The sequence below is a fragment of the Ciconia boyciana genome, chromosome 1 (assembly GCF_034638445.1).
Source record: "Ciconia boyciana chromosome 1, ASM3463844v1, whole genome shotgun sequence".
In the NCBI taxonomy this organism is placed as follows: domain Eukaryota; kingdom Metazoa; phylum Chordata; class Aves; order Ciconiiformes; family Ciconiidae; genus Ciconia; species Ciconia boyciana.
In genome coordinates, this window is record NC_132934.1 from 123,974,828 (window position 1) to 124,039,399 (window position 64,572).

The following is a 64,572-nucleotide window of genomic DNA, read 5'->3' on the forward strand; positions in this document are numbered from 1 at the left end:
TTTAAAACAAAAGATTGGTTTGATCAAAGCAGACTTCACCAGTGCAAAATAGAATTGAATGTCTAAAATTATCTGGAACTGCAGTTCCAGATACAGCACCTAACTGCAGTTATGATATTCATAACTACAGTGATTAAATGAGACCCATATCTCATATACAATAAAATATCCTAGACATTAAACATATTAGGTATGGCAATGCAGCTTATTGCTGACCCCATCAAAAGGAATATATGTACTAGCTAACTACTTCTTAGGACTAGCATCCTCAGAAAGAAATCCAGTTCAAGTTCTGAAATATATTGGTTGATTTCTCACGTTCAGAAAATTAAAAGTGAACAAAAAAAAAGTGCACAGACAAGAGGCAAATAAATTACGGCCACTGCCCTCTCCTCTTCCTCTTTTACTTCTTTTTCTTCTCCCCTTATCTACCCTGATCTCTCCTCTTACCAGCAACCAGCCTGAACTTCAGAAATATAAATGCAGCATTCTGCTGAGAATATTAAAAGAACCAGTACCACATCTCCCTTGCCTTATAATGAATTTCCTTGTATATTCCAAGAGGTGACCTGGCCCTCCAGATGATGGCTCAGTCCCTAGCACTGACATCCCTTGCCCCTCTGGCATGCCTTCTCCCAGCCAAACCAGAAAACACTCATGATCATGGAGGAATTGCATTCCCATGAAAGGTAAGTGCTGCATGTGTTTTCTGGGTATCACCGCTGCAATTATTAATCTAATAGTCACAAAGTAATAAAGATATCAGGTAAATCAAATGAAAATTTCATACTTCAGAGATTGAGAACTGTGATAAACTAGTTTCAGCTAGATATTGCTCCTTCTCTAGGTTTTGGTTTGTTTTTTTTTTTTTAATTTAATCTTTCCTTTAACCCAAACTTCCCCTTATGCTGAAATCACGGGGTTTAGTTCAGTAGTTCTTCAGGTTTTGGGGGGCTTTCATTTAAAGGTTAGACTTCATCTGCCAATTGGCACACAGCTTGGAGAAAGAGTGGGCAAGATACAAGGAGAGGAGGTATCCAGGTGAAGAGGGCTGGAAAAGGGATTAAAAAAAGGGGAGGAGAAGTATGGAGAGGACATCTTTAGGGAATGAGAGATGAAACAGAGGTGGGGAGCAAAGTGAGGTGGAAGCATATGGAAAATATTTTTATGGAAGAAATTTTTTACCATGAGGGTGGTGAGACACTGGAACAGGTTGCCCAGAGAAGTTGTGGATGCCCCATCACCGGAAGTGTTCAAGGTCAGGTTGGACAGGGCTTTAAGCAACCTGATCTACTGAAAGATGTCCCTGCCCATGGCAGGGGAAGTTGGACTAGATGATCTTCAAATGTCACTTCCCACCCAAACCATTCTGTGATTCTATGAAACATATAAGGGAACAGAGAATGCTTGTTAGATGATATACTTGTAAGATGAAGGGTAGTTCGTCCTGGGGTGTCATGAAGATGCTAGAGCCTTGGCACTGGACATTAAACTTCCTGCCCATGAGCAGTGTCATCCACAGTGCATGAGACAGAGGATACAGGTCTCCTAGCAAACTAAGCATGTCCAGGATATGTGCGCAGTCAGTGCCCTGTGATCACCATTACTGCCTAAATGTTAGCACACCTCCTGGTGCTGTTTGGCCCATGCCAGCTAGCACAGTGCCACACAATGCCTGGGCAGGACACAGGGCATGGCACGGAGGAGGAACTGTTCCCAACAGGGAAGGAGAAGATGAGTCCATGAATGACTATTAGCTTTGCAGACAGCTGATACAGACCTACCTTTATTCTGCTTCCTGACCCCTACATTTTCTTCCCTCCCATTCTCCCTAAAAAGGCAGGGCTGCACCTGCTGTACTCAGTTCCTGTGATTCCCGTCACAGGTGCCCCTGTCTCTGTACACCACAAACTATCGCTTGAGGTATTATGGAACAGGGAGAGGGAATCCTGTCCAGACTGTCACGGCCTGTTTCTTCCGATGTACAGCTCCACAAACTGAACAAGCGTCGCTGGCTCAGAGGCGTCTTGGAGCTGGGTACCTTCTGCCATGAGCCCGCTAAGTGTGGAAGGTCAGGTATGACTGACATGGCTGCTGGATGTAATCCGTACAGATATGCCTGACAAAACTTGTTTGCATGCTTGGACCATCCTGAAACCCAGTTCTCCTGGAGCCTTATTCATGGTAAAGTGGAAACCTGAGTGATGGAAAACCCTGTTGGGTCTCTAGGGGACCAGCCTTGAGGCTCCAGGTGAATTTGATGACCCTCGTTCTGGAAGAGCCAGTCCTTTTCTCTGTGGGCGAGTCTCCCCGGGTCTCGGCAGACCACTCCCACTGTGGAGGCCGATCTGGAGGAGCAGTGACACACACTGTTGCATGGCATAAGCTGTGGTAGGCACAAGGTGCTGCTCATTTTGAGGCCCTCTCAAGGAAAACCCTAACTGGTCTTCCACAGTCCATACCACCAGCCTTGGCAGCCACAGGTCCCCTCTGGCAGCCCCGGGGCAGCCACAGACGGTGTGGAAGCAGACTCCAACACTTCAATGGCCTTCAGAGAGCCGGGGTCGGTGAGCCCGTGGCTGCTACACCTCGGGGACTGTGCTCCTCAACCAGGGGCACGCTCCCTCCCCAAACTCTCCGAGAGGTAGGAGGGAAAAAGGTTCTTTTTTCTTAACGGCGTGGCTCTCGCTGTGGCTGAGTGGGGCCGATGCGAGGGGTCGCCCATCATCTGGAGGGCCCAGCCATCATCTGGAGGGCCAGCAGCCCCCCAGCAGAAGCCCCGCTTGCCCCGCCCGGGCGGACCCCCCGCCGGCTGAGGGGGCGCGGCGGCGCCAGCCCTCGGCCTCGCACGGGGCGGCGGAGGCGGTGCCCATCGGCGGGGCGGGGTGAGGCCGGGCCCGCCCGGGGGACGCCGGAGCCAGGCCGGAGCCGCCGCGGGAGGGAGCGAGCGAGCGAGCGGCCGGTGCGGGGACAGCGCCATGGCTGAGAGATACGACGTGGTTGTGGTCGGGGGCGGCATCTCAGGTGGGTCCGGCGGCCCGCGGCGGGGGGTCCCGCCAGCCCCTGAGGCGCCGAGCCCGGGCGGCCGGTCGCCGGGCGGGGTGGCGGCAGTCGGGGCGCAGCCGGCTTGGGCGCAGCCGCCCACCGCCCCGCACAGCCCCGGCCCGCCCGGCCGGGGAGAGGCGGCGGCACCGGCGTTGCGGAGCGTCGCGGCGGCGGCGGCGGCGGCGGGGAGAGGCTGCGCTGGTGCTCGGCTCCCCGTCGGCCTGAGCGGGTCTCCTCCGGGAAGCCCGAGGTGCGAGCGCATCCCGAGCAGCTCCGTAAAGGTGGCTGAGTACAGTCCCCATAGCTCAGGCTGAATGCGACATGGTGCAGACAGCATTTTAGTATTTTTTATTTTAGTCTTTTTTTATTTTAATCTTTCTTTTTATTTTAGTCTTTTTTTAATTTTAGTCTTTTTTTAATTTTAGTCAGTTTTTTTATTTTAGTCTTTTTTATGTCTTTATTTAATTTTTTTAAATTGATTTTTCTGGTTCTTCCACTGTCCAGCCCCAGCATCCCCTGAACCTGTGTAATTCTTACTGGAGCCCCTGGAAGTTTTGGGCAGGCGAGGCTATACACGCTCTGCATCCTCTGCACTGAGTCCAGGTGTGTTACGCAGAGGCCCTCGATCACACGTGACTAGTTTAAATGTTGGGGTGCCTTCTGTTTAGAGCGGGTAGAAGCATAAAGGAAAAATGCCTGAAATGAGCTGGATCGTTTAGTAAGTTTATAGTTCCTCATTCAGCACAGGCTTGGATTTGAGAGTATGAGCAGCCTGGCAGAAATGGGCAGCAGGCCTGGAAGCCTTGCTGCACTGGGTAGTAGTCTGCTGTTTTTAACCTAATCCTGGCTAGAAGACCCTTGTGCCTGCCCAGAGCGAATCTCTCTCTCTCTTGTGCGTTTTGTTCTGAGGTGCACGTGCCCAAATAAATTGCGTACGTGCAGTAGATTTGTTTTCTGCACCTTTGACGCATCGGACAGTTGCTTTCTGGCCTGTTAGCGTTGGGAGGTATGCAGCGTGATAGCTCCTGTGCTATATGTTCATCTCCTGAGTGCATAATGAGTATGCATGCGTCCACAGATCCAAGTAGTATCTCTTGGCAAGCTGCAAACAAATTACTCGAGATGTGGTACAAAACATGATTTTATTCATCCTTTTTTTACATGGCTTTTAATTTCCACTATTTATTTATACAGAATTCTATTATATTATATAACCATTATATTAAGGTGTGCAGTGTGCAATTTGAATGAAATGCAAAATGCAGTGAACTAAATCATTGGCCTTATTTCTTAAGGAATGATTCTCTGATAACAAATTGCTGAATAATTACTGAATGTTTCAAGTATGTTTATGCGATTAGCAAAAATTAGCCATTGCTTTTTTTTAAAGCACAGTTGAGTCTGAACACAGTGTTATGGCTAATTTTTAACTTATACCGTGTTTCACAGTGAAAGTGGATTACAGAAAATTAACCGGTGGTAACTATCTATTCATGCCTTCTAAATGAAAACAATTTCTGGGGCATGTTTTTGCACAGGAGTAGTGCTACAGGTTTCCTCTGTTAAATCAGTTGGAGTGAAAGAGTTAGTATAACAGCTTTTAATATACTCTTGTTTTTCATGGTTGCCATGGGAATATTTTCGTGGCAGGCCTGCACAGCCCACATGTTTTTCTGAAAGAGCACTTGGAACAGAGCAGCAGTGCTATGCCGTATTAAATTGCGTGCTTCGCTCTTTGCTACCTGCAGACAGTAGCAAGTGGCAGGGGGAGTGTAAGGAACCAGTTTTCTGTTTACTTCCTTTTACACCAAATCTTCGCCAAAGCACTCTGGTTTCATGCTGTAGCAACTTTTTTCCTGTCCTCACACAGAGGCTGGAAAAATATACATGTACAAAAATTGCTAATGACTAAACACCTCTCTTCAGTCACTTTCCTGTAGCTACTATGTACCGCTCCCGATTCACCTCTGTCTTCTGCCCACATACTTCTCTGTAAATCATTGACCTTGCAGCCGGGTGATGGCACTGAGCTGCTGCAGAGATCTCTTCTGTCCACTGGAGGAGAATGGAGTATATGAATTTTAAAATGGGTTGCTCCTTGGAGACCAGGTTTGTTATTGCTCCAGATTGAATGTGCATTCCTTCAGAAGCTCACTGTTTTTGAGCCGCCTGAGGTGCAGCCGACTGAGACTTTACTGTTACTGCCTTTAGGTGAGGAAGGCGTCAGTCGGTGCACGGCTGTACAACAGCGGAAAGCTCTGGTAACCTTCAGAGTAGGTGTGCTTGAGTTAGCTGCTACAGCCATAGCAAAGCAGGTAATCACGGAATAAACAAAGAGTTGCTGTGCTGGTGTGAGGATGCAAACAAACAAGTTGCAGAGGTGCCATTCAGCTCTCTCTTTTCTATTTATTTATTTAGGTTAATAAAAGCTGTCCGTTTGCAGTGCTCTGACCCTCTTTGGCAACAGTTCTGTCCATCTTTTATCCAGATTTAATTAGTAGGGTTTAAAATGTAAAGAGTAAAAAACCATGATAATGGAATAGCAGTGCAGAGGCCTTCACAACACTGACAGTCACTGTTCTCCTCTGAAGGGACTGATGTTTTGTCTGAAGATACCACTTCCTTTGCTGTGTCATTTTCAGTGTCTTTCATTGCAGGTTTGTTGAAAAGCAAAGAATAAAACTAAATAATTGGCTAATCTAAGTGTTATGTAATGAAAATCTATTCAAAATTAGTCTTCATTAATTTCTTTCTAAAAGCCTAAAAAAAAGATCTGTGGCTTCTCTGAAGATTTCAGATCACCTCAATACAGTTATTACAACAACAAAGACATTTGGGGAACAGGAGGATGTACTACAGAGTAGATTCTGTTTTATGAGTAAAACTTCTGCTGAAGTCTTTGAAATTTTAGGGAATGGTGAGGATTAAAAAGGAGTATTTTTGAAGAAAATTTTCCAACTTAAATGCTTCACCACACACTATATGTAGTATGCCTGGTATTAAAGAATATTTAGGTCGGAAACGTAAAAGGTCCTCATAGAGCTGGAACTTGCATTGTGACAGGTTCTTCTGTTTGCTCAGAGCTATCTCTTTTTTCCTAGAAGGACTCCTTAAGCGTGAGGATGGAAACAACTATGAGAAAACTATGAGGTTGTGTCATCAAACTTGCTTATCTTCTTAATTGAGACACCAATGACAGGAATTTTCTTAAAATGAAAACTTTGAATCTGTTCAGAGGTTTCATTTAAACACTTCCTCCACATGTTTTTAAAACTGCCTTCCTGTCCCTGCTTTTGCCATGGGGACCTCTTTCTTTTTTTGTTTTAAAAGAAGTTATCAGATTTTAACCTAATATTATGACAGTCCTATTTAAGAAAATGCTTCTCTTAAATTACTGATGCACAGATTTTACAATTAAAGTGAGGTTAATTGATTTATTTTTTTTTCCCTGAAAGGTGAAGCCTTTTTTTAATTATGGCGCATGTTCTTTGAAGTATGCCTAGTGTTTTCCTGTTCGCAAGCAACTTGTCATGTTCCTATAAGTTTAGAACCAAAACCTACTGTAAGATAAAATATTTCTATTGAAATGTTAGGGGTTTAAAATATTTACATACCTATTCTTGTGTTACTGAGATATCACTGTGCTCTATACTCTTCTCCTTAAGTCTTCCTTTGTATTTGTATGAAGACCTAATATGCTGTATAATTACAGTAACTCTCACTGTGAGCCAGTTTCAAATTACTTTAAAAAAAACCGAAACCAGGTTAGGTGTTTTGGGGGCTATTATCTGAAGATGTTCAATGTGTTTTAAATTAGACTGAAGCAGAGGGCAAAATTGTCTTTCAAAACAAGTCTGGGACATGTTATAAGAGAAGTATACAAGAGATGCATAACCTCCACTACTTACTTATCAATGTTTTCTTTTTGCTCCCTGGTAGTAATTTACAGTGTCGTAACACTCCTCCGCTGATAGTTTGCCAAATGAGACACTATTTTCTGGAGAACATTACCAATCTAGCAGTCCTATACTAGATGCCCATTTGGAGAGGAAAAAAGCCCCAAACCAAACCAAAATGTGGGCATGGATGAAATAGCTATGCATGATGAAATGAAGTGGACCCATCTGTGGGAGGATTGTGACCCTCTCCAAGGAATACCACTCTCTCCAGGATGCTCTCAGGCAAAGGGAATCCAGGACATTTCCCTGTCAGGTGACATGATGAAGCTCTTCGTTCACATTTTCAGTTGTCCGTCTCTGTATCTGCCATCAAGGGGTTCTTCCTTTTGTATTCGACTACTCTCATAGCTACTGCAAAGGAATATGAGGCAATTAGGTGGACCCTGCCATTCTGCTTCTAGATTTTTCACAAAAACCTTGGCAGTACACGGTAAACAGGACAGAATGCAGCTGCATTATGTCGTGAGATAGTTTGGTAGCCTAGGCAGCAGGGACAGTATTGTAAGTCACTGACTGGTACATCCTAATTGGTCTGAAAGTTGATTTGATAAGAAGCTTTCCATTCTACCTGCAGGAGCCATCTCATCTCCCAAGGCTGAAAGCGATGCATCATTAAGTAAAGCTTTTCCATTAGCTTATTTAACCATTATGAAAGAGTGGTATTAGGGAAAGTTCATTCTGTCTGTTCAGCAAAATGTGGTAACTACCCTGGAGGGGGCAAAAAAGGTAAGTTAGGATGGCAAAACTTTGTGGAAGGGATTCCTGGGTAGCTATTATGGAAATAAGTGGTGGAGAACCTAAGTTTATATGTAGCAGTTGATGTTAGGGTTACAAACTGCAAAGTCCACAGGATTTTCTTATCTATGCTGCTGAATTGCATGTTTTTTGACAAACAAGATTAGACACAGGAGAAGCTTAAAGTTCTCTATAAGAAAGCTCAGTCCACTGTTTACTTGGCCAACCAACTGCAGTGGTGCTTTTAGTTCGTTAGATTTGTCAGAGTCTAGTCCAGCACTCAACTAGAACCTAATCACACTACAAGTGGTAGTAGGTATCCATCTGCATTAGTGTATTTGTTCGGATCAAGCATGTACCTTGAGCAAATCTCCTGATTGACCCTACTTACTGCACTGTAGTGTGGACCACAGAGCAGGCTCAGAGCATATGCATCGGATTCCTTTTTGCACGAGACCAAATGGGAAGACATGCTTTAAGAGCTCACCTTTTGAGCTCCAACCTCAAATGGGATGTTCAGCCTGTGAGACCATACAAGACCTAGTCTGAAATAAAGCCCCTTTCATGCATGTAGTATGGATCTTGGGTATTCAGGATACAATTGTTTTACTCTGCAGATCTTATGCTGTTCTGCACTATTTGCTAATGTAGACACTGCAAACTTGCTGTCTTGGGATACTTTTAGTTTTGCAGATCAAAGGTAGTAACATGGAAAGAGTAAGCGTTTCAATTTTGTGCTCTTCTTTCATGAAGACACAGTTACAAATAATTTACTTGGTCATCTTGACCATAGATGTGCACCTGCATCCTCTGTCTCCATCCTCTATGTCTTCTCCTTGCCTACTTTTTTTCTTTCTTTAATTTTCTTGTAGCATCAAGAGATTGCCAAAAGGTCACATTCTGGGTAATTGTGAATTTTGATTTGCTCGTTTTACTCCTTGGCACCATCAAGGACAGGAGTAATTTTAAAGACACACGATTCAGCATGCTTCCCCCCCTGTAGCAAGTGACCATAGTGTCAGTCTCCAGCAACTAGCAAGATGTTCCTCACCACAGTGATACGAGTCCAGGTCAAATGCTGTTGCCCACAGTCTCAGAGGCTGTGAGGAGCAGCCCACTGCTCTGGATCCATCCTGGGTGTGTTCAGGCTGTCTAACGTGATCTCAGGAGTATGCAAGGACTGAAGGACAGCTAGTGAGCGAGTGGAGGTGGTCTTATCAAAAGGTGGAGAACTGTGGCAAAAGCTAAGTAGGCGAGTTTGTACAGACTAAGTAGGCAGCCTGAGCAATGCAGGCTTACACAGCCCTGATAGTCCCAGAGGTAAACTTCCAGCGCTGCTTGTAGTATCATAAACCAGCAGAGAATGTGGTCTATATTTACATATCATACACAGCAGCTAATGACAATGAATTAGGTCTTCTGCATAATTTAGTCAATTGAGAAGGCTTTTCTTCTTCAAAAGTTACTATTCTGTATGTAAACAAGCTGAGTGATTTTGGCAAGCTGAGTGATTTTGGCACAGTTTCCTTCTCTATAGCACAACTGACAGCTGTAGTTAAGTAGGTTCTGTTACTTAAAGATAAAAAGCCATATTGTCTCACTGCCCCTTCCGAGAATGGGAGTATCTTGCCTTTGTGTTTTGTCTCAGTTCTGTAGCAGCTACTTCACAGAATGCACTGATACAATGGTAAAGTTTACCATGGTTATAACAGTTTGCTGAGCAATGCTGGGGTGGGTTGAAGACCTTCCTTTGGTTTTCCTTTGCAGAGAATCTGTCTTGATTCACTTACAGAGCTCTCAGTTATGTTTTGAAATCAGTCGTCATTCAGCTGGGCTTCAATTTCTTGAGGAAACTGCATTCATCTTGTTACAGTTTCAGTCGCTTAATTTTTTTATAGCCATTTTTTAACTTAACATGATTTTCTTTCTGGACTGATAACCTATTTCATCCTTGTAAACTTATGTCAGATATTAAGATTTTTTCTGCCTTGTCAGATGGTTTGTCAAAATGCTATTGTTCATCTACTTGACTACCTTTATTTCCTTATGGACTGATTTGTGTCTAAGGTTTATAATTTTGAAATGTTAAAGATATTTTTTGCTGATTTCAGTGGTCAATGAGAGTGCACTGCAGTATGTTGGTATTTAAACCATGCATGTCTAGTATTCTTTTAAATAACCCGTCCGTGCATTTGTATTTTGTGCAACCTTTTCTGTCCTGTCAGTTTTCTGTTCAAACAGCTTGCTTAAAAGTAATGTCAGTGTGAAGTCCCTTAAAAACTGTATTTGCTCCACAAACCGTTATTATGACCAGTATTTGGGGCCGGAGTGCTGTAAGGGAACAGAAAGAGGAATGGGCATCAGTACCTCAGTTGTGGAGATCCTGAGTTCTGGGTAAGTTAGCAAAAAAGGAGATGCTGGAAAATGCCTGTCAAGCCACAGAGTTGCATTAACTTAGTCAAGAAACAGTGATAATATTATTTATGGGAAGAGCAGGCTTCCAAGGAGAAAGAGAGTATTTTCAGGGACAAAGCTGCCCACGGGAATTCAACCCATCTTTTTCTTCTCCCCTGTCTCTTCTTCTCTCCCCTGTCCTTCTTCATGCTGCCCCCACTGCCAGAAAGATGTTCCCACATACCTAGGAAATATGTGGGGCTGCTGTCCCCACCCCACCCGCAGCCCCACAGGACTCAGCTGCATGGACTTAGTGTTAGGAGGGAAGGACTCTTGATGGCATCAGGAGCATTAGCAGCTATGGATGGAGAGCAGGGGACTGCTTAAGGAAATGATGGGCATCAGGATTTTTGTAGGGGGTCTGTGTGTGTTTGTGTAGAAGAAGGGAGGGCAGGGGACAGGATGGGGGAAACACAAAGTGCAGACTATCCCTGGAAGAAAGGGTAGTCCAGTCTAGAAAGTTTGAGACCTTGTGAGCTACTTCTGGTAATTGGTGTATATGGCAAAATACATCATAGATGCGCTAATTTTTAACACTGGTGTAACACCGAAGAGTCTGGCTGTGGTTCATTAGAGCCCCTGGCATCTTGCAGTTACAAGGTTATGGTGGTGACCACTGTTTGGCACTTCGTGTTTCAGGTGGTTAAAGTGTTCCATGAAGTTTGAATTAATTTGTAACCTGTTCATCTTACAAATATTACTTTGTACTATTCAGCTTCTTCACGTTTTTCAGTTTCCACCATATAACTCAGCTGGGAGTGAGAGGGGTGGGAGGAAAGATGCCTTTGTAGCCTCCGGCCTCCCAGCCAGCTGGTCTTTATCTTGATGGTATAATCCATATATAAAACATTGAATGCAGTCTATTCGGTTGACTGCACATGGCAACAGCTGATCAAACAGCCAGTTCATACTGTGCATCATGATTACCTGGATAGCTTGCATATAAACTTGCATCCTGTTTGCTCAAGTGATAGATCTGTGTTTGAATGCATTAAATATTGGAGCAAGACACCTCTTTTGTTCTGATATGAGTTAATTTTTTATGAGGCTAGCTTGGCCAGAGGCTGGATCAGTGAGTTATGCTGAATAGTGAGCACAAATAAGGAAAGGAAAGATTGTAAATTCTTTTATTTTACACCTTAGATACTTCTCTTTTCCTCTATACTTCCTTCACCTTTTTTTTCCCACACATTATATCAGAATGGTACAAATCTAATGGTAGCATTTTTTCTTTCGTAACACAGATGTTTTTATGAAGTGTTTGGCTCATAAACTTTCTCCTGTCTGCACTTACAGATGGAGGGAAGACAGTCACTTGAAAATCTTCTTATTCAGTGGTTCCCTTTTGGGCTTCTCTGGATGACATCTATGTTCTCAGCCTTTGGTATCTCAGCTAGGGAATGGTTCATCCTGAGCTGGCCATCAAGAAATGAAGTCATCTTTTGGGGATATTGGCAAAGAGCTGGCTGGCATACAAGGTGATTTATATAGGATGCTGGGAAGTGGTGGGGTTCATCTTCATTTTTCAGTTGTTCAAATAGATAAAATGTTCACAAATCCTTGTAAGCTTTACAAGCTAGTAGTTATCTAGCCTGCATGTGCATGTGTGTGTACACTTACCTACTTGCATACATGTGCTATGATGATGACAGGAATTTCCAGAGAGTCACTGGGGCATGGCTTGGTGGATATTTGGAAGTGACACTGAGATATGCTCGATATAAATCCATAATTATTAGGTGCAACTGAGTGAAAATAGTTAGCTCAAGGTCAAGGAAAACATGAAACAAAATGGATAGCCATGGAATGAGGACATGGTGGCTCTGCTGGGGGCTTTGCTAGCTGCCATGAGAAGTGACCTTCTCTAGATGGATGCCTGTGAGTCACCAGATACTGAGAGATCTGGGTAATTGCATGTTACTCTTCAATGTCAAGATACGAGAATGATAGTCTGTCTGTTTTTTAAGTTCACATCTTCTATTTCATCATGTATTTTGAGCATTTATGTTTCTCAGGGGACTAAAAAAAAAAGAATTTTTGCTTGAGAACATGCAAGACTTAGCAAAACAGATAAGCATTTATCTTCTGAGGCAACTGCTGCATAATTTCGCAAAATTTTCCAGAAGTAGCTTAGTCTTTTTTTTTTTTTTTCCCCACACTGCTGTGTATGGAAGGCAAAACTCTTCTTCAGAGTAAATCTGTCTGGCATTTTATTTGCTTGTATATCTCTTCATAACAGTAATGCCTAAAAGGATGCTTTTAGCAAACTACCTGTACAGTGCCTCAGCCAGTTCATTGTGCTAAGCTTTGTGCGTTTGTGCATTGGGCATAGCTTCCAATGCTATGGTATGTTTGTTGTAGTGCTACCTTGTCTTTCAGTTATCTTTATCTCCTTTGTTTCTTCCCTCTGTCTGTTGTGTTTTGAGGCAGCCTAGGTTGGTAAACTAGCAGAAAGGGATGACCTAAGCCAAAGGAGGCCCCGGGATTGAAAGCGTGAGATAATACTGCAGTACAGATAATAATAATGCAATTAACTTTAACTCATCAGTATATCCTGGGGCCATAACAAAGGGACATGCAGAATGTGTTTGGGTTTTTTTACCTGGCTGGAGCTTAGAAACAGACTTCTAACTCTTCCTTTCAAAGTGTGAGGTGAGCATTGAATGGATGTACTGCTCCATGTGTTAAGATATGACGAGTCCATAAAATGAACAGAATACTGAGTAAATGATTGGTACTAGAAACACTCATCCTTTGCAATGATGGAGCGCCCAGTTCCGTCAATCTAAAGTTTCATTGGAAACTTCCTATGTAAAAATACAGTGGACACTAAAGGGAAGCCCTGTGCAAGGGCAGAACAGCTGTAGCTTCAGCGCCTGAGCCTGGGCACCACCGCACTGAAGGCGTTGGGTTTCCACCCAAACGCAACAAGCTGTCTTTGTGCCATGCTTGGCAGGGCTTGAGCTTAAGGCACCACCGCTTTGCTCATCTCACTCGTAACTGGCCAGGCTCTATATCACTTAACCAGGTGCGATGCCTGGGACAAATGTAGATTGAACGTTTTTAATGTTGGTTTTAAGAACTCTGCTTAATAAATACTGCTCCCTGCACTGTGGATGAATCATCTAGGAGCACTGCCAGAGAGAAGAGATCACAGAAAGTTGGGACTAGAGTTTATGCTCATGTAAAGTTGCATTAACTCATGGGGATGCTCATACTGACCTCAGTGACAAGGTTAGAGAACCAGCGCCCAGACAGAAAAACTCATTGCCTCGGCTAGACAATGAAATGCAAACAGAAATAAATTATATTTGCTCATAGAGTGCCGTGTCCTAGGCAGAAATGTTATGTCCTTTATACAAATATTTTAAGTAAATCTGCATTTTAAGAAGATAAGCAGATTGATAATGTCTTTCTTTGCTCCTTGGGGTTTTTGAAACTGTAATTGTATTATTTTATTATTTTTTAAAGTTCTCTAATGTTGTAGGTGAGTGATATTCATTTTAATGGCATTCATTGCTGCACAGTGATACAGCTTAGGAAGAGAGAGTATCTTCCCCCCACGGTCAAAATACTTGCATCAAAAAAGAATTGCTTTGATACCTTTCACTGTACTGTTCAGCATGTCGAGGTGAGGCATTGAGAATAAGCAAGAGTGAAATTTACAGAGACCCAGCTCTACCATGTTTTTAGGTTCTGAACTATTAAGTTTTGTGTCTTTCTTTCATGAGATTGAGTCACATATCTAAAGTACTTTTGTAAAGGTGGCCCAAATTAGAGAAGTTAAAAGGTTACCTTCACCCTGAAAGCAGATGGATGTAGGTGAGGGGCTAAGTTAATAAAACGTATTGTCACGTTGCAGTGTCTTGCTATCCTTGTAGCCCTTTGCTTTTCAGAAGTATTGTCACCTAGACAACTTTTGGAGCAATCTGGATGCTGTGTGCCTTGTCTTGCAGAGGACTAAGAAAGCAATGAAGCAGGAAAACTGCCTATAGTTCATGCTCACCATTTTTGATAGCACTGTGCCAGCCTGATGTGAACAGAGTTTCAGGCAGTGTGCTCTTAGCTATCTCTGTTGTAGCGCTCCCGTTACAATTCTGAGCGTGTCCCTTGAATTTATAAAGGGATGGTGTTCTTCACAAGAGCAAAATGGCTTGACCTTTCCATAATGTGAGGAAAGTTACAAAAAAAATGCTTGAATCACCTTAACTCACCCAGACCCTGGGCCAATGTTGGGTTTGCTTTTTTGTTGTTGTTGTCGTTTTGGTTTTTATTTTGCTTACAGTCCTTATCTATAATGCCTTACAGGCATTATTGTCTCAAGCCATTATTTCAATTAAAACATTTTAGCTGGCTAATGATGAGTGACAGAGGTAAAGGTGACCAGCGCCAGGTTCAATGTCTCAGTGGCAAAGCAGTAATCGGATTGTGTTCATTAGAGCAGTCAACACAAATGAAAACAATGCCATTAAATTGCATTTTCTAACACAGTAATGCAATAAAGAAACTGTGGAAGATTTGAAGGAGAAAACCCACTGGTGCAAAATGGCTGCTTAGCTGCAGATAAGGACATGCCTTTTCTCTGGTTCTGCCCTCCATCCCTTCAGTATCGCAGCGGTATGCAAACTGTATTGGGCTAATGGCACTGAACTTGCAGGACGTTTTTGAGACATCCCTTAAAAGGAGGTCAGAGAACCCTGAGTATAAACAAGGAGGCTTTTTACTTGAACTTTAGAGTAGTTAGGTCTAAGCAACAGCAAACAAGATTCTTCCATTAACTGATCTAATTTTCAGATGCTACGAGCTTAACCGGAGGCTATTATGGGTTGAAGGAGTGTTCTTCTGCGTCCCCCAAAATTTACCTTAACTGCTTGGGGCATATTCCTCTTTATTTCTTCCTATTACCCTAGGTCAAACGCTGCAATTGTGTTTACCACTAACAAGGGGGTTCTCCTCAAAAGTTCTGTGGTGTTAAGGCAGGTGGATTTTGTTTCACTGGGTACAGTGCAGCAGTTTTGGTCAAACTCATTTATTTACTGTGTGCATTTTGTATGTATTTCTGAGAAATGGAGAGTCAGGCATGGTAGGTAAGGGTTACTGTATGCAGACAACTAATAGTGAGGGAAGTTGATTTCCCAATGTGATCCCACAGCAATGCCGGCTGCTATAACTTTGTGTAGTTTTTGACAGGTTTGCCGTTTTTTCTTAACATTTCAGCTACTTCAGGGATAGTATTCTTCACAAGAGCAAAATCCCTTGACCTTTCCATAATGTGAGGAAAGTTACAAAAAAATGCCTGTATCACCTTAACTGATGCAGACCCTGGGCCAGTGTTGGTTTTGCCTTTTTTTTGTTGTTGTTGTTTTGTTTTGGTTTTTAGTTTGCTTTCATGATTTTTGTGAAACTCATCACTTCATTAAGGAAAGAAATTAAATTCCTGGTCCCTCTGGTCAAAATGAGACTTGGACTCAAAATCAAAGAGACAAATACAGATCTTGAGACTTCTAAAATAAGAGCTTCAAGGTGTTAAATGCCCATGGGCAAAGGTGGTCTGACTAACATTTTTGAATACTTATGGTAAGAAATACTTGAGTTCATTTACCTTAGTGGCCCTGGACTCAACTCTTGTTTGTTTATATATAATAAATTATGGTACGTTTCCTTTTCTTGCTATCAGTCTTGTGAAACATTTTTTACCTCCCACAATTGCTCGCTTCACCCCAGGGCATAGGACTGTGCTTGTTCAGCAAGCTGAGTCATTATGCCATTTCTGAGGCGCGTTTTGTGACAGATCCTGATGCCGAGCCTTGTGCTATGTTTGTTTACCACCCTGGACCTCATCAAGGGTGCTCAGGCTCAGACTCCGGTGCTGCGGGCTGCTCTGCCTGCTGGCTATGGGCAAAGCAGCATCTGTTACCTGATGTCTCTGCAGACAGTGATTTAGATGTGGCTGAACAGGTTGAGAGCAAGGAAAAAGTCCTCAAGAAATTTGTCAGTTTTGGCTTTATTTACAAGGTAAGTTGTGGCAGCCACTGCTCACGCAGATGCGCTTGAGCTCTCAGCTGGCTGCCTGGAGGACGACTTGGCATGCAGCTCCTGCATCTGCAAATACACTGGGAAAACCAGGTGTTAGCCCCTGCTCAAACACATTGGCAAGGGGGACGCTGTCAGCAATTAACCAAGGCAGTGTAGAGCTTGTTCACACATGTATATCCGAGCACAACAAAGGTAAAAATCGGTTCCTTGCCTCTTTTAAAAGTGTTGGATGTTTCTAACCTACAGGTTCAGCCAGTGTTTGTATGCAAGTCTCAAGTGTCTGGCATCTGTTACAAATGTTAAAACTGCCCTGGGCAGTACTTTGTAAACTTATCTTAGGTGTTAAGATAAATAAAGAGGAGGAGAGAGAAATATCAGTAAATGTCATTAATCTGAGGAAATCTAGGTGTGAGACATGTAAATTCTGCAGTAAAACCTGCGAGTAAGTACAGTATGATGGCAGCCTTTCTTTCTGCTCAACTTACAGTTTTAGTTGGAGAGAGAAATTTTTAAGGTTATAAAGTAAACAATTTTTTGACAGCCATCTTAGAAGCTATTAGATGGATGCCAGTGGCTTAGAGGCTCTTTCTTTGTCCCCTACATGAATTTAAATTTAGAATTCATAGATGATTTTTATAATTTCATATATGAGAGAAAAGAGATTTTTTTGTTCTTAGAACGGAGATAATAAACATGGGGGAACATGATAAAGTAGTGAATAATACAGAGAAGGTACATCAGGAACTGTGGGAATGCCTTCAGAAATAAACTTTATTTACAGCTTTATAATCTATCCCCCTCCAAGTTACCCGCCCTGTCCCTTGTACACTGCAAGGGGACTGGGCGTAGCCCGAGGGAGAAATAAAATCTTGGTGATGGGCTTGCTGTTGTGTATTGATTGTCTAGCCATCCAGTGTATGACAGAGGTATCCTATGAAAAAAATAACTAAATGGAAGAAGGCACAAGTATCATGTAGAGAAGTATCAGAGATGCAACTTCCAATCGTGTCCTTTCTAGTGAATTTTTTGTGGAAATGCTAAGGTAAAAGGGTATTTCGGTAAATTTGCTGATTCCAGGCAGAATCAGACTGGTCTTACGAAATTTCAATCAGGTTTTTTTTAAATTTACTTTAAAATGTTTTTTTAAATAGTCAGATGTGTTTGACTCTAGGGCTTCATTGTAGCCCATAATACATGGGGTCAGATGAAAAATGTGACTTTTGTCACATTTGTCAATCCAAATGCGAGTTTGGATTCTGCCCTGGCACAGAAATTTTAGATTTTCCTCTTTAAAAAAAAAAAAATCCAAATTAGTTGTTCTCTTAATATAAGCAAGCTGTTAATGCTAGGAAGTGAGGTTATAATGAAGCTGTTTAATCAAATGGTGCAATTTAAGATATTTAGCAGGTACAGAGATCTCAAACAGGAAAGAATTAAGTTGGAACTGAGGATGAAATAATTATTGTGGTCATTACATTTGAGTAAGATCCTTGTGAATGCAGAGTGCTGCACGATGGACAAGCGATTTTCATGGCTTGAGCTCGCATTATAAAATTCTGGGGGAGGCAATCTCTCGCCAGTATCTCCAAGTGGCTGCGGTTGGGTACCAGGTTGCTATGGTAATGGGTGAAGGCTTGCCTGGTTCAACATCATCTAAGCACAATGGTATTTTCAGTCTGGGGCTTCAAATAAAGCCTGTCATCTTGGCTTCTTTGTTGTCTGCATTAATTATCTGCCTATTGATTCTCTGAGCAGAACTGCAGGTGAGGCTGCTTAACCATATGTTTTCCACTATATATATATGGCTCTCTGTTGCCCCTTGAAGAAAGCTGACCTGCAGTGGAAACTGGACCCAATTACTGTCCTCTGCGAAGTGGTGGCAAAAGTGGTTGAGCCCTTATATTGCAATTCAGATCTGACTCTGTTGAAATACCTCTGGGGAGGAGGGTAAGTTGCCCCTGGGTGACAAAACATTGTGCAAGAAATGGGAGTAGCAACAGCATCGGTCACATTTTTGGATTAACTTTATGTTTGATTGTGGTTGGTTGCCTCACTTGTGAGCAACAGGGACAGTATTAAAGATCTGCCTTTTGTTAGTGATGTGTGAAGGAGTGAGAGGTAAGCCAGAGGCAGTGCTGAAACAGTGCAAAACTTGTGAAGGGTTAAACTTCTCAAGAGGAGATCTTGCATGATGTGTGACAGATTTTTCCAGACTTTGCTTCACAGGCTTTGTGCATGCTCTGTTTGCGGCAGTTGGTGTATTAAGCACAGAGAGGCCCCTCTGACTCTTGCCCAGAAAAGAGGCTGTGGTTTGTAGGAGTTTCCTGCAGCAGTTCTTGGTTTCTGAAAAGCAAATCTCAACTTTGTGCCCCAATATTCATGTGCTAGTATTCATTTCCATTTTAATATGTTTTTGTTGCTGTTCCTGGCACCTTATCTGTCCTTGTATCACTGTGTCTCAGAGCTCTCCCTCCCCAGTTCTCTCGCTGTTGTTATAGTAACAGTCCAAAAGCCCATTTGGGATCTTGGGTCCAGCTCCAGGGAACAGGTTTGGGGCAATGTTGCAGTACCGTGATTCCAAATGTGTGAGATACCAAAAATAGCAAAATTCCTGCCTGTCGTTATTGTACTGTAATGTGGTATCTGTGGCAGCAGTCCTGCCTTATCTTGTACTGTGCATGCTACGAGGCCCAGTCCGGTCCTTCACTGTGCCATCTGACCCTCCACAGCCTCTGCCTTCACTTCTTCCACCTTTTTCCCCCAGTTACATGTTTGGCGTCTCTGTTAGTGATGAAGGAGAGGAGCTAGAGTTAGCCTGTGTTCCCCGCCTTTGTCGGCAGTTATCTGCATAATTTCTCCAGCAAAACTTTGGACCAGAAGAGAGAGCTGTCATGTAGGTGAGAGAACGGGGTGGACCACCAGCCCTTGAAAAGGAGTAAGTGGTCAGGTGGTGCTTAGTTTGGGAACCCTGTAGGCTGCAACTTTCACTATAGAGTCAAGCCCCAAGGACACATCCCTGCCCCTGCAGAGATGTGATCTGCTGGAGGATGGGCAGGGGGCACGGAGATGTTAATGAGCCCGATCCTCCCCTCAACACTGGTTTGGGTTTTTGTATTTGTATCAGGAAAGAGTAAACTGTTATCCGTCTCTAACAGGTACATCTGTGAATGTATGGAGAAAAAAAAAGGTGGCACCTGCCCCAAAATAAATAGTAGGGAGTAAATAGTAGGTAGGTGCAATAGGGTGGATGAAAGGTGCGGAAACAAGGTGGTATCTGACCACCACGAATCGGCTGCATTTCAGTTGAATCTAGAGAGCTATCCTTTCACAAGCTTCTCTGTCTATTCAGCTCTTGGGAATAAACTGCCTTTGTTTCCAGCTGTACTGAAGTGTTTATTCATTAGATTTTAATAAAGAAAGTCAAATCTCATATTCCTTAATCAGTGTTGGTAACTGAATATTATTAATTGGTTAGTCAATACCCGTTAGCATCATAAGCCAACAGAAACCTGCAGTGACAGCAGCCTTTAGATTATGTATTCATTCTGTAAATTATTAATAACTACTATTGATCCTCTCCCAACTGATGAAATATTTGTCTTTTTTGAAGAGCAACTTTTTTTTTTCTTTAACTGGTAAGCTACATTTATTTAGCAAGGCCTGTTGTGACAGGACAAGGAGCAATGGTTTTAAACTAAAGGAGGGCAGATTTAGACTGGATTTAAGAAAGATGTTTTTTACAATGAGGGTGGTGAGGCACTGGAACAGGTTGCCCAGAGAGGTAGTGGAGGCCCCATCCCTGGAAACATTCAAGGTCAGGTTGGATGGGGCTCTGAGCAACCTGATCTAGTTCAAGATGTCCCTGCTCTTGCAGGGGGGTTGGACTAGGTGACCTGTAAAGGTCCCTTCCAATCCAAAGCATTCTATGATTTAGGAGTTTTATTGTCTATTTTGCCTTCAGGAGCCGATCTCTTTTTGCAAGTTGGGTGGTCTGTTTGCATACCATGACTGTTTTTTTCTGTATTTTGTTCTTCCTTGGTATCCTCAAGTATTTGTGAGTGTAGTCAAGGCCACTGATCCAGCCAGATGTTTTTGCAATATAATTTCCTCATTAAGAAAGTATGGAAAGACCTTTATCAGTGTCATTACTGGTTTTCTCACTAACACTTAGGTGAAAACCCAAGATAACTAAGCCCATGAAGCTAGAAATAAAAGCAGAACAGTATGATCTTTTAATGGAAACATCTGCTGCTTTTCTCCAGAAAATGTCAAATCCTTTAGATAGATAGGCCTACACTGTTGTCTCTTTTTTTACAGATGGGGAAACAAAGAGCTTAAGTGATTTAACTAGCACAGTGCAGCAGGTTCACTGCAGTGCTGGGAACAGGACCTGGTTCTCCTACTCTCAAGCCACTAGTTGATGACCAGGATGTTCTGTAGCACCTTTAGTAGCTCTCATTAATATTCTTTCTCAGTTCAGGGCTGCTGTATTTTCTTCATTATCATTTCATTCAGTCCTGCCATGCTAGCTTTGGCCCTCTGTGTTTCCTGCCAGCACTTTTGCTGCTTTTTCCATGGCTGCCTTATGCTTGGAGCAATCTGTTTGGATGACTCCTTCTCAAAAACTACATGTACTAGGACACAGAGAGGAAACTGATTGCCTTCTGATGGTGACAAGGCAGAGAGCCAGAAAGGATAGCTGAATTATGATGTATGAGTGTGGCTTCTAGCCTGGTCTGTGCTGAACTTTATTCAACACATCCTATCGGTTCAAGAGGATGACGCAACCCTCTAGAATATAACTCTTTGTCTTCCCACTAGAAATTCACTCACGTGTGGCCAAAGAAAGAAGCTCAGTTTATACAAATCTCAGTTTATGTGTTGAAGTAAAAGGCAGAGATGATCTTAAGAAGTTGAGAGGTTGCAGGCTGTATTCCCTCCATGTTGTGCACCCTTACTAGTTCCCTTCATTCCCGTAGTGGCTTGACACACTTGCTGCAGGGCCTGACACTAATATTTTCCTCTGCAATTATGAGGATTTATGGCATCAGAACTAAAATGAGATGTCCCCTCCTGTATTCCCATTGTTCCCTCTCTTGATGTCTCACCTTCAAGAATTGCAAGATGGAAATAAAAGTGTACGAAAAACATGGATGAGGAATGAAACAATTTTGGGGGGTACACTTACCCATATTTTTTCTTCTCGTTGCCACACACGAGTGCACGTTCTGTCTCTTCTGAGTCAGACCATGTGTTCTTCAGGAGAAGAAAACTGTGACCTGACTGTGTGGGAACTTTGCTAATGCACTTTAAAATATTCAGAGCTGGAAAGCAGACACAAGATTCAGGAAAACTTTTGAAATTTAGGACAGTCCTAATAAAACTTCATGTCTTCCTTTTTTTGTTGGGGTTATAAAAGATGATGTGCTGATGTTAGAAAACAGAAAGCTGTCCTCCCCAAGTTCTCTACCTGGCTGGATGACTATCATAACAAGTGCTGGCTTATGCATCGGAAGAGCTGAGCAAGAGGTGCAGAAGGTGCTCAGCACATGTAAAATTTGACCACAAACTGTTTTAATATGGGGCTTCAGTTCCATTTCATGATTATTGTTTTTTTTAATTCCACCTCACCCCCTGGCAAAGTGTTTGAATGAAAAATTCAGGATTTGGATGGATAGCTATGTGAGTGTTCACATGTCAAGTCACAAAAGCCATGGGGTGCATATACAGAGTATTCTTTAATTGTTTTTCTCTTTATCTTTTAGGTCTCTCAGCCGCCAAACTGCTGACTGAGTCAGGCTTGAACGTGGTGTTGCTGGAAGCCAATGACAGAGTTGGTGGAAGAACTTTCACCGTAAGGGTAATTATCTCCAAACCCATTTATACTACATATACATACATATAGTATATACTATACATATGTATAATTATACACATGTATGGTGTATGTGTGTGTATATATATGTATAGTATACATATACTATATGAATAGTGCACATAAATGTATTTATTTATTTTTCCTGCTAGAGGAGCTACTTGAGGGAAAATTTATAGAGCACTAGCAGGTAGGAAATTTCCTGATACTGTACCAGCAAGAGTAGGGAAAGAGCAGCATGATAGTGGGGACAGAATATTTCTGTGTGATCTGCAGGCTCTGGAGTCATCAGTCTTTTCCTCTGGGAAGGAGAACATGATTAGCTAAGTTTCAAAATAATTTCCCAGGGAGAGACACTGGAGAAATCTCTATGACAAAACACCCGTAAGGCCAACCACGCCATGACGAGCCTTGAGCTGAACCGTAACAAGCCCCGTGAGGAGTGATGTAGGCTAGAGGAATGGCAGGGGTGCCTGGGAACTAGAACCAGCGTGTCTCTCTTCACTTCTTTACCTTCTGCCCTATCTTGACCTGTGAGACTCCCTCCCACTCTGCTCATTAGAAAATCTTCCCTGTGCTACTTCCTAGTACACTCTGTTTTGAACTAGTTGTTGGCAAGATGCCTGACTGAGCAAGAACTGCACAGATGTCTCTGACTCTGTCCTTCTCTTTCTGCCTGTCAGGCTCTTTCCTCTCATGTTTATTAAGGCTGTAATGTAACAACAGGCTAGCTAAGCCAGTTACAAAATCCTTATCTGAGATTCTTGGTAATCGCCACACCAGAACTTTGCCAAAGAACTGAAGTTTTCCATGGGGAGAGGAGTCTTGGCCAAAATGCTCTGGGAGTGGTGTTTCACTTAAAGAATTCTTCTGGATTGCTCTTTTAACTTGTGTGCTCTTTACAGAGGGCTTATCTTTTTTTTTTTTAATCTTTTTTTCCCCTTTTGTGTGTTGTGTGTGATAAACTAGAATAAGCAAGTTAAATATGTGGACCTTGGAGGAGCTTACGTGGGGCCAACACAAAATCGTCTCCTGCGGTTATCTAAAGAGTTAGGAATAGAGACGTATAAAGTGAATGAAGTTGAGCACCTGATACACCATGTCAAGGTAAGATGCTCTCAAGCATGCTGCTGTAGACAGGCAAGTTGTAGTGATCTCCTTTCTCATTGTTTTGCATCCATGCTACAGTGAAGTATACCTGTTTAAGTATGCATCATGTGAGTTTCTTGGAGAAAAATAAGTATGTTGGTAATGAAGAACTCATACAAATTACTATATGCATGCACATCTGCATGTGTACCCTGTAGACGCATCCTGTTAGCTGATGCTTTGGTTCAGGTCTGAGCTCTTAGTTAAAAGCTCTCAAAAACCTTCATTGTTTATGAACAGTACAACTGTGATTCTTCTGTACAGGTCAGCTCTCATATACACTGCCCAACATGTCTGAAAGTCCCTTTCAGAAGTCCTAGAAGTGTCTTCAACCAGGCTGAAAGTTTCTCAGGATGGGTTTCCTAAACCAGTGACAATTATTATCCTGACTGAAAGAAACATGAGAGGTTAAGTCTGGTTTTGTTGATGGGGAAACTAACATGCAGAGTAGCAAAAGGCATTGTAATAGTAATTGCAAAATGCTCTGGGAGTCAAACATTCTTGTGCAGGCAGATCTAAACGATCTGTTCATGATCTGAAACAGGACAGCTATGGCAAAGCTGTTAAAAAGCCCACGTAGTCTCAGTATTTGTACTATGCTTTCTCCAAAAGAGCATCCTTTCTCCTTCCCTGTTAGAGAGCAGTGTTGCACTCCTACAACAGGGAAATTTTCTGTGTCAGTCCTGAGGAAATTAACATTGAGTTTCATTATACACTTATGAAAAGCCATTGTGCAATGACTGGCAAAATATTTGTCAGATAGTAGTTGGTGTTTGATCAAAGGTTAAAGAAAACATTGACAGATTTAAAAACAGCAGCAGAGAAAAGGTGTTCTGCCATATGTTTTCTAATATTTTTCCCACTGAATTGTTATAAAAAAGAAGTGTGTTCTCAAAGTGATTTGCTATTATGCCTGTCTGCAATTACTTCTGCGATGGTAGAACTGATGGGTACATCCACACTGTTCTGTTTCGTGTGCCTCTGGCATCATCCTCAAAGCCAAATTTTCTGCCTGTTCACGCTATTTTAGCCTTCAGAGTCTCCTCAATAGCAATAGGAGGTCATGACATGAGGGGAAACCTTAATGGTAGAAGACAATTGACATGGCCAGTCAGGATGACCAGCTCAGGACAACCTTGCTGTCCTAGCATGGGGGCATTCCAAAATGCTGCCAGAAGTCACTGAAGCCAAAGCTGAAGCTGACATATAGGCCTCATTTATTGTCAGCAGACAGTCAAGCATGGCTGCTTGTTTGGTAAGCCAGACCCCCCCTTTTTTTTTTTAGAATCTCTGGGAACCAGTTTGTGGGGGGATATTGATATTACTATGCTGGTTGAAGTAGCCTTTTATTTTCCAACAGGCTTTTAGAGTGAGAAAAACAGAGAATGGCACAAAAGTAAAAATTTGGGTGCTTGCCAAGGACAATCTGTCTTTCCCTTGACCACAAGTGTTTTATTGCATGAGCTGCCAGAGGTTGCACATAGCCTTTTACTGTTGTCTATGGATACCTTTTAGCCCAGGGTGGTGAGTGCTAGTGTGAGTCAAGGCTTTCCTCCCTACCCAGCACTGACAGGACTTGTTGGCATTCAGGGACGTATCCCAGGCTGGCAGGGAGGGGCATGCCTTGGCTTTGTCTGTATGTTGGGTCTAGAAAGGGCCTTGAATTGGGACACTAAGGCATTAGGACACAAGTCCAGGGAATCTATACAGTAGTATGACTTGTATCCAGAAATCCAGAGATGGGGAAGCCATTCTGCTCCTGGAGGCATTCAAGCCATCCAAGCCAGGAGATATGGGGTGCTTGCTACTTTGGTTAATGCCTGCATCTGTGCAAACAGATCCTGGGGGAGCTGTGAGGAAGGCTGAGGGCCTGGGCTTGCTCCAGCATTCATGTGCCTGTCCTAAGACCTACTGAGAAATGCTCATAGATGACAGGTTATGGCCTTACGTATGCTAGGGGGATGGAACATCCATGGCAATTAGATGCAGGCAAGTGGCTCGGTCTGAGTGCTGGCAGGCATGTGTGAGATTGGCACTATGCCTTATGGAGAGCCATGGAAAAAGCTGCTCTGGAAGGTACCCTTGGAGGTTCCTACTCCACCCTGGGCTTGGAGCAGTGTTTACCTCATAGTTAGGTCACGTTGCTTGGGGCCATTCCCAGTCAAGTGTTGAAAGTCTCCAAGGAGAGAGATCCCCTCTGCTGGCTGAGGTGCTCCCAAGGCATGCTAAGAGCCTGCAGGTTGGGTTCAGACAGAGTTTGTAGGCTCGGGCTCCCAATATGGCTGCCTGTAGGAGAGGTCCTGAAGAGAGGAGGGAGAGAAGTGTGTGCCAGGACTCCCTGGTAGCCAAGCAGGAGGTAGAGAGAGGAGATATTCCACAGTCAGTAGCACCTCCTTTGAATCTTCTAATTTCACTCATTTTAAATCTTTTATTTCCTTTTTGCTCCTGTGTTTATACAACTATGGAAATATATTATCATAGCTAAAGAATTACTTGCAGTTAAAGAATTGGAAGATGAGCAGTATATAGTAAACATATGCATTGTTTTGTGGCAAAATGAGTGTAATAATCTTCAGCCTTTTGCATTTCATGTAACTGTAATACATTCCTTACAGATCTCTTACTTTCAGCCATGGGGCTTGCCCATGCATTCCACGAAAACGCATTCCACAGTGTTCTTGTGTGCTCCCTGAAATTTAAATAGTGCTCTCAAGTCATAGCTTGCAAATCGGATTCCAAAATATACAAAGGTCTGTTGCCCCGCGTTAATTTGAATTCACATGCTGACCCAAGCTTTGTGACTGCAGCCAAATCTAATTAAATTCTGGACCACAGAATTCTCTCTGAACCCAGAGAGGCAATGAAACCTAAAGGTTTTAATTCTTCTCTCGCTACACAATCAGGCATCACAGTGCATCTTGTAAAATCAGCTGCTGTTTTTACATATACCCAAAGGCAAAATCCAGCCTTTCATAGTTAATTAAATTTATTTTAGAGGCTTTTTAATACAAACAATATATGCAGCTTCTTTGTACTACAAAATGAAAAGAATGCATTTTGTTGATCTCTGGGTGGGTCTTTGCTAATTAGGCTTTACCAACTTGATTGGGTTGTGTGGTTTTTTTCCCCTTTAATCTTTTTTAATGTCAGGTTCTATTGTGAGATTATTTTTGGTCTTGCTTATGTTGTATATGATATCTTCACAGAAACTCAAAATTATATTTCTTGCCCTACATTTTTTTTTCTTTTCCTCCACTTGTTAAGCAGCCTTTTTCAGGCTCTTTGAAAGGAGATTAGTATGTTCTTTTCATTTGTGTAAATATTGGTTCATCGGCCTTAGTGAGAAAATTAGTATAGCTCTGCAAGTAGTATTTGGTGGGCAGGTTGCTGCCTGAACACCATTGCTTTTCAATAGCGTAACTGCAGTTAGGTTCATAAATCCAGATTTAAGACGCAAAAGCAGAACTATCTGAGAAGTCATCATCTCCTAACAGTGGTCACATTGGACTGGTAAGCAGATATAAAACACTTCTTAAAATAAGATAACTTTTCCTTAGCTGCCCAAGAGAGGATTCCGGGCCCTACGTTAGGTAGATTTGCACCTTTTGAGTGGTGGTGTTTATTTTCCTCACCAAAATTACAGCTTTTGTCTTAGAAAAACAAACCAAAGTACATATAGTCCAGGTAATTTTTACATTTGCCATGTAACAGTCCCTGGAAAGAAGTGTTGAAATACAATAATTTACATGTTTTCATGAGGGTTTAATTATCAACATATTTTCTTCATTAATTCAAATTGCACTTCACTTTTGTGCAGTCCCAATAGCCATGCAAATTTCTTGCATTTTAAAACACAAATTTATTAAATGTTATTAAATGTAACACAGGTTACTTCACTAAGTGAGATAACTGTGGAACTGGTTTACTCTGACACCCTAAATCTGTGGACAGAAACATTTCTTTATATGACTGGTTTGCCAAATTAATCTTTTTAGAACTTGATTCCTTCATATACAGTCAGGATGACCTACCCTTTGTCCTGCTGTGGTGCCAGCTAAACACCCTCTGATCCCATTTTCACTGGTGGAGAGCTTACATGAAAATCTGGCAACAGAGGCTGGCAACAAGACTCCTCTTACTGGCTACATTAGACCAACAAAGCTTGTTTCTCAAAATCTAGTCATTAGCCTGTGGTAGATCCCCCCACTGCCATTGGTGCTCATTGTCATTTTCTTCCAGATGTTTTTTCTGCCAGAACTTTCTATGGGATAATGCCATGATCCTTCCTGGAACTTCCCCAGATTATAGTATCGTTGTTAGAAAGTGGTATAACACTTATTCCTTTTAATCCCTCTGTGGTCTCAGTGCAGACCGCAGATAGTGCTAACAGCTGGCTTAGGTAGCTGGCTATTTTGACAGTGTATTGCACCTGAAACATTCCTCCTGTGGTGGTAATTGAGGTAAGTCCTGCTAGTTGTTTTCTTAGCACCAAAAGGCAGGCTTGACATTGTGCACATCCAGGGGGGTCTTTTAGGTTAAAATGCTGCGTGAAACATGAAGCATCCCCTCCCTACTGACTGGACAGGTTCTCGACAGGGAGTTGCTGATTACTTCATTGCCTCTGTTAAGTTCCCTGTAAAAGAATGGAGTTTTCTCATACCCATTCCTCTGCCAGCAGCACTGGCTAGAGGTGTCTAAATGCATGTCATGCCCTCTTCAAGTTTAGCACAACTTTCATATACAGTCGGCATCTCTGGGGAGAATGCTAATGTGAACTCAGTCTGCAGCACATCACTGAAGGTGAATATTTAGTCTTATACATGCAATACTTTTAACTAGGACCACAAATCTGCACTAATGTTAGCAGGTTACATACTGATCTACAACAGATCTGCAGAAAAAAATTTTACAGCCCTCTTGGGTGTCATTCATTTTCAGCACTATTGTGCTTATTAAAATGCAGTTTGCTGTGGTCTTGTTCATGAATAAAAAATGTGATGGTCCTGTTCTACTGGGATTTAATTAGCAACTGGGTAAGTGACTGCTGTATCTAAAGTTACAGAATTTATTGGTGTTTCTTCTGTGATATCAGTGATATATGCACTGAAGCTAAGCAATATGATTTATTTAAGCTTTTGACCTGCTTCTCTGCAAATCTAAGGTCAGTATCTCCTGGCATAGTCTGTAGTATATAGCGTAACAGCTTAAATGGATTTTTGAACGACTAGATAACAGTGCTTTCATTTTTCTTTGTATATCTTAGAGTGCAGTCAGAGCATGAAAAGTCTGTGAGAGACTCAGCTGCCATCAATTTAAGCGAGGTGAAATGGCATTGCATCTTTTGTTTTTTCCCCTTTTTGCTGACAATTTGTAAGCAAGAACTTGGGGAACTGAGAAGAATACATCTGAATCTTCAAGAAGCTGGGCATCTGGTGTCTTGAAAAGGAAGCCAAGTAAATTCAAAGATGCTTAGATTACTACAGCACCTTGGTAGTTTCACATGTCATTACTGAAATGCAGATCTATGTTATTTTAACTCTTTACTAGATATGAGGATGCAGGCATTCCTGTCACAAGATGCTGTGTCATTAATCCCACTCGCTGGTAGCCTCAAAAGTGAGTCTGAGGATTTAATAGGCTGAGGTTGGTGAAAGCATCTTCCAGACTCCCACAAGGGATATCCTCCATGCTGTGAATGAAGAGCAGTCATTCACAGGAGTATAGGAAAGGCTGGTCTTGTTTTGGTCTCACTTGACCTGCCCTGTAAATAAAGGGGCATTTTCCCTTTTTTGTGCCAGCCACTTGGCAGTAACTACCAGAAGGAAGTTTGTAATTAGGCCTTTTTAATTAAAAGGTGGATATTATTTGTAATACAGCAGCCTAAAAGAAGCAAGATTACATACAGCAAATCTGCAAGGTCTTGCAAGGGATGCTTATTGATCAAGAAGACTGAAAGACTGGAAGACTGGCAGCTGTGACCTAATGGTAGCATGAGGATGAAAGTAGTAAGAAAAATGAATTGGAAATAAAGTATGCCTTAATTAAATCTGAATGGAAAGAAACTTCCTCAGTCTTAGCCCTCCCAGACCCCAGGGTCTGTTCCCTAGGAGATAAGGAAAAGGAGCTGTGCTCCCACCTAGCTTATTTAATTCAGGCTACTGGGAGAAAAGCTTCAATTGCATCTGATTGTAAGAACTGATTTTTGTTTCCCTTGAGAAGTTGATTGAGGTCTACAGAAAAACAGAATTAGAGAAATGTGTATTTCATACAGGAACAGCTGTATGAGCTCTGTGGGCAGAGCTCATTTGATGGCTTTCTCCCAAATGAAACTCCTCTTTTGTCCTGTTTTTATTTATTCGCCTTTGGGAGGGGAAGAAGGGGGTTTTTAAAGACTAATTCTAGAAATACTGAAAAGTTTTCTATTGATTTTATCCACTTTGGCAGGTTTAATTCAGGTGTTGAAAGCCACATGCAGGCCTGGTTTCAAAGAGTATTTAGAACCACAGTCCCTATAAATCTGTGCTTTATAAGACATCTACATGCTTTTTGTAAAGGTGGTTTTTAGTGTCCAAACCCAAAAAATCCTGTTCTAGTAGGAAGGAGACTTAGTTAACTCTTTCCTCAGCTGATTGGAACAAATAGTTACATTCACTTTTTAATTCAGAGCAGATCCTCAGTTTTCCTTTCTAAATCGCGTCAGTGTTGTTGTTTTTCTCATTCTGCCTTTTTGCAGATAAGACAAGTATTCCAGCAATTGTATTACTAATGTTGTGGCAGAGTGAAGGTGGACTTTATTTCTATAATATGGCAGAAACAAATTGTTCCCAGTGAACTCCTTTCCTTTTCAGGATGCATGTTTCAGGCCAAAGTAACTGGCTGTACTACACTTAAAATGGAATTACTTTTGCTGACCAAATTTCACAGAACACTCTGGCATCCACAGCTGATGATCTCAAATTAGATATTGAAAGATATTTGGAGGATAACCATTAGTTATCCAGATTTTCTTGTGCTGCATTTATATTTTCTAACCTATATATCTTTCTTCCTTTAGGATATCTGTCAAATGAACAAGCTGAGCATATGATCTCCTGAACAGTTTCCCAAAGAAGGGAACTACAATGAAACTCAACACGGTTACAGTTTTCTAAGTAGGCCTGTATACCTCTCTCAGCTTGGTCCAGCTAGTTGCCATATTTTATGGAGAATTATGGTTACACAAGAGGCTTAGTCCCAAAGACACATATTGTTAGATGCTATGGATTAAAAAAAACACAGAGAACACCCCCCACAAACCAAATGAAAAGTAGTTTTCCGCAGGGCAGCAGATGATAAACTGAGTATCTGAGACAGGTACAGAGTTACAGCCTGAAGCGATGCTTTGCTGTTTCTCATTTTCCTTCTCACAACTTTGCATCTTGCTGTTTCTGTGCTTTATATTAATGATGTTACTAGGATTTTAAGTTGAGAGAATGTGTGTGTGTGATGTGCCAGTGCTGTGAATCAGCAGAGGGCACTATGTGCCTATAAACCTATGTAACTGTGAATTAACATGCAGAGTGACATCTTGGTGAAGTTAGCATCAGTTACTCCAAGGTTTAGACGATTTAGCTGAGGGAATATCAGTGCTCATTCAGTGATGCAGAGAATGCACCACACCATCTCGTTTCTTCCAATGAAAGCTGACTATATTTATAAGGTGTTTATACTGTGCTATAAAAAAATGCATGGATCATTGGCATCAGGAGCTTCAATTCACAATACTGCATCCCACTCGGGCGATACCTGGGTACATAATGTTTAGGGAGCATGAAGTTGTCTTGTGCCTGCAAAAGCAGGCTTTCTCCTGAGATCCCGCTGTTCCCATTGAGATACTGATGATATTTCCTGGCAGAGCGTGTCCTTTCTCAGCCAACCATTCGCTCACTCTCACCCTCCCAGGAGAAAGTGTGCGGGATCCAGTCCCTCTGCCCTCCCAACTGCTGGGGCTGGTATTCAAGGGGTTGCTGATATTCAGTTGCTGTGCTGTGGTTTTTTTCCCCTTTAATAACCCACTTCTTATGTCAGTTATTTGACCTGAAATGGAGCTGATGTATGCAGAAAGTTTATTTCTATACTACTTACATTACATGGGTCCCATGTAGCTAAGCCAAACGTTGGTTGACGTGAAACAGATGGATGAGAAAATCTACTGGGAATTGTAATATTTGTGACAAACACTGGATTTCTCATTTCCCTGTTTGTTTATTCCTGAGACAGCTGGGTTCCATGAATTTCATCCCTATAGTTTCAGCTTCTTCAGTATGCTTTAGCCTGTACTGCAGCAACAGCCTGTGTAAGCAGCAAAGTGATCCATACAATAGCAGGTAGACCTCCAACTGCTGATGCTGGTGTTCTGCTTTTGGAAGCATTGCAAGTGGCATCATGAAACAGTTTCTAAAAAATGTATATGCCTGTATTAAATACCACTAAGTCCTTAAAAAAAAAAAAAAAAAGGTAAGAAATACTTCTGAGCATTATAGTACTAGTGTTGAAATATGTCAAATGATCAGAAGAGGTGGTTATTATTGCTGGTTTTATACTGCTCTGATTTAGGTATAAAAAATATTTGAAAAGGAAATGTTTTGTGCATCTTGGGGCATATTTTTCATCTGTGTCTTGTTTTTCTTCAGAGATTATACAGCACCAGGAGGTATGGAGAATGCTGTTCCCAGCAATATGATAGAAATAGGCAAATTTTGCCTAAATATCAATAAGGTTATTGTTTTTGCAAAAGTGAAAAATTCATCGGAAGTAGAGCCAAAATGTTTCAGTTTGTTGGAAACTACTCAGAGCTATGTGTAGTCTTTCTTTGGTGCTGCTATTTTTGTTTCTGTGTAGAGCCTAGTCTTGCAGTTTCTTCTCAAACAAAGTTCTGATTGACAGCTCCTGGAGTTTTGTCTGTGTAGGAAATAAGGATCAGGCCTTAGGTAATGTCTTAGGAGCTCTTGAAAGTAACTTTCACAGGAGACTCCCTCACTTTTATGATTGTTTTTATTTTTCCAGGTTGAAGTTTGTTCTTGTGCTTTATGAGACTTGTCACCCCAGGTTTCTGCACAAGAGACATACCCAAGATTTCCCTTTCAGCAGTTCAAACGCAGTGAAATAGAAGAATACTAAAACAAAATGTTTGGTGTGTCTTTTAGTCGTGCGCTCATGAGGAAGCACCACAGGGAATTCATAAGACTTGAGTTAACTCAGAGGGGATAACTCAGTTAGGATTGCCCCTGGCAGAACAGGAAGCTCAGAACAAAATCAATAATTGGAATAACCCATTCTGATACTGTCCTGGTTTTCTTGAGCACAGCAGTATACATGTTTCATAAATCTGAATCTGGGAAAAGCTAGGTACTTAAAACCAAACTGATATGCTTTGTCTTTGAAATACCTACACGGTGTTTACACTAGTGAAGGGTGGCTCCAGTGTTCAGAAGAAGGCACAGTAAAACTGCCTTCTTGCTGCCATAGTAGTTAGTTATGGAATTTTAATATGCCCAAAGAGGCTAAAAGGTAATTACCAACATGGTTCAGATGTTACTAGCTGAGACAGGAAGGTAGTCAGTCTGAGAGCTTTTGCTGTTTGTTCATAGCCCTTTGGCAGCAGAGTATGAAGTTGTGCCCCAGTTCAAATTACTTTCATGTTAAGAGATTCCATAATAGTTCCCAAATGTCCATGTCAGGACCAAATGCTTCTGATGAAACAAACTCACTGAGTTAATCTCCATCTACAGGGATATGTTTTCCTGATACCAATTTAATGTATTTCCATATGGTTGAGCACAAGAGCTGTAGAAATGTGCTTTTGTTCCACGCTGAATGAAAAAAAAAAAACCAAAAACCTGTTCTGGGGTATTTGTGGACATGTGCTGTAATGTCCATTCTTAAATTGGAAATGCTAAGTTTTCAACCTTGGTACCTCTGGCTCATGAAGTGACTGGAGATCTACTCTGGCTATGACAAAACTTCTGATTGAAAACTTCTTAAAATTTAATGTTTTGGCATTTTACAAGCCATAATCTGTCCTCAAAAGCACTGCAAAATCAAATTGTTGTTTTGCTGCTACTTCTTCATACGTCCATGTACCAAAGAATTAATTCCTTTCCTCCCACACTTTGCTTTCTTCCTAACTTTCATTACCTTGGTGTTTCTGACAAGGATTCCATTAGTGTCCTGCGTCCGTACAAAGACTAGGTGAAAAAACAGTTCCTTCTTCACTTTCTCAAACCTGTTGGGTTTTTTTTGTAAACTGATTTTCTCTTATTCTTATCCTTAGGTTTGATTTTTGGCCTTACTGCTTTCTAAGTATCTCTCACTTTGAATTAGAAGTTCTCAAAGTTATTAGCCAGCATTTTTCAAGGTTATATCTCATTTTGTTATTTCTGGACCAAGTTTTGAGTCTTTCAGGGTCCCTTTGTGCCCTTTTATTGTCTCTTCTGGTGCTTGCAAACACCTGCAGATTTGACTAATGTGGTCTCTGTTTCTTCTTTCACATTATTAATAAAGAGGCTAAATCAAATCAAGCCTGACACTTCTTCAAGTGGTCTTCGGATACTTCTCATCAGCAGGACACAGTGTTGTTGTTTTTACCTGGTTCTAAATATTAAATCTTGATGCAGTATTTCTTTTGAAGCCAATGTAAACATTTTTTAAGTGATGGGTTGGTGTGGCACTGCATTAAATATCTGTTAAAAGTTCGTACTTCTACCAATTGACATTCATGCTGATGCAGTGCCCACTTAAATACATAATTTGATATAAGGTTTGAAAAATCAGCTGTGGCACACAATATGGCCTTTATTGTTTATCTATTTTATGGAGTCCAGAATATATTGTGAGAAAATGAGTAACCACATAATGCTAATGAGCATTTCTTTGTGAATTTTTAAAGCTGTTATGCTGCCATCCATATAGTCAGCCAGGGAAATCCCATGTAAATAAAATAGCTCTACAAATTACCTGTTGTCTTCCACTCTTAATTCAGCTAGACTTTCTGAATATCTAGTAGCAGAGATATAGATATATAAAATCTAACTATTAAATATATAATTATGTAATTAGGACGTTTGTATTGGCCACACTATCACTCTCTGGAATTTATGGCCAGAGGTGTTGGACTGGAAGAATGAGTCATTATTAGTAAATGGTACATTTTCTGTAGGGCTCGGGATTTTTAGGTTTGCTGAAACCATTTTTTTTCAGGAAGGTCTCTGAGCTATGATTTTAGTGTATAATAAAGCTCATCACAGCTGCTTTTGTCTGATTTTGAAAGAAAAAAACTCCACTAAATACAATTAACAGTTCAGTCTTTTCATGAACATTTAGCAGGAAAAAAATGTATTATGTGTTTCTCTTTTTCAGTAACAAATAGCCAATTTTTCATCTTAATTGAGCAATGCTGTTCCACCTCATTTTTTTGGTCTGATCTTAGTGACTCTACTGCAGGGTATTAGTTTTGTTGCCCAGAAGTGCCCAGTGTAAAGCTTTGAAGATACCAGGCAATATCAGTTCTGCACACAACTGACTTAATTCAACTGTGTATCACACTGAAGTTGCACATGTAGAATAACAGGATCACAGAATGGTTGAGGTTGGACGGGACATCTAGAAGTCATCTTGTTCAACCGTCCTGCTCAAGCAGGACCACCTAGAGCCGGGTGCCCAGGACCGTGCCAGGCAGCTTTTGAATATCTCCGGGGATGGAGACTCCACAACCTCTCTGGGCAACCTGTGCCAGTGCTTGGTCACTCTCACAGTGAAAAGGGTTTCCTTACATTCAGATGGAAGCTCCTGTGTTTCATTTTGTGCCTATTGCCTCTTGTTCTACATGGACACACAGACATGATCTGTCAGAAGCTGTTGCATGTATTGATTAAATTTGTGCTTTCTTCCAGTGAACACTTAACCATTTGGTGCAGCTTCCCACACATAGAAGCCATGATTATGGTTGTATTTAGTTTTTATGATGTTTTTGTTTGTTTTTCATCTTGTAGGGTAAGTCTTACCCCTTTAAAGGTCCATTCCCTCCTATGTGGAATCCATTGGCCTACCTGGACTACAACAACCTATGGAGGACCATGGATGAAATGGGAAAGGAGGTATGGCATGAGGAACTGCAGCGGACCAGCTCAGCTCAGCTTTGTCTCCATGAGGGGCAGAGTGGAGACAGGACTAGGATGCAGATAGGCCAAGCTGCTGTAGCTTGAACAAACCTGGTGCTGGCAAGAGCAGCATCATGCCATGCATTTTGGTATGCACTGATGGTCAGAGCACATGTTATAAGTGGCATCCTGGCAAGCTTTTCTGAAGGCCGTGCTGTTGAGGCTGTCTGCAGTCATACCTTCGTTTTTCTGGATATATGAACATTAGGGTTTATGCATGTGATTTTTAGCACTTTGCCTGACGATTGGGTAAGTAATATTTTAAGAGACTTGTAGACTTCAAATGTACACCCTTCTCCACCCTCAAGTTCAGCTCAACCATTTTATTTTGTTACCAGGAGCGTACGTTTTCCATTGACTAAATTACAAGTCTTTGAGAAGAGGTTGCTGTTACTTGCATAGATGAATGGGAGAGAGATGGAATAACTCAGAGACATTCCCCAGCACTGTACTTTGCCTTTCTAGGCAAAGTTCTTAACTCTAAAATTATTCTCTATTCTTAAATCTAAAAAAAAAAAAAAAATCTTAAACAAACAACAGAAAAGTAAAAGCATCCACTGTTAAGTTCACTGTATTACCTGCCAGGAATTTGCAGGCTGAATTACCGTGTAAAGATGAGATTGTTTGTGATTGTTTGTATTTGTTGTCTCTTTCTTATGCCACTCATTCATTTGCTGATGAATGCTCTTTTATGTCTCCTTAGATTCCCAGTGAAGCCCCATGGAAGGCTCCACATGCAGAAGAATGGGACAAAATGACTATGCAAGATTTCATAGACAAAATTTGCTGGACGAAGTAAGAAACTCTTTAATACGAAATATAATAGCTTATATTTATATACCTTAGAGCTCTAAATAGGCATTACTGCTTTGCAAACAGATATAACTACCACTAGAATACAGCCTTTTTAAAGAAATAGGGTGAGCAAATCTTGTAATAATGGCCCACGACACCTGTCAGCACATACAGTAGATTCTGTTATATTTCCATAACTTTTGAGACTAAAATAAAGATAAAAGGAAAATGTATTTGGGGAGGGTTAATTCTGAAGACATAGGTAGTATGTTCATCTGTTATACGCACTTTCCCTCTCTTTACTCTGTGTTTAACTTTTGTGAGAAAAATGCTCTGGCTACAGCAGGTTTTTGAATCAAACTTTTGATGGAACAACACACATTTATTCTGTGCTGGACCAGCTGATTTCACCAAAGCGCTATAAAAATAACATTGGTCTTGAAATAGCACTAAATCACTTTAACACCCATCGTTCTATTGTTTAACTGCTGCGCTATATACCACCCAGGGAAACTGAAAATGCTTCCTGTTTTTATGTATACATCAAAGCAATTTTTCTTTACTTGCCATTCAACAACAGTTTGATTGGTTTTCTTTGCACTGAAGCAAAAAAAACCCCATTCATTCTGCCTTGCTGTAAAGCAGATTGATTTCTACAGCAACTTCTTCAGAATTGCTAAGCACCTGGCACACGGCTGCAGCGAGCCTGCACGGGCTTGGTGCAGAGGCCTGCTAGCACCCACTCAAGCTGACGCTGTGGTTGACAGGGGCATTTTTACGGCTTCAGCCAGCCTCTAGAGAGCAACATGATCATTGTTAATGGACAGTAGGCTCTTGTCCAAAAACTTTTAATCTTCCAGTTGTTTTGCTTTAACAAGAGTTACAATTGCACAAAAGCATATAGAAAGCTTTTCTTGTTTGTATCACCATCCATATTCAGTAAAACCAAATAGAAATGTATGCTGGCAGTTCTGCTGGCCATCTGAACTTCTGATTTGGTAAGGAACTATACAAGTTAGCAAAACACCATGCACCAGTAGTCAGCCAATATCCAATAGCTCACGTGACTACAGTCATGTTTTTTCAAACTCTGATGGAATAAGACTTGACATTGTACCTGAATATTGGCATAACTGTCAGCCTCCCTTAATTCCAAGATGCTTTTCAGATTTCATATGTGCTTTTCAGCTTGATTTGCCCAGTTTGTTCAGGATTTAGGTAGCATGCTGTAGCAACTTCCCACCCTGAAAGGTAATGATCCAGAAAGGTAATTTTCTACTATTCCTTCTCATCTAGCAGACTGTACAGATTAGCTTTTGGCTAGAATTGCATGCTGGAAATACCCCGAGTGCTCTTGGTTGAAATCGTACTGCCATTTCTAGGTAAAACACCAGGAGAGGCTGGGGAACTGAAATGCTGGAAAGCAATGGGAGAAGGCGGCAGAAACTAGGAGAATTTAACCACCATCTAATACCTTCTGCTTATGAAATATTAATAAATACATATACTAATTCTCCCATTAGGCAAAATATCTTTCAGAGTTGATCATATTTTACAGTATTTGTTTATACAGACAAAAATTGATAAATATTTTCTGTATTATTTTTGGCTGTCAAGAATGAAGCCAGAATGCACCCATATTTCAGAAAATGGATCAGCTTTTTACTTCAGCAGGACTTTGCATTTTTAGAAAGGACATAAGATGCCTTTTTTCTATGTAGATCTACAGCTGTTTGAAATAGTATGTTTGAGTTACACTTTTTTTTTTTTTTTTTTTTTTAAAGTTCAAAGACTGAAAAAATAAAGAGGCAACTAAGTAGATTCTGTACTGGTTTTGGAAGTTACTGATTGCCTGATGCCTGGCATATGAAATACTTATAGAATCTCAGTCCCTGTCAATCCCAACGCAGTTAAGCTGAGCATCTCCTGGTCCTATCCATGTGCCTTTAAACTCCTCCTCAAAGTGAGGGCAGAGGAAGTGTTTACTTCTAACAGGAGGAATGTTTCCCTGAGCCTTAATTAACTCTGTGTTAGTGCACCCCAAAATCTTGTACAGGTTTATACAGTAATTTTCAGTAGAGCTGTTATGAAAGCGCCAACTGGAGGAATACAGCAGTGATCCTTTTTCAGGCACAGGCCACTTTTCCATTTCTGTGTTCATCACCACTGGCTACCAGACCACTGTTTAAAATAATGAGATGAGCAACCAAAAGTATCCTTTCCCTTTTCTTGCCAGACTTTTGCATGAATGCGTATATGTTGTCTCTTCACTTACGGCTTCCTACTTACGTTTCTTTCCTTGTTGTGTTCCAGCTACAGCACCCACCCTGAGCACAGCAGAGGAGCGGGCAGTGAGGGGATGCTGACTAATCCAGAGAGCTTAGATAATTAGTTTAGACAAGATCCCTAACTTTTTTTATGACAAATGTTGAATAATCCCTATGCTGTGTGCTTGAGGGACAGGCATTCATCAGATGCAAACAGAGCTGGAGATCTTGGGTGTAACCCAGGAACCATGGGAGGACATGGTGGTTTTGGAGTCCAGTGAAGACAGGAGGGCTTGCTTCCCTAAATTCTGAGTCTAGGGTGACAAGCTAACTTTGTATTAGTAGCATAAAGTGACATAAGCTTTCATTGGCTCTTGTGTCTCCTGGAGACCTAATTTTGCTGGAATACAGCAATGCTTGATTAACATGTTTTTTAAAAAGTGTTGCATAATAGGAATTGATACTGTTTCTTACTTCAGCTGAAATTAAGGAATCCTTTGCTCTCAGTGAAAGGAGAGGCTGCCAAAGATAGTCTCTCCCCTACTAAAGAACAAGATTGTTACCTTTCTTCAGTTTTGAAACTAATTCACTTTCTTGTCTCTGTTGCAGTGCTGCCAAGAGTTTTGCAACTCTGTTTGTGAACGTGGATGTCACTTCTGAACCCCACGAGGTCTCTGCCCTTTGGTTTTTGTGGTATGTGAAGCAGTGTGGGGGGACAACAAGGATATTCTCAACAACCAACGGAGGGCAGGTACTGTCAGCCATCACCTTCTGCGGCTTGTGACAGGCCCTGTTTAACTTCATTCTTTTGCTTGTTTATTTTAGTTCAGAGAGCCAACTGAGATGTCCGTGATTTTGAGCCAGTAGCACACTGATAACTAGATCTATTCGTTTACACGTTAATCTGGATCTTGCAAAACTACTGCTGAAGGCTATTCCTGCGCTGAAGGCATTAGTCCAGGGATCAGTAGATTCGTATCAGTTCCTGACTCTGGCTTCCTTTTGGGCTCTGTTTAAAAGATGTACTTTGCTTTTCCACTTAAAAAAAAAAAAAAAAAAGTGTTACTTATGCTTATTTCTGTCATGAAGCTGAAGCAAGCCTTACCACTTCAGAAGCACTTAATGAGGATGGCAGTGCTAACTGCACGAGTGTGTAGCATGCTCCAAATTAATACTGAAATTGTAGCCCAGGACTGGGTTCCTAAAGACACTAACTCCCAGGATTAAAACTGTTAAGATTTTAAAATCAGTCTGAAGAAAATGAACACCCCTGCTTAAATATGATATTGCTCTGAAATGTTTGAAATCTGGTACATTAGTGCTGCTTCTGCATTTCAAGAAAGTAAAGACTCTGTTAATGGTCATACACTTGAGAAATGCAAATTTTACTAATTATATTAGAAATAATTATATTTTAGAAATGCAAATTATTTAATCATAAATAACTAAAAATACAAAGAATACATTAGAACATGTTAAAATGCCTAAATATGCATAGATAAGCAATAATTATAGATAATTTAACTGTATCTACATTGCATAAAATATTATTTGAATTCTGTGTTATGTTAGCAGTGATTTGAGTTTAAGTTAGATTACATACTGCAGGATACATTTTTGGTGTGAGCTATGCCAGTTCTTTATACCTTGTTATTTATTATGAGGATCAGTGTTCTTACTTCTGACTCACAGACCTCTGCAGGGTTGAGAGTGAACTCAGAGAAAGGTTTAAAAGTTTAAGCGCTTTTCAGAAGTCTTGCTGATTCACGCAGGTCTGTGGAATCCATTTGGAGACCACATGAGAAGGGATTTTCTCATGAGGTTTCTGATACTTCTAGTTTTGGCTGGTGGTCAAATACAGGAAGCGTTTGAGGAGTTCACTGAAAGAGAAATGTGAATATGTTTTCCAAGTGAGACTGCTGAACTTTCCTAAAAAGCTTTGATAACAACAGAAGAACAGGATTTGATTTGAATGCCAAGCAAAACGTTTGTCATCATACGTGCTTCACATGCATCACTCTGCTGATTCTGCTTTGCTGAGTTGTCGTTTTCTGTGTTTCAGGAGAGGAAGTTTGTTGGGGGCTCTGGCCAGATCAGTGAGAAAATAATGGAGCGCCTGGGAGGCCGGGTGAAGCTGAGGAAGCCAGTCATCCGCATTGACCAGTCGGGTGAACGTGTCATAGTGGAAACCTTAGATCATGAATTATATGAGGTAGTGATACTTCTAATATTTAAGCAATTGTTTGTGCTGGGATGGCTAGAAAACCTTAGCTTTTCCTTTTTGACTTCTCCAAAATCCTGTACAAAAATGTAGCAGAGCTTAAAGTGACTATGACAGAAAATCTCACTTTCTCATTGTCCCCGAGTAATAGCAATGACAGAGCTTTAAAGCGATGCCTGAAAAGCAAAGTGTATATTTGAACTCTTCCTTCACTAGCATCTCTTCTGGTATTCTGAATTAAAGGATAGTTGTAAGGTGAATGCAAAAATGTAGCTTAGTAATAAACTTTCTGTGAAAAACATTTCAGGCTTTGCTTCCGAGTTGTAACAGAGGAGTCCAGATGGAAGGGATACCGATGGGAGACTCTTGTAACACAGAAAATCTTTCCACTGGCTTTTTTTCAAGGGCTGGGGAAAGAGCAGCTGCCCATCATTGGAACAGATGGCTGTTTATATAACGCTTGTTTGTTGTTTAACAACCAGGATTTTGTGAGGGTTCAGTTTTGCAATTCTTATGCTAAATGCCAAAATTGCTTCAGAAGATACATCCTGCAGCCTCCCCAGATGTCTGCCAAGATCATTAGAGCAATATACTTAGGATGAAGTAGTGCAGAATGTATTTGGCTTATGTATAATTTCTTTTCCAGGGCAAATATGTGATCAGTGCCATTCCCCCAGCTCTTGGTTTGAAGATTCATTTCAACCCACCTTTGCCGCCAATGAGAAACCAGCTCATCAACCGAATCCCCATGGGCTCAGTCATCAAGTGCATTGTGTACTACAAGGAAACTTTCTGGAGAAAGAAGGGTATTAGATTTTAATTGAAGGGAATAGTAGTGACAGAGAGAGGGACGAGGGTACATGGTAATGGAGTAGACTTTGTGTTTAGAGGATGCTGGACCTTAGAAGGAGACTTCGTACACTTCTATGCCATTTTTGCCTTTCCCTGTTTGAGAAACTTGAGAGATCAGTTGGGAAGAGAGGGTGGATGAGAGAATAAAAAGAGGAGGTGGGCGTGAAGGGAGAACTCATGTCTGTTGCTTATTGCCTTGGTTGTTCTTTGTGTCCTCTCCTTTTCCTTCGGTGGCACCTGGGTATGAGATGAGGATCTCCCACTTGTATGGTAATCTAAAGGTACAAGTGATATGTGGTGGAGAGAGTTTTTATCCTATCAGCCTGTGAAAACTCTGCCTTCTGGATGCACTGGGCAGGATTAATTTAAGGTGTCTTCACATAGACATTCCCAGCTGGGCTAGCCATCCTGCACTCCCTTTACATGCTGAATACTTTCATCAATTATTCCTCAGATCTCTTTTAGAACTTACTGAATCTAAGATAATCTGCTATGTAATAGCACCCGTTTCTCTTCACTGGTTATAAAGAGTCCACATCTGTGTGTGTCTACAAATGTCATCCACCCTTCATCTCTGTGAATGATTTTAAGAGTTCTGGATCCTGGCATATTCTGGCTATTAGGTTTGGGATGGATTGGCAAGAGGTGACTCCCATTTCCTGGTAGAACCCATAGTTTGTGTACTGTGCTTTGCTAACACTGTTGTTCTTCTTTTAAGAACAGTTTATTTTCTTCAAACTCTTCTTTTAAGAACAATTGTGTTTTCAAAACAATGTACAAATATCTCCTCCTATGTCTGACAAAATGTCATATATGGAAACAATTGTGCTGGAGGCACTTGAACATCTTCAGTATCTGAGAGCAGTCTGTTTCTGTGCAATTAATAATTACCTTGCTAACCAGATTGTAGAATAATTTATTTTTCTATCATGAATTCAGCAACAGGACATTCCTTTATTGGCTTTCTATTTTAAAGGTGCTTGAAAAGGATTGTTAATTGTCAGCACAACTCGGATCTGAATTTTCTCTTCTAGAGATGATCTAGCACTTCTCTGAGCCAAAGGAACACTACACTGCAAGGGAGCTGTGTACTAATCTTTGTCAATTGATGAGGATCGCTTTACTTGGATTTTTTGTTCTTCTTTCCTTTGTTTTCATATCTCCCTACATTAGAATCATAGAATCAGAGAATGGTAGAGATTGGGAGGGACCGCTGCATGTCATCTAGTCCAATGCCTTGCTCAAAGCAGGGTGAATTTAGATCATGTCGTTTAGGGCTTTTTCCAGTCAAGTTCTGAGTATTTCACAACTGCTTGGAAGCTCGTTCCTGCATTTGGGTACGTGGATCCTAACTTCTTTTCCACTTTGTGCTTACCAGGGTATTGTGGTACCATGATCATTGAAGATGAGGATGCTGCAATTGGTTTAACACTTGACGATACTAAGCCTGATGGCAGCTTTCCTGCCATAATAGGGTAAGAGACAAAGAAGGTTTCTAGTTAATGCCTTTTTATTTTGCCTTAGAGGCAACAATTGAAACAGAAAACCTGCTTGGAAGGTTTGAAACAAAAACCTTGAAAGGAAACGCTTTAAAATAGTTAAAGGGTTGAGTTTCTCAGTGTGTGGTGAATATGTTCTATGAACTTTTCTTTCAAAAAAAATTCTCCCTACCATTTAATTGCTAATTTAAAAAAATGAAATTCTGTTTTTCTTGTCTTTTTCTCACTGTCATCTTTTGCCTTTTTGTGTGGCAAAATACAAAACCGGAGAAGAGGAAAAGAAGGAGAAGAAAAAAGGGAGTGATTGCAGAAATGTAAAAATTTCTCCAAATGTTTTGCGTCCCCCAAATCTTCCAATTCTTTAAATGAAAATTTGTTTTCTAGAATTATGTGTTGTTTTGTTCTGGGTTTTTTTAGACAGCCAAAGAGTATGATCAGTCTTAGAAAGTTTATTTAACAGTAATTTCCAGTTCAATCCCAGGCTTCACCTCTTAATGTTATATGCCTGCATGCACTGCTGTATAAACTTAAGATCATTGGGAAACAGCTCATACAAATATTCTAACCTGATTCTCAGAGTGGTTCCTTCCACAGTGAGTCCTGCAAACAGCAGGCATAGCATGTAACTTTATGCAGAGAGATGAAATGGATATTTTGGATAGAGACCCAAAAGCTAATACTATGAATCCCAAACATCTCATCATAAGGTATTGGCATTTTAAATAATGCAGGAAATATAGTAACATAATGGAAGTAAATTGTTTGTGGTCTTCCTTTTTTTACAGCTTCATTCTTGCTCGGAAGTGTAGAAGACTGACAGGTCTCACAAAAGAAGAAAGGTAAGTGCAATCACTGGAGATATGCATGGAATCCAAGTCAAACTTTTGTTATAAATGACCAGAGCAGGAAAAAAATGCCCTGATTTGAAGGAATTTGTCAAATTTTGCAACAGTAGGAGGACATGTCACTTTAAGGAAGATCTATTATTTGTTTTTGGATGAAGACGCCACAGAATTCCCACAAATAGGCAGCAGATGTGGTAGCTAGCTCCTGCCCTTTGGACACTCTCAGGTCCTGGTTCTCATTTTCCAACTCTGCTTATGTGACTTTCGCTAAAGAACTGCTCTAAGCTGCTGACTATGAAAGTAGTGTAGATATTCAGCTGCCCTTGTTGTCCCAAAAACTGGGGTTCATTTACCTGGTGTGCAAAATGCCAATATACACACAGAGCAGAGGTATTTTATTGCATATTTGTGCAGATATGGGTGCCTGTCTCAAGACAGCACACCAAGCTTTCAAATTAACAGTTATTTATACACAAAGCATTAACATATTCAACTTCCTAATACATATGCAGTATTCTTCTATTAAATGATTGGTTAAAATCTCTTCACCCAGCATGTAAATTAGTACGCATGCTTAGTTGTTCTTCAACTTCATCATTTGAGTCGGTGGTATAATTGGGGTAGGTGGTCCGTGAGTCGGTGCTCGCGGTCTCCCCCTGCCAGAATTACCTTTCCCGTAGTTTCCTACTTTTTTTGGCAGATCTAAGCGGTTCTTCATGGTTTACTAACTAGGCTAGTAATACTTCAGTTAAACTTCTGCTTTCGACAGCCACATCCTGCTTATCAGACAAAGGTACATTGTCTGAGTTCCTGTGGAGATAGGGTAGGGCTCTACAATGGATTTCTATAGCAAAATCAACATTATGTGAATTGTATACTCACATTTAATTCTTACAACACCCTCACTGGAAAGCATCCAGGGCCAGCCTCATCCCTCCCCACTGCTACCCCTCTGGCTTCTTGCAAGTGCACTGAGCAATTTGAAAGCTTGTCAGAAGAACAGGTTTGGCCCCTGTGCTTGATTTTTTTCTAATCACTCTGGAGGATCCTTTCAGTGTCTGTAACTTAGTGCAACCTTGGGGCTGCTGTAGCTGCCATGAACAAGACCTCCGCATCATGAAGGGGTCAAAAAGCTGCCTCCAGCTCTCCACCCTCAGTTATGGGAAAAAACGCCCTTCAGGCACAGATGAAGGTCTCTTTTACTGTCTTGTTGAAACAAATCTCTGCAAACAGTACTGCTCTTTTGTTTATTACTAAAATAGAATTTATAAAGTAATGAGTTTTTTCCATCACACTGATTCACAGTATCTGATCAAATTAAAGCTACAAGTATAGAGTGTGGATATGAGGAGAGCCTTATTTTGACACGGAGAAAATACATTTGTTTTTAAAGCATGCCACAAGGAATACTGTGTCCAAGTAAACATTTTTACAGTAACAGCTAGTGTAACTAGAGAAGATGTAGTCATCTCAGATTAGCTTTGCAGGTCGTCTAGCTGTCTGTGGATAATGGGTCTAAATGGGGCTGTTAATGTGCCAGTCTTTTCAAATGACAGCCTGGTACCACAGAGCACTTTTAATTTTGGCAGGAATGGACAAGGCAGCCTTTTGCTCAGCACTCAGGCTTTGAGATAGACCCCCAGCAGGTGACTGACGATAAAAGTAGTGTAGGTATTCTGAAATCCAGTATGCCCAGCATTTTAAGCCATCATAAACACCAGATGGTGTCTTACGCTGTGTGTCAATACACTAGAGTTGTGGTTTAACCCCAGCCGGCAGCTAAGCACCACCCACCCGCTCGCGTGCTCCCCCCAGCTAGTGGGATGGGGGAGAGAATTGGAAGAGTAAAAGTGAGAACACTTATGGGTTGAGATAAGAACAGTTTAATAATTGAAATAAAATATAATAATAAAATTGTAATGAAAAGAAAAATAACAAAAAGAGAGAGAAATAAAACTTGGGAAAAACAAGTGATACAACTCACGACTCGCTGACCGATGCCCACCCCTTCCCCAAGCCGCTGCCCCCCGGCCAACTCCCCCCAGCTTATATACTGAACATGACATCATACGGTATGGAATGTCCCTTTGGCCAGTTTGGGTCGGCTGTCCTGGCTATACTCCCTCCCAGCTCTTGTGCACCTCCTTGCTGGCAGAGAATGGGAAGCTGAGAAGTCCTTGACTCTGTGTAAGCACTGTTTTCAGCACAAATCCAAAACATAGCCCCATACTAGCTACTATGAAGAAAATTAACTCTATCCCAGCCAAAACCAGTGCAACTAGATACAACTGAGCATTTGCAGTATTCGAGAACAGCTTCTCTTTCTGTGAAATTAAGTGCTGTCCTGGCTGTTTGCAAGGCACCATGAAGGAAAGGTTGCTTTCCCCTGGGCATTAAAAGCGTTGGCACAATTATCTGACTCTGCTGCTGCCTACGACCAACTTTTAAACAAAAGGATTTTGAACTCTTGTCTTTTGAAGAATAAACCTTAGAGCAGGAAGGACTTTGCTTTGGTAAAGAATGGTTATGAAATATGCTTGGGTTGGTACCTGATAGAGGTACCCTGGTGCAGGGGACAGGGCTGCCTCTGGCTCCTAAAGTCCTGGTCACAGTCAGCCGAGGCAGGAACCCACTGGGCTGCATTGCAGCTCCTCTTCTGCACCTGAGCACAAGTCTCCTTCCAGTGGAAACCGGGGTCCAGGAGAAGGCAGAGCACAAACCCGCACCTTCTCCCAGCGTACGCTCAAGGTGCGGACAGTTTGTGGTGTTTAGATGGGGGTTATGGTGTTTGCAGGGAGGGATCTCTTCTGAGGACAGGCTTCTTGTGGCACCCTACAGAGGATGCATCTTGCCAAGATGCTGTGCTCGCTTGTCAACACAAGCTGGGCTTTCCCTTTATCGTGTTGATGACAGGGTAAGGTCTTCAGTAACCCTTGGATATGAAGAGTAGAATGTAGAGTCTGTGGCAGCTATCCTAAATCATGGCTGGGAACAGCAGTTGTGAGAGGGGATGTAAACTGTTTTACAGCCTAAGCCAGGCTGAGGGGAGTAAAACTCACTGCTGCCTTCCAGCTGGTCTTCCCAGGGCAGGTGCCAATGAGTAATTACAGTGGTTAGATTGTGCCGTACCTTTCACAGCTGTGCAATGAAGGTGATGGCATCACACACAGCCGTGGAATAAGAGACCAGGGAGAATAGCTGAGTGTCTGCATGTGCACTTCTTCCACACTGGACGCAGTGTAACTCTCAACAGGACCCTACCTAGGTAGCTCCAGGCATAACATTCCTCTTGGTCAGTGCTGGTGGCAATTTCACAGCTGAGTCCAAAAGCCAAGAAATAAGGATTTTACTCACTGCATATTCCATATGTTCCATGCTAGCATTAGCTGTAAATCCATAAATAAGTATTTATTTAAACTGTTCTAGGACAAAAAGTGCAGATGTTGCAGAGAGACAAGTGGATTGCTCTTATTAGGGGGAATGTCCTCAGTGATAGATTACTGTTGGTACAATTCAATCCTTTAGAAACTGCATTTCTGTGGGGGTTTTTTTCTGTCAAGTAATACCTTATTACTGATGAATAATTCCTTCCAAGGTTGACATTTTTAAGAGTCTGAAGATGCCTTTGACCTGAAGCTTAATATTTTCTTTTGCACAGCTATCTTAAACTAACTTTATCTGTATTTGCAATGTAGTTAGGAAACAGCAGTGAACTTGCAGCTTCTTGGAGCCCTGCAGTTGGCTGTACATGAGAATCCCTACCAGCCTTTGGTATGCCATTTCCAGGCTTCCTGAAGGGTCTGCAAGTCACATGTGGAAAAAGGGCAGGGCACAGGCAGGTCTAGAGAGGTCTTTCTCATCCCTGTCATGGTGCTGGAAGGAGCAGAAGCAGATGGGTCCCAAGGTGATAACTCATTTTCCTGTGGAGCCCTGTGGTGTTACTGACCTGTGCTGAAAGCAGGAGCCAGTGGGCATTTGTGAGAGGTGGTGGGCAGACCTCAGCAGAGGCTTTGCTGGATAATGCTGTTAAAATGGCTTTATTCTGTTCAGACACTGGGTGGGCGCTGGTGGTCTGCAGGGCACGGTGGTCACCTCACTTAAGGAGATACGGAGAGAGAGATGGAGGAAATGATCCCTTTTGTTATGGCTGTTGCTGGATTCATGTCACCCCCTGACTGAAGAGGGATGTTCATATATAGATCCTGCAGCTCTCTGAGCCCTCCTGGCCAGTCACTGCGTCACCGTGCATTTCTGCATCTGGAGCAGGCTGACCCTTGTTCTCTGCCCCAGGGCACAAGGAAGGGGCTGCTTCCCTCCCCTCTGCTGCTGCTGGGCTGGACACCTGCCAGCAGCAAAATCACCCCAGGGCCATGGCTCTGCCTGAACTGTAGCAGCCTTCACTTTCCTGCTCGAGCCCCAAGCTGCACAGGAGGACACCTTCTTCAAGGCCCTTCAGGTCTTCCTGGTGTTTTTTTTCTCTCCTCATTCCCTTTCTATAGCATTCTTTGAGTTCAGCTGCTCATGGGTATAGCTGGGCTCCTGTATAGCTGAGTTGCTTCATACAGCAGTATAGATATGGTTTCCTCATATGCTTATATAGCTGCAAGTGTAGCCCATACAGTTACAGAGCTGGAACTGCTGTATTTCTGTGGCCAGCATGGCTTTCTGTGGGCACAGGATTTGCTTCCAGAAGTAAACGTCTTTCCAGTGTTGTGTTTGCGTGTTTGTTTTTCATAATTGTTAGCTATTATTTCACCTTGAACTTCTTGTGTTTGGGAATTGGTGCAGTGCGGCTAACCGTAAACAGTCAGACCCAAAAGCTTGTAGGAGCAAACTTAATTGCACTTGGGGTTTGCTACAGAATGAAGTATATTCATGGATTTATAGACTCATAAACTAAAACGGGAGGAAATTTTATAGATACAGAAATAAAGTACTGATTCCCCAAGAGCCTCAGGCTATCAATACCTGCATCTTTGTCGGAACAAACCATAAGTTAGACTATGTGCCAAAACAAAAAAGTGCAATGCCTTATACTTTCTTTTCCTGACAGCCTAGAGAACCTTTGGATAACATATGGATTTGGACTGCCAGAGGTATCTTAAGGGAACAGCTTGCAGGGAACACAGGAGTTTGAGTGAGTTATTTTTAGTGATCCAGAGGCTGAGCAATTAGGATAGATGCCAAAAAGCTGGAACCTCAAGTTCAAACAGAAACTAGGACATATTAGAGGTGGTTTGTTTTCTCTTTCCTTAAACAGAAGTCTTCTGTTGCTTTTCTCTTGCAGGAAGACGAGGCTGTGTGAGCTCTATGCAAAGGTTCTGGGATCAGAGGAAGCTTTACATGTAAGCACAAAATCTAAACTACGGTGTCTCTTGTCAGACTTGTTGAGCTGGGGAAGGGCAGATTGAAACTGGAATGCAGCAGTGCTCCAGCACAGCACTGCATAGCGTTTTGGAAAAGGTACCTGCTATGGGAGCGCTTGCTGCCCTCTGTAGAGGAGCGGAGAGGTTATGGCAAGTCTTGGGTTGTGTTTGGCAGTGAGGATAAGAATGAGCTTATGAAACAGTTAAAAGGCAGATGTGTTCTTATCCAGCCTCATGGGTGGCATTCTCAGTGCTTACCACTATACATCTCAACCGTTTTCAGATGTGACAGGCTTGCCTTTCCCTCTCAGTCTATGTTGAGCATAATGTTTCTTCTCTCTTGCTAGTTGCTGAGATCCGTTGCTGCATGTGTTTTTCTTTTTGCCTTTCCCTTGCCTTCTCTTCCCTGTAATGGTAAATAACTGATACTCAGTTTATGTGATCAACACCCTTTATCCTTTAAGGGCAATTTTATGTGAGTTAAAAGTTGTAGACACCAATCTTGAGATTCCATCATTTAAACACAACGATATTGTATGCAGAACCATGCAAGTGCCATACTTTGCGTTTTTAACAGTCTATGTTTGTATCCAATGTACATATGACAAGTATTATACCTGTGTACACCAGAGGTTAATTTTGCTTTACATGGCTCAAAGCATAAATTTTGTGCTCAAAGCATAAATTTACATTGACAGATTAAGAGGATTATGTTCTATAGTGGCCAGATTAGCTAGGTTTTTTTAAAATAGCTAGCAGTGTCTAAAATTAAGGCTTATTGTGTCAGATCCATGCTGCATTAAGAGACTTGTTAAATGTGCTTGTCTTGTCAGTTGTTGACATGCAACAAATCATAAGCTATTCTTCTCTGCTGTCTCCTCAGTTCTTTTATCAGCTTCCATGGTACTTTGTCCTTTCCTTCAGTGAATTAATCTCTGTTTTACAGCCAGTGCATTATGAAGAGAAGAACTGGTGTGAAGAGCAGTATTCTGGGGGCTGCTACACAGCCTACTTCCCACCAGGCATAATGACTCAGTATGGAAGGTACAGTGTCTATTTATAGTGGGCTTCAGAGTAGTAAGATAAGAGCAAGTTAATAAATATCCTCAGAAAGGGTCATAAATCCTCTGTCACTGTTCGCTTTATACCTTTAAGATCACTGGGGAATATTTTAAACAGATATTATAACCTTCCACTTGTCTCAGTTGGGCTTTATGATGGATCAGTACAGTATCATTGGGGGTTTTTATTCACTTTTGTTATTCGGTGAATACAGCTGACTAGGTTCTTGGAAGGGAGTTGGGAAGTTTTGTCAATCTGTTTACAAAACTGGTGTTGGGTATTTAAGATCGGTGTTACCATTTCTGGCACATCTTTAGCCGTTTTCTTATAAATACTGGCAGAGAGTTAATTCCTGCCAACACTGACAGTAATGAGTAATTTCTTTGGACTGTTCCTTTCCTTTTAGCAGTCAAAGCTTAATATAGTAATCAGTGTGCCATTGTGTACAGTCCTTTTCAACATAAGTTTTTGCACGAAAATAAGATTTACCAAAAAGAAAAAGGCTTGCTGGTCAGACCGGTGATTGGATTCTGATACATAGTTTTTAATGCGGTGGCATAGCCCTGCTTTCGAAGTATAAGTTTTCACAATTTAAAAAGAACTTAAATCAATAAAGCAGTTGTAATGAAGAACATATGTAGGCCTTAGTTTTTAAAATCATTTGAAGGATAACTATTGCAAATTCTGGCAAAAATAGGGTAAAAAAATCCTTTTTTCTTTTTTTTGCTTGTTACTTTAGATATCATGGGGATGTACTTCAGAATGCTACAGTGTGCCAGTAATGTCTAGCGTTGGTATTTATGACACTGGCTAAAACCATGAGATAGAATAAGCCTCATCTCAAGCTAATTGTCCTTCACACCTATGAGCACTAGATTCACAACCAGAAATAACCTTGCAAGAATTGAAGTGTAAATGTTTAGAAAATACGAACATTGGTGTGTTTACTGTAAGAAATGAAATGCAATGCAGACTCCCCCTCCAGCTCAACTCACCCAAAGTTACTATCTTTAAGTGCTCGCTGTTATTTAAAACACTTTTATTCTGATATTAACCCAAGAATTTCAGTTACCTTTCCTGATGTGGTTGATGTGACTTACTGCTTGTCCCCCTCCAGGATTATTCGTCAGCCCGTTGGCAGGATCTATTTTGCTGGCACAGAGACAGCCACAGAGTGGAGTGGATACATGGAGGGGGCTGTACAGGCTGGAGAAAGAGCGGCCAGAGAGGTACAGACGCAAGCCCCAAACAGGGGGCACTGTCAAATATCTTATGGAAAATGAAAGATCTTCTGGTTGGAGGCAAAATGGGAACTGAGCGTTGACAGCTTCAGGCGTTCTGAAATCTTGATGCAAATCCCTGTAAAGGGGACAGACTTCAAAAAGGATGAAGGTTTTGCACTTAAATTTGGAATACTTAGGAAGGGCTCTGGCTATTTCATCAAACTCTTCTCTGTTTCCAGGAATGAAATCCGTTCTTCTTTAACAGAAATCCTAAATTCTCACCTAGTCATTTTTTCCCCAAATGGGCACTTTGTTAGTCATCGTACTGAGAGATCATGGCTGTTAGCCTCACTAGGAGCAGCTCAGTTCTGCAGCTCTGCACACCAAGCCAGTCCCTTCCTCAACTGTTTCCAACAATACCATTGACACAGTGATATACCATTGAGACAGCCTTACATAAAGTCATTAAACAAGGACTTAAATATTTTGCTTCTGAGAAAATGCTAGTTCCTCAAGTATTTTCAAGAATATTACAGTTTATGGAGCAGCAAAAGAAATTTCATCTCTGTTTTATGATGTGAAGGGAACCTTGCGGCTAAAAACTACAGTCATGGAACAGAAATTGGCCTGGAAGGGATCTGGAGAGTTCATCTAGCCCATACCCCTGCCCCAAAAGACAGGGATCAGCTACCCCTGAACTGTCCCATTTGTGAAGGTTATACCTAACCTGTTCCTGAAAACCTCCAGAGTGCTTCATGACCTCTCTAATGTAAGGACATTACAGCAGAACCTCCACAGGCCTCAGCAGAGAAGTTGGCAAGTGAGCTTGACTGGTAAAAATTTTGATGTTTTCCTTTCCTCATGTACTTGTGAAAGGGAAATATGTTTAAAATCTAGTGCAAGAGTGTTTCTCACTCTCCTGTATTGAAAAGTTGATGGGGTCCATGAATCTTGTCTAGAATAAAAGCCCATTGTAAAAGATGGTAAATCTTAAATCTACAAGTGCCTGGAATAGGAAAAACATTAATATCACCATCTCCATTTTATTTTACTGTAGAAGAAGTTAATCTTGCTGCTTTCATGACTATCATTTCAGGTAATCTTTGCTATCCTACTGATCTCTGGTATCTTTGATACTTTGAATGGTTACTTTTCCATTGTGAAGGTTTTCTTTTTAGTCTTGCTTTTCTCTGGCTGAAAGTGGTGGTCTGTCATCACTCACAGGATTCTGTTGCTCTTCCTTACATCACGGTAAAATTTGCAAAACAAGCTACTCCTGGCTATATAGCTTGCCCGTGCAGTAGCTGGTTTATGCACGCCTCACTTTGCCATGAGTGTATACTTAACTCTTAGTCATATTCATATTACCCTGTTCCCATGGGACCAGTTGAGTCCCAGTATCTTGCATGGACTAACTAAGCATAGAGAGGTTTGTCTGTTACTATTTTCCACTAGGAGGAGTGTCTTATTAAATATCAGGCCTCCCCAGAAATGAGTTGTACAAAGGTTGAGTTTCCTTTTAATTTTGAATACACAGTGATTTATGTGCTCAATTGTTGTCTTCATCATGCCATTTTAAAACAAAAATTGAAGCCAGCTCTTTTTCCCTTTCAAAGAATGAATGGTACTTACTAGAGTATGTTATTTATTTTCAGATACTATTTGCTATGAGGAAAATCCCAGACAGTGAAATTTGGAAGGCAGAACCTGAATCAATTGTAAGTCTTTCTGTAGATTAAATGGATTATTTTTTTCCCTGTGGTTTTGCTGATGAGATAAAATTTCATTGGCTGTTTTTGTTTAAGTTCACTAAATCAAAGCCACAGTAAACTTTCTCTTACTCACCAAAACTGCCCTTCCCTAAACAGGAACATGATACAAACTCAGGGGGGGCACCCATCTGACAACTCTGTAACATAGGATAAGAAAACTGCGCTTTTTAACCGGGCTATGAATCCTTTCCATGTGTCTCCTCTTCTTCCTTTTAACTGAGCAGAAAATTTTGATACACTGTACTTCTTGGTAACATGAACTGCTTCAACCCCGTTCTGTTTCTGCGCAAGAATCTCTCGATTTACATCCTGCCTCTCACAGTGGAGATTTTATGTTGATAATGGATGCTCTCCCTGCAGGATGTTCCAGCTTTGCCCATCACTACAACCTTCTGGGAGAGGAACTTGCCGTCTGTACCGGGACTGCTAAAGCTGATTGGATTTTCCACTTTCTTCACCTCTGTGGCTGCAGCTGGGTTATTTGCCTACAAAAAGGGACTTCTAGTTCGAAACTGAAAAAGGTGCCAATGCGAAGCCTCACACTTGAGCGGTTTTCTTTTTTTCGGAGGTTTTTTTGGCATGTACTGCCCTATCTCCAAAATCAGATCAGGACTGGGGAAGAGGAGAAAACAGTAGAGAGAAGAGGCTGGAGGGGAGGGATAAAGGAAGGGGATCCATATTGAAAAAGAACCCCTTGAATCCAGGCCTACTTCTAGCAGTAACTTTTTGGTTGTTGAATTTCTAAGGTATCCTGCCAGGCATTATCACCTTGAGGTTTTTATCCAGATCTCAGAACAGAAGTGACAAAATACCTCTCCAAAGCCTGTTCTGATAAGATTTCCAGTTGTTTTTACACTTATATCTGTACCAGCCCCTGAACTCCAAGTCTTCACAGGCACTTCTATCTCTAGTTGTAAACAAAGGATTTCTGCCTTCCTGTGTGGTAGAATGAGAAAAGAAATCCATAGCTTAAAGAATAATTAACTAGTTCATGCAAATTGCTGGTAAGGATCTTCTTAGTGTTTTTATTTTTCACCCAGATGTCCAGAGCCCAGGCAGCACCTAAGGGACAAGTCAGGCTAAATTTATCCATCTGAACTATGCAAGTGTGGCCATAGGTTGTTGGCATTTCCAGTGGCATATTTGTCCTACAGTGAGTTAAAGGACAATGTTTTTACTGCCTTTGGCAATGTGATTGAATTTCAGGCTCCCCAGCTGTGTTCACACTGCCTGGAATGGCAGAGCTCATGTGTCCCAGTGAGTCCGTCCCTGTGTGGGATCACATCTCCTCTGCCTAGAAAACTGGCAGGCTCCAGACTGTAGCTGATGTGTACAGCAGCATGGCAGACCAGGCTGTTGGACCTGAGTGTGAATGGGGAACCTTGTGCTAACGTACAAACACAGCCTTTTGAACTTGTCTGACATCTCTTTGCCTCCAAGGTCCTCTTTTAGCTCCCTAAATTGCTGCAAGATAGCAAGAGAACAAATTAACCTCTGCCTACCCCAGGAAGTTGTAAAGCCGTCCATAAAAAAACTTTTACATATTTTTTCTTATCTCCTTCCTTTCTTTCATCTGCTTAAATTTATACTTTGAACACCTTGAGGCTGTCTCTTGCCTGGTAGGGCACAATGGGCTTGAAAATGTAGCGTTAGCATAAAAAAAAAGCCAACAAAAAAACCCAATTTAACAGCCCCCCAACACTTTCTTCATGCTGAACACAGCTTAGCTGATTCACAGCCTCAGTCTCTCCTAACAACCATATTGATGGGATTAGCACTTCCACTTCTGCCTGCTGTGCTGTGTTGTACTGACTGTGCACTTCTGGTAACTAATCAAGGATCTAAATGATAGAGAGATCAAAGAGAACCATGGATAGGATAGTCACATGCAAGTGCTTCTGCCGTCCCTAGCTTGGTACCTTTCAAACAATGTAAAAAAAAGAAAAGAAAAAAAAAAGCAGGGAAAAAAAAGCCAAAAAACCCCAAAACCTTAGGTGCCTACCTGTCAACATGACAGTACCTTGTTCTAGGTATTTCTGCTGTTTTACATCTGCACAACACAAAACAAGAAGACACAGGTGTAACTGAGAACAGGATTTGGTGCACATGAAGTTTGAGATGTCTGGCATTTTTCTGAGCCTGTTTGCTGCACTTCTCCCTTCAACCAGTGCCGATTTATATGTAAAAAAATTACATTGCAGTAAAAAGCCACAAAGGGAAGTATAATAATATATTCAGGAACTAGTGTGAGCAGACGGTAGAGGAACTGTATCACCAGTCTCAGGCAGACTTTTTGAACTACCATCTGATCTTGCTTGTGCGGGGTAGTACTTCATTCTCCAAATAGTCCCACAGAAATCCACTGAACTACTTATAAAGCTGTAATATTTGTGAACAACGCATCAGTTTCTGGCCCTTAAGTTTCATTCTTTTTAACTTGATGTGCCAGTTAAAAATCTTCTTGTAGCAGCAGCTTGGGATTTTATCACAAATGACTATCCTCATAACAGCCTTTTAAAATGCATAGGGGAACTTTTCAGACATAAAGATCTTCAAGTCAGAAGAACAGTGCAGCAGTGTATATATGGCCTTTCTCATTGTATCACATAGAGCACTAACTGGCTGGGACATTTGCCTACCACAGAGTGCTTCTACGTGGCTTTCTCTCTGTATGATTTATTTACTAAATTAATTAGGAACCAGAAGCTGAATGGGAACTGCGTAAGTTCAGAGCTTTTGCAACTCAGACAATTCTCAGGCCAGAAATAAACATAGGAACCTAAATGTGGGAAGACATTTTTAAAGTCTTGGCCCAATATTTTGTAAGTGCTAGATGGTGAATACATACTTAACATATAAAGAACTGCTGCATTTGCAGATGGTTTCTCTGCCAAAACTGTTTGGAATTCAAGTCCTGCTTCTGCCCTAGAAATACTCTGCAGGTCTGTAAAGGGGAGCAGATCCATGAGACTAATGAGGATAAATTGGTTTTATTCATGTCCAAAATTTATCTCTTTCTTCTTTGCTCCTGAATCTGGCAGAGGTTTTTCCCAGTCTAACAAGAAAATGTTGTGTGCCACAGGGGCAGAAAATCCAAGGAAAAACAGAAGTTAGGTGTAGTTAGAACTGAACTGAATCATAACCAAAGTTTTTCATGAGATTGGTCAATTAAAAAAAAAAAAAGTGTATATAGCTAGAAACCTTTCTTATTCTTAGTTTCAAAGTGAAACAAAAATGGAAAAAAAAAACCACAAAGCATTTCTCATGTTATTCTGCCACAACTAAAAGTGGATACCACTTGAAATCTCAAATTAAATTTGGAACCTCAGAGATTTCTAGCCAAATCTGATGGAGCTGGGAGGTCTGAATTGCAACATCTGTATTAGCACTTGAAAGTCTCTGTCTTCTTCCTTCCAGACTGCCAAAGCATTAGGAATATTCTCTTTGTCTTTACAGCTGTGTCTTGCTACAATTATGCTGTGGAGCTTATCACCACTATGGGATTAAAAAGGATTTGCTGCTGTTTTCTTGACATCTTCCACATAAAAGGAGTATGTGGCACTTCGTGTATGTGGATGCCAGTGTGATGAGAAAATTGACAAATCTAGGTAGAGAATCACGTTGCTTCCCCATGGGTAGAGGGAACTATTAGCACTGGCTTACATTTTTAAAATTCCTTCGTGCCAGCCCTTCAAAGAGAAGAATGAAGTCTGGTTTAACGGGTAACCAGTCGTGCTATATTCTTAATTTATTAACATGTTTGATGAGAAATCTGCTATCCTGAAAGTTCCAGCAGTTTACCAGCTTCGTAAAATGTATTATAGGAACAACCATGGAAATAATTGTATTTGTCTCTCATGAACTGATTTGTGTTATCATGCATATTTTGTAAGGCTCTTAAGAGTTTGCAAAAAAAAGAGGTTTACTTGCTTGTACACTGTTCTGAGAGCAGCTGTATATTGCAAAGGATGGCGGGTCATGGCATGAAAATAATCTGTATTAACCAAAGTACTTGAAAGCTAATTGTATCAACTACTTGACAACAACAAGGAAGTGAGCAATCTGAGGCAGCCCCTTGTCTTTCCTTTACCTAGTGCATTTTTTTTTTCTCAGTGCAGATCTTGATTCCAAATAGCACGTCTGCTGTCAATACAACGAAGACATTAATCACAATTAAGTATATGTCTGAGCATTGTCCATCACTGGAACCCGAGGCCTGGAGGAGAAGCTAGGGACTTCTATTAAAATAATCTTCCTGTGTCCTCAGTGAGACTGTTGTTTCACTGAGGTAGACTTTACAGAAGTGCAGAAATTTTAAGATGATTTTTTTTTTTGAGACATGAAATAAAAATATTTTTGAGGAAGTAGGAATTGTATGTCCTCCAAAAGTACTTGGATGCAAAAGGGAGCCAGGATTAAATGACAACAGATCTGCCACTGCTTGCAGGCAAGAAGCAAACCCGCTTAAATCGCAGGTTACAAAGCTCACAAAGAAACTTGACCTGTCTTTAAATGGACTAACATTCCGTCTCCTATCTCCACCACCTTAAGATCACCTTGATCTTACAATCTGTTCTTCAGTAGAGATAAAAATGAGATGGCCAAAGCAGTCTTGCTTTCAAAGTATCTCTACAGTCAAATCGTTTAGGAGTTGTCATAGACTGCCACTTATAGCGTGTCTCCTGTGGTCATGTACAGGTCAGTGTTCAGTGATGCCTGCCTCTGTGTTTTGGAAAAAAAAGACTTAACTTTGCAGGAATATATATGCTGTGTGTGTGATGAATTTGTGCCTTTTATAACTGTAGCATTTTCTCAAGTGCCTCTGTGGTGACTGTCTCCCTTGGTTTCCTTCTTAAGTTCCCTTTTCGATAGGCTCTGCAGATATTTTTATCTGACATCTGTGAACTTTTTTAACCTTAATTAGAATCAATAAATATTGTCATGTCACATTTACTGTTTGAGGCTTTTCTTTTGTGGAAGCCCCTTTTGACTTGGTTGTGATGGTGAGTATTACTTAGTAACACGACATTTTGCATTTCATACTGAAGCCAATGGGGTATCTTCAGCTTTTCTCAGTAAAGAAAGCTGTGTAAAGAAGAAGGAGAGAAGGATAAAACAGACAAACAAACCTCAAAAAAGCCAAAAAAACCCCAACCCCCCAAAAAAACAAACACCAAAAAAATCAAACCACATTTGGCAATAATTTTTCCTAACATATAGATGGCCAACAGTCTTACACTTAAGAATTCGTTTTTATTGCTGTAGGTGAATTTGGAGTGTCCCCATCATGAACATAACTCTCTCACAGCACCTTGTTTACCAGAACATGTATGGGCAGGGACATGTTTTGTAGCTGCACATAAGAGTCAAGGGCAGGTGGTATGCGGCTGTAACTGAACATGGGAAGAAATAGACCTTGTACCGAATACTGTTGGTGCAAACATAAAAAACCTGTAAGAAGAGAGACAAAAGTCACTGGCTTAATTTCATCCAGCAGCTCAGTGTCAGTTCTAGAGAGATAATGTAACTGAAGAACAAATTCGGCCTTAGGAAGGGACCTGTGTTTCACAAAAATGTAGTCTATGAATACTGGAAAAAGCTTAACCATCCATGTGAAAAATGTGTCAAAAGCATGCAGTGCTCATTGTATAGGCTTAACTTGCAGTATTACTTACAAGTTATAAAGGAACACAAGTAGCATGAAAGCAAATATCCTCAACTAATCTTTTGTATGCTCTGTAAAGCATCCGTCCCCTAAGAAATGTATCGGAACCAGCAATGCATTTCACAGGCCCTCAAAGCAGCTCACAAATGGTTATGACTCTTAAACATTGCTGCCTTGCGTCAGATTTGAACTACCTCTTTAACCCTTTGTTCAGACATATGCTGTGGCATCCCAGAGGAGGTACTGAAATGGTTTTGTTTGTTTGTTTGTTTACAAAGCTGTCACCGTGCATGTCAAAGAGACTATGTGAGCCAGGGGGCACTTCATTATTTCCAGCAGTCCACTGTAGAGAAAATTAATTTGGACAGATTAATACAGGAGAAATGCATTTTGTATAACATCTATAGAAGATACTAATATGATTTCCTGAGAAACCAATTAGAAATCCCACTAATTATTTAGGAGAGGATAGGACGTGTTTGCAAATTATTTGGCAAAACCATACAAAACTCACTTCTAGTATGAGAACTGAGGATCATTTTTTCCTCTCACCTTGTATCATTATACCAATCTACTCACCTGAAGCAAATTCCAAAATGTTTGAGGGACTGATGAGTTTTGCCTTCTGGTTCAAGGCAGGATAAATTCCCCTTGGGCCCGCAGAGTTGCCTCAGGAAAAAAAGCATCCAGGAACGAAAGGCAAAACTGGCCGCAGATTGTACAGAACCAAGATACAGGTTGGTATCTATGGGAAACAAGGGGAGGCTTTCTGTTTAATTTAGACCAATGCATTAAGGCCCAAGTTTTTTCCACCTTGTTTGAGGTGCTTCCATCAACGGGGCTGCCGAGACACAGTTCTTGCCTGGCTGGTCCTCCTCTGTGCAGTGAGCAGGGAGAGAGGGGCTCCTCGCCTGGCGGTTCAGCCCATGCAGGACTGGAGGAGTCCTATGGACACGTCCTCTCTCGCTCTCCCTGTAGGAGGATACCTAAACTGATGGGGTTTCTAACTTCAGTATCTCAGTTATGTGTTTCAAATACACGGGATTAACTCACATCTAACACATTTCACTTGTTCTGCAAAGATATTAATAGCAAGATAAGATGTTTTCAAAGAACACATGGTATTTACCCACCTAGAGAGCAATTCAGGAGCCGAAACACAGTTGTCTTGTGCCTTTCAGGCATCTGAGGGCACCTCGTCCAGCCTCCAGCTGCTGCACTGAAAGGCAGCAGCTCTTCCCGGGGCCATGTGTCCTAAACCAGCCCTGCGCAGGTGGCACAGATGCTCTTTGGATACCAAACTAGGCAGCTTCTACCTCCCATCAACTGCTGATGGCAATTAGGTACTTAAATGCTTCCTCGGGGTATTTATGCAAATAGGGATAATGCAGGCCCTGTGAATCTAATGTGACAAGAAGTTAACAGATTGTATGTTAATAGGTAGCTGCACATGTAATATGTTAATACATAGCTGTCCTTTCTGCAGGCAGGCTATACAATGATTTTGTTGGTCATTGGAAAGAAAAACAAGGGCATGATATTCTAGTCAGTTAGAATATTAGCGGTGTTTGCTAGAAAAGCCTTCAGCTAGCAGCTGAGTGCCAAGTTAAGCTGTAAAAAAAATACACCTGAGGAGGAGGGTTTGTAAGTTGGTTTTAGTTTGCATGATTTGTACAGTCAATAGCAATAAGCTATTCTGAAGCTAGGCTAGAAAAAGCTCAAAAATGCATTTTAAATAGCTGTGATAAGCTGTGAAACACACACTAAGGGTCTTGTCCACTGGGTCTTTACCCAGTGCCATGCTGGCTTATCCCAGTTTTCCATTCTTCCTGGCCTTGCTGAAAGAGGCAAACAAAGTTGTTTTGAGTTTTTACGTCCATTGTAGGTCAAAGACAGTCTCACTCTGTGTTTTGACAGAATGTGAGAGATACCTTTTCTAATTTAGAAGTACAGGGTTATTAGCTTTCACCCATGGTTGGTTTTCGCTATGTGCACAGGGAATTTTCTGTTAGCAATTTCTACAATCCCTCCCTAGCAGAACAGCCCTAACAAAATAATCAATATCCATCCAGCTCCATTTACTCTGGCATCTACAGGCTCTGTAGGCTCCCTCCCCCCATCCCCATGACTTCGAGGGGGAAAAAAGCCTCAACCAAATCTAAGCGATCCCTTCATCTGACCTACAGCAGAAAGGATCTGAGCAAATACAGGCCAGCCTCACCTGCCCAAGGGCATAAAGTCATCACATACCAGTAGTAACTTTGGGGGGGGATCTCGTCGAGTGCCATTTCCCTGCGGCAGCAGAGACGTGTTGGAGAAGCGCTCGAGGAAGCGATACCCAGCAGAAACACCAGCCTTTGGCTGACTGGGTTTGTCAAATAGCTCGGTTAGCTCCTGCACCGCCGTCTAATGGGATTCAACACTGCACTCGAGTATGCTCTGATGCTTGGATGGGAAAGAGGGAAGAAAAGGAAGTGTATTAATAATGCACTGAGGCATCCTTGTCAGCTCTCAGGCTGTTCACTCCCAATTTGCATATGCTCCAAGTTGAAAGAAAACACTTTGCACAGCAGTGTTGCATTTAGCAGAAATTACATTATAATTTCAGATGTGGAAACTTCTATTCCAGGTCTGAGGCAGTGAGATGTCCCATCGGGCTGTGCAGTCATTATCTTAAACAATTGAAATGCATGCTTGCACTTAATCAAAATCAAGGGGAGATGTTACTCCAGCCTCCACTTGCCAATTCAGCCCGAAGTGGAACAAGAATATTGAACTAAATTAGAAACTATGTTATTTCCCAATAATTTCTTTATGAGCTGGAGTTTGGCCAGAGTGCTTTTTCAGAGGTTGCATATTTGAGCCAACATCTCTCTCTCTCTCTGTAAAGCAAACTGCCCCCAAAGAAACCCCCTTCTCAGAGGAGGGGAGTGTTCAGGTGCATTTAGGATCTGTGCTCACACTTTTCTTCCAGCTCCTCCATGCTGCCAAGCAGCGGAAAAGCCTTCAGCTGCCCTTCAGAGGAATCTTGCAGTGCCGGCGGAGGGGTGCTGCAGCAGCCGTTTCATTGCCCTGGTTTCTGCCAGGGACCGGCTGGTGCCGGGAAGCAGAGGCTGCAGGGAGGGAGCCTGCCTTTCTCTGCTTCCTCCAGTGTGGCATATCGGAGCTTGGAGATGGGTGAGAACTGGGGCTTGAAGCTGGGGACTTGCATCCCTTTCTTTTAGTGTGTTTCCATTCCAGAGTCTGATATTTTGGGTACCCGACAGGAATGGCAAGCAGCAGTGCAGAAATACCCACTGAGGCCCTTCTGCAAATCAAAGCGTTAAGCTTCTGCCACATTTTTGTTTGCGAGGTGATAAAAACCTGCTATTCTGTAGCCAGAAGATGGCAGCCTTTATTTGAGCCCCGCTGTGCCATGCTGCTGTGCAGCAGACAGGCAGCCGGCCACGCTTCAGCGCAGCTGTCTGCAGCTGGTGTCTACTAACAGTAGTCCCCCCCAAATGCTAGGCTCTGCCTTTTGTAATTCGGCTGGACGTCCTGGATTTAACCAATGTTTTGATGAAAATGATGGTGCTCAGGCTATAAGCCAAGGAGTATTCAAGTGAACGGTGTGGCCATGAAAGTCCAAATGTCAAGACAAGCAGTAATTATGCCCTTTGCTTCATTTTCAACCCCATCTCAAGTGGAAGCTGTCTTCTTGTACCATGAGTGGCGGCGGAGCTCAGTTACATTTCACAGAGAAAGAGTAACAGTGGGAAGATAGAGATGGCAAAGGATGTCTGTCTCCTATTGTCTTGTGCTTGGTAAGGTCATAAGCAATGCAAACTCACACCCCTGTCTGATCCGTTCATGGTTATAGGCTGGGGCACATCACATCTCCTGGGGCCCCTGGAAGAGGAGATGGGAGATGGGAAGAGGAGACTGCTGACCTCCTTGGACACCCAGAAAACTGCCAGCACCACTCTGCTAAGCTTCCCTTTCCTCTCATAAGCAATGCGCTCTCACTCGGGAAACCTTTTTCCCTGCTCCTTCTATGTGTCCTGCGTTATTCTCCCTCTGCTACGTAAGATGAGGCCAAAAAAAACCTGGAGAGCAAGAACCAGGGAACAGAAACTGGGAAGCCAAGCACTACCAATAAAGAGCAGAACAGGAATTGAAACTGGAGCCCGAAGCATTGATTGCCAAGTGCAGGAGCTGAGTGGGAAAAGAAAAAGTTACAGTTCACTAACAAAGAGCACATTTAATCTCCCCTTCTGGATTTTCACCAAGATGAAATTTGCTTTCTCCCTGTGTGAGTGTAAAGCAACTGTTGCAGGGAACATTTACAAAGCAAAATTGTTTGTTTCCAATTGCTCCATGGAAGAGAAACAGCTCAAAAGGAAAAGAAGAAAACCAATTAAAACCATGTTTCCACAGAAGAGGACCCTCTGGATTTGTCCATTTTTCTATTTCATAACGGTGCTGTCACGAACTGGGAGCTGAGCTCTGCGTAGAGAACGTAAGAGCATTCCCCAGCTTGTTCCCAGCATGGTTTCTGGCTGGGGAAAGCCCTTGCTGTCAGGCAGCAGAACCTGGTCAATGGGACGTGGAACCGACTGGTGGGAAACCTGCATGTTACGGCCCGTCAGACTGCGCAACATTGGCACATCCCCCTGCGTGGTATTTTTATTCAAATATATACTGCTAATTTGCGCTGGTGGTTGGGGCTATGTTTGATCCTGGGGAAAGACATCAAGCGTGAAACTGGGGGCTGGATCAAACACGGACTGGAAAGTATTGCTGGTGAATGACTGTTGAAGAGACCAAGCACAGGCTGCAACCACTCGCTTGCCCAGAGTGTATTTTGAGGCTGGATGTACCTTTAGCACCCCGAGTAAACCTGGTCAGACGTCCCCCTTGCCCTGCGCGAGGAGCACGGCTGGAGGGACGCTGGGGGAGGTTCACCTCCACCGCGCCAAAGCATGCAGCCCCTGCAACCGGTGCTTCGTCCTCGTGGTGGTGGCCCCTTCCCAGACCTTGCACATGGTGGGTTTCTGACCAGACGGGTTTGGGTTGTCAGTTCCCACACTGGGCACTTTGGAGGTTGTGTGAGGGGCAGGCGATGAGGGAAGGAAAGCCTTGCTGGGCCCATGGTGCAGAAAAGCCAGCCAGCGGCTCTCCTCCCATGCCTCCTGCCCGTCCAGCTCCTGGTGGCCCAGCAGCCCGTTGTGTTTCAAGGTCCCTGTCCCCCTGGGGCTGGTTGATGGCAGCCAGGGAGGGGGCAGCCATGCCGCCCTGCACAGGCAGGAGCTGCAGCCGGGGGGAGCGGGGCAGAAAGGAGGTGGGAAGCATGAGAGTCTCACGGGACTGTTTTTGCATCCCTGGTGCCGATTTCTGTGGCTCTCAAAGGTGTTGAAAGGCTAATTATGTGACATGCTGTGAGGGGCCTGGGCACAGCTGCTGTGGTATCTGTAAGCAAACCCAGCAATTTAATTAAAAAAGAGGCAGGTTCTCTCCCATGCATCATCTCCACTTGCTTATTTTGGACCGCCTGATCTATCTGCTCCGTGGTGCTT

The 64,572-nt window shown here is 41.9% G+C and overlaps 1 protein-coding gene across 1 annotated transcript; it reads left to right on the forward strand.

The window, feature by feature from the left end:
- Nucleotides 1–2,924: 2,924 nt before the first annotated feature.
- Nucleotides 2,925–58,276, forward strand: LOC140644819 (amine oxidase [flavin-containing] B-like). Its single transcript, XM_072847930.1, has 16 exons — nucleotides 2,925–3,024; nucleotides 21,995–22,089; nucleotides 23,074–23,211; nucleotides 35,283–35,387; nucleotides 36,154–36,245; nucleotides 39,122–39,263; nucleotides 40,575–40,724; nucleotides 41,380–41,539; nucleotides 42,964–43,060; nucleotides 43,870–43,923; nucleotides 49,217–49,274; nucleotides 50,242–50,339; nucleotides 51,475–51,586; nucleotides 53,236–53,298; nucleotides 53,713–53,873; nucleotides 56,809–58,276. Exons 1-15 carry the CDS (start codon nucleotides 2,979–2,981, stop codon nucleotides 53,866–53,868), a joined length of 1,566 nt encoding a protein of 521 aa, XP_072704031.1. The 5' UTR covers nucleotides 2,925–2,978; the 3' UTR covers nucleotides 53,869–53,873; nucleotides 56,809–58,276.
- Nucleotides 58,277–64,572: the final 6,296 nt, after the last annotated feature.

Coding starts and splice junctions, on each gene's coding strand:
- LOC140644819 (XM_072847930.1), top strand. CDS start 2,979: ATGGCTGAGAGATACGACGTGGTTGTGGTCGGGGGCGGCATCTCAG. Junction 35,388..36,153: donor TGGATGAAATGGGAAAGGAG/GTATGGCATGAG, acceptor ATGTCTCCTTAG/ATTCCCAGTGAAGCCCCATG. Junction 41,540..42,963: donor AACTTTCTGGAGAAAGAAGG/GTATTAGATTTT, acceptor TGTGCTTACCAG/GGTATTGTGGTACCATGATC.